The following is a 71388-nucleotide window of genomic DNA, read 5'->3' as shown; positions in this document are numbered from 1 at the left end:
TAAGATTCTTTATTTGTTTATGTACTGTTTTTACTTGTCATGTTTATGACAAGTGTGCTTAGGTTGCGATATTTGAGCTTTATGCATCACTTTGTTTCTAGCAAAAGAAAAAGGTTTCCCATTAGTAATGGGCCATTACTTTTATGTTTTCCTTATATGTAGGGAACAGAAACTGTAGAGGGATTGGTTTTGAAGTCGGAAAGAACTGGCAAAGTTTGCTTCAGTGCGGATTCTTTCAAGAAGATGAACCAACTCAGACTTCTACAACTTGATTGTGTTGACCTCAATGGAGATTATGAAAACCTTTCTAAAGAACTCAGATGGGTCCATTGGCAAGGATTTACCTTCAACTATATACCTGATGACTTTCATCAAGGAAATCTAGTTGTTTTTGAATTAAAACACAGCAACATTAAACAAGTATGGAATAAAACCAAGGTATAATATTAACATTTTCTTTTGAATCTAAAAGTTAATCACAATTATAATTATTTAGACCCTTTCATTTTCCATTTTTCTCTAATTTTCAGTTTGAATATCTTCTTGCAGTTGCTAGTGAATCTAAAAATTCTCAATCTAAGTCATTCGAGATACTTGACAAGCTCCCCGGATTTTTCAAAATTACCAAATCTTGAAAAGCTCATTATGAAGGATTGTCCAAGTTTGTCTGAGGTACACCCATCCATTGGAGATCTCAATAAACTTCTTATGTTAAATTTGAAGGACTGTATAGGTCTTAGCAATCTTCCAAAGAGTATCTATCAACTAAAATCTTTGAGCACACTCATCCTTTCTGGTTGTTCAAAGATTGACCAGTTGGAAGAAGACATGGTGCAGATGGAATCCTTGACAACACTAATTGCAAATAATACAGCTGTTAAAGAAGTGCCTTTTTCAATAGTAAGATCAAAAAGCATCAGATATATATCCCTATGTGGATATGAAGGATTATCACATGATGTTTTTCAATCTCTCATTAGGTCTTGGATGTCACCAACACTGAATTCTCTACCCTGTATTTCCCCGTTTAGGAACATTACATACTATTGTCTAGCTTCTCACGATGTACATCAAAATAACTCGGTCTTTCTATCACCAATTGATAGCATCCTTTTACAGCTTAGAATTATTGGGGTACAATTCCGCTCGGAGATTCAACTTACTCAAGAACTACGAGGAATTCTTGATGATCAATATGATATTAGTTTTAGCAAAGTGGAAACATCACATGCATCTCAAATCTCAAATCCTTCTTTGAGATCAATTTTGATTGGAATGGGAAATTTCCACACAGTCATTGATACTCTTAGCAAAAGCATATCACAGGTTCCTTCCCTATCCTCTTAGCTTTTGTAACCTTTATTATATGTTAAATCTTAAGCGCCACATAATGTAGCATAGACACACACCCACCAATGCTTTACTTTAGATTAGGTGTCACCTAATAAATTCTTTGTTAGTGTTATAAACTTATAGACATAATATAACTACCATCATAAAGAACTAGGTTGCTAGATTGTTCTTTATAACTAGTGAGTAATTAAACTGTTAATTCCTGTTGTTCTTTACTCTCAATGTTCGTAGGAACCCACACTGAATGTTAGTATATTATTATTATTATTATTTATATTTAGGAAATAGTGATTTACTTTCTAGAATCAACTATGTGAAGCAAACAAGGTAATTAGATTACTGACAACTGTACAGTTCCTATTGTTTTAAAGAGAATGCATAACAGGAAAAAATAAATAGTGGGATTCTCTAAGCTTCTGATTGATGTCTCGGTAGAGCAATACAATTTTAGAACTGTTGGAGGAATTGTATACAAAGATAAACTATTACATTTGTTATTGTGAAAGCTATGAGTTTTTAAGCAGGAAAGACATGAGAAATCTATGAATTATACCAAGATGTAACAAAATAGAATATACAGTCTTGTGAGAAAATATACTTCAACAGGGAAATGATTAATCTGTATATCAACATGTGATTTAAAGTGTCGTAAGCCAGGAAAATCTTGGAATTTATCACCTATCACATAAAATCAGGCAGACCAATAATAATCAATAAAGGATATAAAAAGTTTAATAAAGAAAAGCAAAAACAGAAACAATGATGGAGATCTAAAGATCACTATGAATCAATTCCAAAATTTGTCTTTAGTACAACAACTAGAAGAAATAGAACTCCAGTGCTTTCCGAAAATATTCTAGAACTACAATAAAATTTATAAAATGCTTCCCTTCGTGATACTAAATCCAAACCAGCTTTAGAATGCAATAGATGGAGGGTGAGTGAGTTGGGATGACTAAGGAAACAGGACAAATTGTCTGAAGATGCACTTGCAGCAAATAAAGCATATGGCTGTGTGGTAGAGCCAGTAGTAATTAAAGGGCACAATACAAAGAACGCTATGCAACTATAATAGAGGATGCCCCCATTTCCAAGTTTAGATAGCAAAACCCTTGTAGAAATTGAATGATGTAATTATTACAGTTCGGTCTTATGGATAGAGATGGTCTAACTTTTTTCTAAGTGGGGATCATAAAAGGATATGAAAGGCAAGTAGACCGACATGAGAATGTGTGCGTTAACCCATTGAAGTTATTGGTTTATGTTAAATAAAAGGAGGAAGGCTGAAGTTAGACGAAGTGTTGGGCTAGCATGAAGGATAACCAACAAAAGTCACCATCAAAATGACCATCAACAGGAAAAAAAAAGTCACCGCTAATATGATTCATTTATGGGAAAAGGGTCACAACCAAATGATCGTTGTGGGAATATAAGCAACTGATATAGTGATATGATTCAATGTTGAGAAAAGAATTACATAATGAGAACATATGAATATGGTGCAATGCAATTGTGATAATAGTAAGTCATGTCTCAGAGTCAAAGCATAACCAAACAACAACATATCCTAGAAGAGGAGGTAGAGGCGCTGGCAACACAGAAAAAAATGGCCCAGAAACATCGTGTCATGTGCCACCACACTAGGCTGAAGTGGCAGCTGGATTTGAAATATGCTGCAGCTGAGATCAGCATCTTACGGTGCGTTAGCTAGGCACTTTGGTGTGAGATTATGGGACAAGGCAGATCGGCTCACCACAACTCACATTGTGGTGGTTTCAACCAGCCATGGTGGTTGCAGATCGGCTCACCAGCTTGGATTTGATGGTTTACATCTGCTTCTATTTCTCCATCGTTTTGTGCTATAGACCCAAGATATTTAAACCGTGTAATTTGTGGTATGATCTCCAACTTTCACCTATACGCTAGAAACGTTTTGCTTCTTGCTAAATTTACATTCCATATACCATGTCTTGCTTCTACTCAAGCGAAAGCCATACATTTCTAAGAAAGATTTGCCTATATCACAAAGTTCGACGGGTAAGGAATTTGGTGAATTTGTGCCTACATTCTTTGAAAACAAACCTTTTTTATGATTTGTTTTCAAACTATTTAAGGACATACATTTTTATAATAATTTGCCTATATCACAAAGTTCTAAGGGTAAGGAATTTGGTGAATTTGTGCCTGCATTTTTTCATGAAGAAAACAATGAGAATCTTGAAGATGATAGTAATGATGAACTTGAAATGCCACAAAATGATGAATCGTCAAAAGAAAACAGGTATGAAGTAGGAAATGCGACTTGGAAAGGGAAGGTTTTTGTGAGGAAGAACCATAAAGAATGGGATGAGTCCACATCTCCACGATTCCATGAATCTAAACCGGTGGAGAATGAACCTCCTAAAAAAGTAAAGGTAAGTCTATTTCTGTTTTTGAGAGTTGTAATCGGTATCCTGATCTAGATGATCTCATAGCCATTAGAAAACCTGTTAGATCTTGCACTAAGAACCCTATGTCCAATTTTACATCATATTCAAACTTTTCTTCATTGTTTTCTGCTTTCACCTCCCATTTGCCTAATGTAGAGATTTCTAAAGAATGTACAATATGCTCTAGAAGCTTCAAAGTGGAGGGAAGTTGTGCTTGAGGAGATGAGAGCTCTTGAAAAGGACTAAACTTGGAGTGTTATGACACTACCAAATGGCTAGAAGATCGTGGGATATAAGTGGGTGTTTACTTTGAAGTATAATTCAGACAAGTTAGATGAAAGATATAAGGCTCGTTTGGTGACTAAGGATTTCACTCATACCTATGACATAGACTCCTCAGAGACATTTGCTCGTGTTGCAAAATTGAACACTAGAAGACTACTTTTATCTCATGCCACTAAATCAGTTGGATGTTAAAAATGCCTTCCACAATAGTGATCTAGAAGAAGAAATATGTGTCTTTAAAGACAAATTAGGATAGAATGTATGCAAATTGTAGAAGTCTTTTATTATGGCTTAAAGCATTTTCTGAGAGCTTAGTTTGAAAGGTTCACTTAGTCAATGAAGAACCAATGATACATTCGAGGACAAGCTGGCCCAACTTTATTCACCAAACTCCCCTTTGAAGGGAAATTTGTTGCCTTAATTGTTTATGTTTATGATATTGTCCTCACTGAAGATGATACAACTGAAATGAGAAGAGTAAAAGAGACTTGCTGCAGACCTTAAAATTAAGGACTTAGGATCCTTGATATATTTTCTTAGTATGGATTATGGAGGTTGCTCGACAGAAGAATGGGATTGTGGTTTCACAAAAAAATTACATTCTCGATTCATTGAGAGAAACATGAGTGAGTGGTTGTCGACCAGCTGACACACCCATAGATCCTAATTTAAAATTTTGGGGAGAAAGACGGTCAATTTCAATATGCTTGATTTTATTATTGTTTTTATATCATCTGCAAACTTGCATTGTTTAAGAAGTCAAAAATAGTAAATTTATATTGGAACTTGTGCACTTTATATTTAATCCTATAATATTGGAATCAGTAGACTGTTATTTTCTTAAACATATTAACCTTTTGGCATTTGGGTTGACATTCACAAAATGTCCATTTGAATATTACAACATATGCGCTCTTGATACAGGGATTAACAACCAATGATTCTGGTGAATTTTTCCTTCCGGGGGACAACTATCCTTCTTGGTTAGCCTACACAGGTGAAGGACCTTCTGTACGTTTTCAAGTGCCCGAGGATAGTGATCACTGCATAAAGGGAATAACTTTATGTGTTGTTTATTCATCAACAATATCTGAAAACATGGTAACTGAATGTCTCGCTAGTGTTTTGATAATTAATTATACAAAATTCACTGTTCACATATACAAGCGAGATACAATAATGTCGTTCAATGATGAAGATTGGAAGAACATAACATCAAATCTAGGACCTAGTGACAATGTGGAGATATTTGTAGCTTTTGGGCATGAGTTAATTGTTAAGGAGACAGCTGCCTATGTTATATATAACCACTCAGTTACTATGGAAATTGAGTCATCAACTAATGCTCATGAGAAATATGATTTGAAGTATGATGTTGATGCTAAGTTCAAAGGTGGTCCTAGGAGGTATCAATGGGACATGGACAAAGCAAGTAAAAGAGACGTGAAAAGTCTGAATCAATCAAAGATTGCTGATGAGAAAGGGGCTTTGGTGAATGGTGTCAGCAGAAGGTTAAAAATTGTTTTGCATTTGATAGTAGTATTTTAAAATTTATCTAGGAGAATTGGTTGTTTGAATGAAAATATTTCATTTTCAATAATTAAATTCATCTCATTTGGCCTTTATTTTTTGGTATGTTTCATTTAAAAAAAATTATTTTACTAGGATCCTTTCTGTAAATATGAAAAATTGTGTGTAAGAAGTAAAAACTCAAAGGGCCGTGCTAACAAGTGGCCTATGGCACTAGTTAAGAAGTCAAAATAGAAAATAAATGATAAATTTTATGTAGAAAAAGTCAATTTCTAAAATTTTAAGGTGTTGAATGCTATAAAATTTCATTTTTGGACTTCTTAACAAGTGGCCTTAGATAAAATTTAATAACTATAAGTCATTAGTCCTTGCTATACAAACACACACACACACACACACACACACACACACACAAATACACACTTCAATTATGAAAACAAGCCATTTTCACTACAAAAAAACGCGTGTTTTCCGGCGGCTAAAAATTGTATGTTCCGGCGGTTTTAGCCGCCACTATGTACAATTGTGGCGTTTTAAAAAATGCCGAAATTTTGCACTGCCACAATGTTTAAAGCGGCGATTTTACGTAGCCGCCATGTTGACCGCCGTTTTATACTTAGTTTAAAGTGGCGGTTATTTAATTGTATATAACGGCAGTTTCAAACGCCATTATTTACATTATTGTGTCAAAGCCAATAGGTGTTTCGGCATTTTTGACCGCCGTAATATGCGAAAGTACCGGCGGTTTTAACCGCCGTAAATTACTCCCGAGACCTATGCATGTAGTGGCATGTCCAACTCGCCAATTTACTTCGATATTTAATTATTTAGCTGCCACAATTGACATATAAAATGCCACAATGCTCGGAAAATTGAAATTATTTTATTTATAATATTATTATTTCATAGGAATATATAATTGTACATTTCTATTTTTTGAACAAAATTAAAGGACAAACAAATTTTGAACATTGTCATTGATATAGTTATAATTCAACTCAAGTGGAGTTTGATACAAATACCCATTCTCAAAATAAGCCAATTCTCAAAATAAACAAGTCTCAAAATAAACAAGTCTCCAAACATAAAGCTACACGAACCATTGCTACCATCTTTAGCTATTCTCAAAATAACAAGTTTCAAAACATGAAAATGACTACACAATGCTTTGTCACTAAAATTAGGACTCTCATGCTCCACGTGCATTGCTTTCATCTGATGATCTAGATATGTCATTAGGTGTTGGAGATTCACTTCCTACATTTGATGCACGCAAAAAATATTATAATTGTTAACTCATATTAAGCAAGATATTATTGTCAATTCAACAACCTAAGCAAAGTAAAAGTTATTATCAAAGTAAAAGTTTGAAAGACAGTATTATCCAAAATCAATTTTTCATAATTGATGAATATAAAGATTGATGATGAAAAACTTAGAGAAATGCATTTAATTGATAAAAAAAATTAGCGGATATTGATTTCATTAGCCTAATAGCATTCAGATCCATTTTGTAAAATATCATCAAATAATATCAATGCTTACAAAGCTTAATGTAGCGCCGGTACTACTCCGGAAAGACACATGCACAAAATCATAAATGCATTGAGTAGTTGTTATACCTGTTGTGTATCATTGGGAAATAAGGCAGCGGCTAACTGCGGAGGCGATGAACCACCTTCCTTCGCTTTAACGTAGCCAAGAAGTGCTGTGATTTGAGCCTCCATAGTTGCAAGTTTTTGGTTCACCAATGCGGAATTGCCGCTTGAAGTACTACCACGGGAAGAACCAAACTCCATACCGCTAAGTCGTGTGGTAGTATGCTTAAAAGCAATAGTCGGAACCACTCCCATGCCCATTCCTCGAACACGGCCAGAATGCTCTTTTCCAAATATCTTGCCAACAATATCATTTGGAGAAATTTCGAATAAGCATCGGGGTTTTCGGCTATATGATTGCAAATTTTCTCCTACAAACCAAATAATAAATAACCAATGAATAACATTCATTTCGTTCAATTCTAAAACAATGAACATAAATTTAAAATAAATTGGGAGGTAGATTATCAATTTACCCCTATCTTCGAGCTTCTTCATTCACATACTTCCCATCTCGCATTTTTGTGGGTCATATCCCACATTGGACCCGGCGACAGGCTTACCGGCCTCAAGAGTCTAGAACAAAAAGTATAATTATGAATCAAATAACTTAATAGTCCACTTAAACAATGAATTAGCTACATATAGTAGTAGACAAACATACCGGTATATGTCTTTTCCTCGCGAAAGTCATGGCGCCGCACGTATGATTAAAAATCTGTTTCTTTCTCGCTTCTTTGTTTCGCTTGCACATTTCCTATACAAGTGAGAGTATATTACTTTCTATGATTTAACAACTGATTATTTAAAAAAAATTCAATATATAATGAAAAATGAAGTATACCATAGTCTCGGGTTTCAAGCGATATTCAACAAATTTCACCCAATGGTCCAAGGGAACGATCTTAGGTTTATTGTTGACAATTTCATTCTTGCTCAAAGTTGGATCAAAGTTATCATCAAATAGTTTAAGTCTATACTCTCTCCAATTTTTACCAATTGAACCCTCAATATATCTTTTAGCTAGATCTTCAACTTCATTGAAACAGAATCGACGCTTCAAATAACAAGAATGTTAGTTAATTACAATTTTACAAAGACAAACTATAAAAAACATAAGTAGAGCTAAACTTATTTTACCTCAAAGAGTTCCTTCCATTGTGTCTCAAAATAATTAGCCGGCATATCGACCACTTATCCAAACTTATAGGGAAAAAGGGACTATGTGTTGCTACTAATCCACATACTCCGTAAAGAAAACTGCAGCCTCTCCAATAGGTGTATGTTTTTCATCAAAATCCACAATGACTCGCAATCCATCGGGCAAGTTATTGATGTCCTTAACCGACAAATGGAGTTTTCGAATTGCATCATTCTCTTCATCTGTTGAGATATGAATGTTATGTTATTAAAAAAATATGTAAACAAGAGACAACACAAGACTAAATCAATTTATATCGATATATAAGCATACCTAGTGCATCTACGGACCAATAATGGGTAGATTCTCGTCCAACTCTACGTCGAGGACGTGTGGCCATTGGTTGCGCAGATTGCGACGTTAGATTGGGTGGCTGAACTGGTACATTAGCTTCATGTTGTGAGGAAGTTAGATTGGTTGGCTGAACTGGTACATTAGCTTCATGTTGTGAGGAAGTTTGATTGGGAGGCTGAACGGGTGCATTAGCTTCACGTTGCAAGCGTGTTTGATTTGGTATTTGAGACGATATACTTGCAGCAACTAGTGTAGGGGATTCATTTTGTGATGCATGTGGAGCTTGAGTTTGATCATTGGATGCGGATACAACTGTGTAGTGCGTGCAACCCATGTAGAGCGTGCAACCCTTTGTTGTGTAGATTGCAAGGATGTTTGATTGTGTGGCTGAACTGATACCTTTGTTCCACGATGTGAACTTGCAACCTCTTCTTGTGGATGTCGTGAGGAAGTTAGATTGGGGAAAGATGCACCATGTGAAGAGCTCTCATTTGATACTTTAAGGAAATTCTTTAACCTCCTGGACTTTGGCATTGCTGTATATGTAAATTAAAGAAATCGGTAACAAATGATTTGAATAATTATAATGCTAAATTTAAAGAACTATATTCAAACATACCTTTATAGACATGTTAATCATAGAACTAGTTGCATATAACAATGGTATTAATGGTTAAAAATCATAGAAGGAAAGTATGTATTAACATTGACACGTCAAAATCATAGAACCTGGTACGGCATTACGTTTTACGAAATTTGACGAACTTCCTATACGCACGGCATATCTTCTCATTTATTTTACTAAAAAATGGGAGATTAACCTGAACAAATACCAACACTAGATTCAAAATAATAAGAAAAATACAGCATAGAGAAGGAGGAACACGCTTGATATAAAATTTGCTTTGGCCATAAGCCAATTTATATTTGAACACTTGCGAAACCATGGGTTTCTCAATATTCAAACATAATTAACTAGCAAATTTTCAATAAGCGATAGATCAAAACCGTGACAGCACAATTCTCCCGTGAATGAATTGCATGAAGTACTAAATAAAAATTTATTGGTTCTAAAGGTATGAGATACCTTCTTCGAATCTTCTGTCGGTTGTATCGGCATCTACGTGATACCCCGCTTGGTGGATCTGATCTCGTACCTAAAAAATTGCAGCACAAAATATGTTATAAAACTAATCAGCAACCTGCTTTTCACATCAAAATATCTACAAGAGTCCAACAAAAATAGAATGAGAACAATCGCAAAAGTTAGGCCATAGAAATAGAACTATCCAAGCAAGATTGCTCAAGCTTCACAAGGAAGTTACCACAGAAAAGTTTATATAAAAACGCATATAGCGAACTCAAAATACAAATTGGATCAACGATAGACAAAAAAATTAATGCTTAAAACAAACAAGAGTTAGTCAAAATTGTATCGGCTACATCGAGTAATAGATTCCAATTTGACATGCATTAAAAATGATATAGGTTGCACAAATTTTACCCTCCAAGGAGATTAAGAATATTATCCAATGATACGAGTACACACCCTTTTGTAGAAATAATAATAATAATAATAGTGATCATGTCCCTTAAATAAATTATAATATAGTGATCATGTCTCATACCGCAACGTTGTATAAATTATAATCACAATATTGCATTCTTAGGCCAACATCAACGTTGTACCACACTTAGACAACATATTGAGATACCTTATGAATTAAATTTATTATTATGCAAAAATTCAAAATTATATTCAAACGAGAGAAACAGCAAGAGAAAAGAAAACAGTAGGGCATACTTGGAACTATTGATGTCACTTGAAAACCTATATTAACGGCTATTCCAGAAGTTCGTTTTGCGGCATACGAGCTAGAGTTGCCTACATTTTTCAAAAATATAATAAGAAAATACAGAAATAACAACAAATAAAAGCAGGCATATTTTATTCCACTTTGCAATAAAGACATGCACAATCACATTCTTGGTTCGAGAAGTTGTAAACTTTTTATCAAGTTCACCTCTTCAGTACCGATTTGTAAATTGGAACATATCGAGTGACATAAGTTTATACTTTTTGTTTTGTCTTAACCCTCCGGTTCCAAGGAGAAGGGCCTGCTTTTTGTTTTGTCATAAATATTACCGCAACGTGAAAGACTACCGAATCTAGAATCTAGATGCTAGAATACATATTTATTTTAGAAAACGAGTGCAAGTGCAAGAGCATCTTCTAATGCAATTTTACAACCATAGTCACTAGTCGGTAAAAAGGTAACTTATCAAGTTTTTACTTTTTTATTTTTTTATTTTCTACCTTAAGACATATTACACAGTTCACGGCACAAACGGCGGGAACATTCAAGTCGAACAGGAAGCATAAATTGCATCTTTAAGTTGTTGTCTTGATGCTCGTCGATTCGATATCTGGAATCGAGGCAACAATTTGTAAAGCCGGGGAATCATATATGTAACAAGACTACCTATTATTAACCAAAATAAAGGACAATAAAGGCCACCGGATTTGCAATAAAAGGTCTTAAGAGATCAAACAACTCAAACAACTCATATCCATACCATTCAACATTATTAAAAAAAAATAACTCATTCAACATTATTAAAAAAAAATCATTATTCCCGATTTGGTTTTTAAGAAACAACTCAAACAAAACAAGAAATTTAAATAACTCATATCCTCACCAAATAACGGTGATGGGTCGCAACTCTAGATCTTCCCGATTTGACGGCAAACCTCCTCAAATAACGAGCGGTTTCACAAACCCCGAGCTTTTCTACCGGTTAAACAAAATCAAAACAAAAAATCAAAAACGAAAACAAATTAACAACAGCAGTAAATCTTCAATCATATAATCAAAACTGAACTCAAATCAAGAATAATACAAAGATGAGGGTTTGGGTATTTCGGATTAAGCGGACATCATACTCACCAAGTTGAGAGATGAGTTCGACAGTACCACGAGATGGAATCGCATTGCCGGAATTGATGGGTTTGGGTGTTTGAGGGTTTTGAAATCGGTTGAAGATTAGGAATCTAGAGGTTTGAGGGAATCGAATGGGTTTGGGTGTTTGAGGGTTTTGGAATCAATTGAAAAAGATGGTTTGAAGATTCACGAAGGAATCGAAGATTGATGGAAGGAATCAAAGGAATCGAAGATTTGGTACTTTGGAGGTTTGGAATCGGTGAGAAGGTAGTGATGGAAAAGGTTTGGAAATTTGGAGGTTTGGAATTGGTGAGAAGGTTTTGTTATAAAATATTTGATTTTATGTTAAGAAGAAATAAAATATTTTATTTTATGTTAAGAAGAAAAATATGGAGGGATTTTCTAAAAAATTTGGGAAAAAAAGAGGGAAGTTAGTGCGCCAATATTGATGTGGAGCTGAAAAATTAATAAAGCTAATAGCGGCGATCTAAAATGCCTCAATATACAATGTAAATTGTGCCATTATATTTTGTTAATACTGCGATTAAAAGCTGCCGTAATGTACAAGATAAAGCGGCGGCTATGAAAACCGCCGCAATAGACCGGATATAGTGGCGGTTTACGGGGACCGCCGGTACAAAACCGCCGGAATTAACGCGTTTTTTTGTAGTGTTTGATATTAGACGCACCTCATTTTGTCTTCTCTGCTCTATTTGAAGGATGGCCGAGCAAATTCCATACGCCGTTGCCGAAAGCCTCTTTAACAGTGAATACATTTTATTTTTTTATAATAAAGACCATACATATCATATACAAATATTTTTACAATTTATTTTAAATAAAAGAGAAGTGCCAAAATGAAAACAAGTAATTAGTGCACTAAACTTTTTGTTTTAATAGGTTGGCTTCTCGCAGCCTTTCGTGAACATGGACGAATTTTTGGTGTTATGGATGAGTTGGAAAGACTTAAGAAGTACTGTTGAATGCATAAGAGTTGTTCTCCTTGATGCCCAAGAGAAACAGAACAAAATTGGATAAGAAGGCTCAAAGATGTGCTTCATCTTGCAGATGACTTGCTAGATGAATTGATTATTGAAGGTATGAGATACAAAGCGGATGCGAGTGATAAGAAAAAGATTACATGGGTATTTCGTTCATTATCTTCAACGCATTTTTATGTTAGCCGAACAATGGTTCCAAAATTTGAAAAAATACAAAAAAGTTTGATGTTGTGGTGGAAGAAATGGCAAGATTGAATTTAAACCCAAAAGGCTGTGGTGGTTAAGCAAACGAGATAGTTTAAGGAACAAATCTATCTCTTTTTTGTTAGAATCAAATATCAAGGGGAGAGAAGATGATAAAAAGGAGATTATAAATCTCTTGAGGCAACCACGTGGAAATATCTCGTCAATTGCTATTGTAGGTATTGGAGGTATAGGCAAGACAACTCTTGCTCGGTTCGTCTATAATGATGAGGAAGTGCAAAATCATTTTGAAAAGAAAATGTGGGTATGTATATCTAATAACTTTGATATCAAGACCATTGTGAAGAAAATGTTGGAGTCATTAATCGATAGCAAAATTGACGATAAGTTATCGTTTGAATACATACAACATAGACTTCATGAGAATTTAACCGGTGAAAGGTACTTGTTGGTTTTGGATGACATTTGCAATGTTAGTCATAAAAGTTGGACTCGGTTGAGAACTTATTTGATGTGTGGTGCTGAAGATAGTAAGATTTTAATGACAACTCGTAGTAAAATTGTGTCGAGAGAGGCTGAAACAAGCAACCTCTATGTTTTATTTGGTTTAACTCTAGATGTATCTTGGAGTATGTTAAAGAAAATTACATTTGAGAATGAAACCGGTGTAGTGAATCAAAACCTTGAATCAATAGGTAAAAAAATAGCGAGAAAAGTGCATGGGAGTTCCACTAGCAATTAGAACATTGGGAGGCATATTACGAGTAAAAGCAAAGAAAGGGAATGGATCAATGTCTTACAAGGTGAATTTTGGGAATCATGTGAAGACGAAAAAAGCATCATGTTGATCCCGACATTGGGTTACCAAAGTTTGTCGCTTCGGTTGAGACAATGTTTTGCTTATTGCTCTCTATTTCCTAAGGATTGGGAAATCGAGAAGGATCTGTTGATTCAACTTTGGATGGCACAAGGTTATCTTGAATGCTCGGATGATAAACAACTCATGGAAGATGTCGGTAACGAATTTGTGAAGATTCTCTTGATAAAGTCATTTTTCCAAGATGCAAAAGAGGGTGAAGATGGTGAGTTAGTTAGTTTCAAAATGCACAATTTAATGCATGATCTTGCAACACAAGTAGCTGGTAATGATTGTTTTTACATTGACGGCGAGGCAAAACGACGTGTACAAAGGCCCGTGCATGTATCGTTGGAACCCAATGCAGTTCATTTGTTGAGCTCATTAGATGCAAACAGGTTGCGAACTTTGATTTTGTGGTCTTCAAATGAGGAGGAGGAGGAATTGAATGGGGATGAATTGTCGGTTATTTCAAAATTCAAATGCTTACGTGTTTTGATGCTGTCATATTGTTCTTTAAGCAAGTTGTCTAATTCAATTGGAAAATTGAAACATTTAAGATATCTTAACTTATCTCACTGTAGAGGACTTGGAAGTCTTTACAAATCCTTTAGCAGTCTTGTTTTGTTACAAACACTAATTTTGACACCCAATGAAAAAGTGAAGTTCTCAACAAAGGCTGTATCAAAATTAATCAATTTGAAGCACCTTCACATCTCTGATTGGGAAGCCTCCAGAGACAAGACATCATTTGGATTTGTAAAATTGAGCATTTGGCAGCATAAGGGGTTAGTTCTTTCAAACTGGATTTCTTCATTGACAAATATTGTTGAAATCTCCCTCTTTTTGTGTGGAAGTCTCCAGTATCTCCCACCATTGGAGCGTCTCCCATTCCTTAAGTCACTTCATATAAGTTTCCTTGAAGAACTTGAGTACATATATTATGAACAAGATTTTGCTTCAGCATTCTTTCCCTCTTTGGAGTGCCTCTCTTTGCAGTTTTGTTACATGTTGAAGGGATGGTGGAGGATGGGAGATGATTTCAATAATACTAGTTGTTCACAAAATCTCTCCTTGCCTCCCTTTCCCCGTCTTTCTCAATTATCAATCATAGGATGTCTGATGTTGACTTCCACGCCTACCTTTCCAAATCTTGAGACCGGATTGGAATTGTTCGATAGTAGTGTGGAAACATTGGTAGCAACACTGAACACAGTAGCATTGGAAATTTTGAATGACATCCCTCCTCTTTCCATGCTCAAATCCTTGCACATTGATGGAGTGAGCCTGAATGTGAAAAGAATCCCAGAGAATTGGATGCAAAATCTTACTTCTCTCCAGCTCCTTCAAATTAATTGGTTTTCTCGTCAAGCATTTCAGGAAATTGAAACTTGGTTTAAGGATGACCTGAAGTGTCTTCCTTCTCTACAAACAATTGCCTTTCATAATTGTGAAGACCTAGAGGCATTGCCAGATTGGATATGCAATCTCTCATCGCTCCAGCATCTTAGGGTGTATGATTGCATAAATTTGGCATCACTGCCTGAAGGAATGCCCTGTCTAACCAAGTTACAGACCATAGAAATCATTGGATGTCCCATTTTAGTTGAAGAATGTCAGACACAAACAGGTGAAACTTGGCCCAAAATAGGTCATGTACCAAAGATAATCTTGCCATCTCTTCATTAGAAAGGTACCCATAACCTCTACAAACAACTGATTTTCGATTGTTTTATTTTTCGAATTTTCAAAAGTAAATGACTTTCAATATTGCAGCCTTGAAACACTTTTTTACTTCTTGTTTCTGCTCTTCCCCTTATTGCCTTGACTCTTCAGTAATTATTGCATTTACTTGCTTAACTAAAGAAACCTTTATAGCCAGTTTCAATTCATTCACAATCCGTCTAGTTTATTCATCTAAAATATAAATAAAATAAAATAGGCTGTACTTGCTTTTTCTGTTCTTCACTTATTCAGGCTTCCGCATTTGCATTTTAAGTTGATTGTGAATTTTTAAATTGCTGTTTTAGCAGTTCATATTGACCATGAAAATGGCAATATAAAGAAAAAACAAAACATCTGATTTGGCAAATGAAAATGGGAAGAAACAAGATATAATCTGCTCTCTCTCTATTTCTCTCTCTCTCTCTCTCTCTCTCTCTCTCTCTCTCTCTCTCTCTCTCTCTCTCCCTCCCCCCAAGATATAAATGTAGTCATCTCTCCAATTTATACTCACTCGTCTATTCCTGCGTAGTAAGAGGTCGGTCTTATTGACCAAAATATTTGGTGCCGATCAAGAAGCATAGGATTTTCTAAAATGATATCAATTAAATCTCTTTCAGAAAATTATTGAGGACTAACTAATTTAGAGTGTTAATTTTATTTTTAGGCTGTTATAGTTTACTTGATAACTAAGCTTTCATCTATATCAAAGTTGGTAGAGCTGCAGTTCAATTTTTGTGTAATGACCGACATCATTTTTTTTTTTTTTTGTTGAAAGAACTTATCCATGACATGGATTCATGATTTACCTATTTATTTTTGAAAATTTATTGCTAACATTTAACCAATTTTCAGAAACACAAAAGTTCACTTCATTTTCTTTTCTATTCCAGGATTTGGTTTTTCTGATAAGCCTCAACCCATATATTGGCTTGACAACACCCTCGATGCCTGGTAATTGCTTGTGTGTAATTTGTTTTGAATGGATTTATTTTGACTAAAATTGAGTTTAATGTTAAGTAATTTGTTTTTGGATATATTCATGTAAAAGTGAGAACATTAAATTTGAGGTTAAAAGTTAATTGTTAAGGAAAAAGCTTCAAATTCTAGATTCAAATTAGAATCAATTTTGGTGACAAAATCAATTATACTTGAGAAAATATAAACATGCCAAAATCTTTCTCTTCTTCCCTGCAGAATATTTGTCGTCATTGGAGTCAATTTTTTATGTATTGGCTGTTCTAAAGTGTCACTTGTTGTCCAGGTAAATTTGACATACGTAACAAGAATCATGGATCTACTAGTTAAAATAATCTCTTCTTTGACATAATTAACCCTGTTTGTTTACAGGGATATTTTTCACCAGTTGTAGTTGTGACATTTGACACACACATTTCAATCAATTTAATGCATGTTTAAATAGGCAGTGTGATTGTTAGAATCAAGGTGAGTCATCGTGATTTTGGCAAAAACTACACTTTCTAGCTTAAAAAACATCATGGTGACACCTTGATTTTGCCAAACTAAGTGTTCAACCAAACACACACTTAGATGGTTAGCACGGCTTTAATACGTGATTATGTTGATTAATGAATATAACGAAGTGTCGTAGTAGTTAGTTCCGGAGAGCGGCGCATAGCGGCCGACTCAAAGTGGGATAGCGTATAGTAGTATGACCGCTATTTGATAATTTTTTGGACAAATTGCAATGGATAATGCCAAGGATTCTAACCACATCTAAATACTGGCCTACATTAAAACTGATTTTTTTTTGCTTAATTTAATTCTTTGCATTGTCTATTGCTGAATATATTTCACCCATTTTGGGTTTTTTTCTCATTATCAACCATTCTTATTCATGGCTGTGCTGTACACAAACAAAACTTCAGAAGACAAAAATAAGCAAAAGAGGAACCAGAGGGAGAAGCGAAAGAGAACAGAGATAGAAGCATACAATAGTTTCCAAAAATACTTGGCAATTCAGAAATTGATTGGAAACATAGTTTGCGAAATTCTGCGTAAGTATTTGAATGTGTGTAGGAAGAGAACAAATGGAATAGATGGAACTAGTTACCAGAGGATTAAAATAAAAATAAAAAATAGAGAACAAAATTTTGCAAAATTCAGATACAAAATTCTGCAATTTAGAATGTGAGAACAGAGGATGAAAAGAAAAATAACTTGTAACATACTTTACATAGGAAGAAACACGACGATGTAAAGGATTTGAAAGTGCTTAGGAAGAGAACAAAGACAAAACGAAAGACAAAGGATGAAACTGGAGGATCTGAAAGTGAAGAGATGAAGACAGGATCTGCAATGACAACAGAGGAAGAGATAAAGGGCTCGTGTGTTCGCATGAGAAGAGAAAGAGTTGGGGAAATTTAGGGTTTATACGAAATCTCCCGAATGCCCTCGAAATGGGTTTAAAATTAGAGTTAATTTGGAGTTTTCCTACTAAAACCAAATAGGTTGATCTGAAGCCCCTACAAGCTCCGCAACCTGCTACGCTTCCACTACCTGCTGTAGCAGCCAAAGTGGCAGCTATCTTCATATGCTACGCCTCTATAACATGGTATTGACTACTCTGTGAAGTGTCATAACTCTTTAATTATCAATTGAACACAATTAATATCATCAATCAGCAACACTTTCCTAAATACTTAACAATTATTAACTTGAATTTCTTTTTCTTGTACTATAAGTTAACATCCCAACATGCCAAGCTACCACTAATGTTGTCCGTATTCATTAGCAACTTTCTGTTAGGTGAAATATTTTCACGGGTATAAAATAAAATAGTCATAAATATTATTCAAATCAAAATTTAATGCATACCCTAAAGATTCCATATACTCTTGTGAGTGATTAGGATCCATTAAGGGCTAGTGATTAAGCCTTGACAAGCTGTGGACCCTATAAAGTTAACGAATAAGATGCAATGGAATGTTACAATTAACTTCTTGTTCCATAAATATTATTCAAATAAAATGTTTGTATTTTTAGACTGCATTCTTCATAAATCTTCCTATTCTTACAAGGGAATGATACAATTAACTTCTTGTTCTTTATAGGCTGGACATCATGCGCGGGAAGATTGCAGTGAAGAGACACCTTATTTATGGGATAGTAAGCAAAAAGAAGTAAACATGAAGACATCATTTGGATATTTTTCATTTATAGAATCATATGTACTTGCAGTCTCTTGAATATAAAGTAAAAGAGATACTACAATTTAAAACTTTTGAAGTTTACGGTAGAAATTTTAAGATGTATATGTTTGTCTTGATATGGTCAAATGTCAATAAAATGTTGAAGTTAAAATTAAGAAAATGTTAACCCTTTAACTGTAAATAATGTGCAATTTTGTTCTTCAATTTTAAAATGTGTGTAATGGTAATGAATATCAAAATTCGTATCATACATGAAAAGATTATATTCTTTTTTTCAAATGACAAATGTTAGTATGTTATACTTATTTGTGTTAGTATGGTATTTGTTATTATTTTCTTGTTGCCGGGACTTGAACAACTCTTCCGCTACTTTAATCCCATAGTTTAACCAAATCATCTGAAAATTACTATAGGGTGCAGACAAACATTTGGAGAGAAAACCCCTTCTAGAATAAATTAGTTGAGATTGTTACCGATTTGCATTGCAACTTATTAATAAGTAGATGCTAACTGGCATGTTGAGTGGGTAGAATTTTATAACAAATCTACTCTTACAGTCATTATTATAAGCAAAAAAATTACTTTTTAGGTTCATTGATTAAGTGACGTATCTGGTCTATATTATGACCAAATACACCAATTAATTAATGAACCTAAAAATTGTTTTTTTTCTTATAATAATGACCGATGGTAGTAATTCTCATGGCACAAATTTCAAAAGGAAGTGGATAATCTCAGGTGTTTTATATTCCAGGGTCACGTGGAGAGAAATAAGCACAACATGATATAAAAAATACAATTTCTTTTTCTACCCCACTCTCTTCTCACGTGCCCTATCGATTTTTTAAGGACCCCTATCCGGATTATATAATTCAAACGCCCTTTTGGAGGTTCCCTAAAAATTCAAGGAAATAATAGAACTTTGCTCTGACTTTATCCAAAACTTGTAAATATACGATTTGGAAAATACAATTTGAAAACCTTAACTATAGTTTGGAAAATATAACCTGAAATGTATAAAACATCCCATAAGACCATTTCAAAGACGAATTGCAATGTATAAATTGAGACATTTTTTATTAAAAAATAAAAAATAAAAAATTGCACATGTGGCGTCCACGTCGGCGTTGAATTGGTCAAAATTGGCGGGCGAAAATTGTAAAAGAGGCGGTACTTAGGAGGTTGGATTGTATTTTATTTTGTTAGAGGGCCAAAATCGCAACTTCATAATACTTAGGGGTCCATTTGTCTCAAATTATATGACGTTTGGGACGTTACACACATATTAAAAAAATGTAATTATATATAGAAAATTAATATTATGAGTTGTTTTACGAAATCCTTAATAAATGATACTATAAGTTGTTTTACAAAGTCCTTGAGTAATTTAAATTATGGGCAATTTTGAAAGGGAGGAGAGCAATTTTCATTTCACTAGGTTTATTGATAAGTGGACCAATAAAGGTATGATTCATTGCATCTCTGTACCACCCATTTAATATCAGCGAAACTTTCCAATTCTCCTTAATTTCTTACTGTCTTCTAAGAGTTGACGTTGTGCGAAGACAGTGAGTCAATGTCTTCTTCATCCTCCACCACTCCTCAATGGGTATACGATGTGTTCCTCAACTTCAGGGGGAAGACACTCGTTTCAGTTTCGTTTCTCATCTCCATGCAGCACTCTCAAATGCTGGAATCAACACTTTTCTTGACGACAAAAAGCTTGAAAAGGGAGAGGAGTTGGGACCAGAACTATTGCGAGCAATAGAAGTTTCTCGTATTTCTATCATTGTTTTCTCCAAAAGCTATATCACATCTAGTTGGTGTCTTAAAGAGCTTGAACAAATTATGAAATGCCGCAAAAATTATGGACAGGTGGTTATGCCCATATTTTACCACGTTGAACCATCAGCTTTGCGTCACCAGAAAGATGGTTATGGAAAGGCTTTGCAAGCAACTGCAAAAAGAAGACCCTCTGGAGGGGAAAGGAGGAAATATGCCTTGTCCAATTGGAAGATTGCACTAACTGAAGCTGCAAATATATCTGGTTGGGATATCAACAAATCCAGGTAAATTAACTATTATTACTATTTTGATTTATTTATTTGAGTTTATAGACCAACATAAACAATTATGACATATTTTGGGAGAATTTATAAAAACAACTTATGACATGTTGGTTAAAGCTCTTCATGGTAGCTTATGAAAACAACTTATAAATTATACAAAATCAATTCTACTTTTTTTTTGTTTTGTTGATAAAGGCTAATAAACAATAAAAGGCAGGAGAGGGCCTGAGCCCTATACAAAGAGAGAACATACAAGAGAAAGCAAGCCAAAACTACACCTAAGACTTTGTTTGCGAGTTTTGAGGGGAAGGAAAGGAGAGACTTAGGAGGGGAAGGAAAGGAAAGGGAGGGAAGGGAGAAAGGAGGGAAAACTAGGGATGGCAAAGCGGGCCGGCCCGCCCCATTTAGGCTCGCCCCGTCTAAGCCCGCTAAAAACGAGACGAGCCGAGTCAAATTTTGTGACCGAGTCCAAAATCTCACCCCGCCCCGTTTAGTGGCGGGCTTGCGAGTTGGCGGGCCGGCCCGCCAAACAAAAACTTTTTTTTACAACTTAATTGTTACAAAAAAAAACTATGTTGCTTTTATCGTAAAAAAATATAAAAGAATAGGTAGCAAGTAAATTTGTGAAAAACAAGATAAATATCAAATTGTCGAATTCAACATCATAAGTAATAGCAAAATAAGACAAATGTGCAACATAAAACAAATCATAAAATAAATCCAACAACCAAATTATAAAATAAGTCTCAAAATAAAAACTCAACAACCAAGATAAATGCAAAAGCATTAAATAAGTCTAAAAATATATCTAACAACCAAAATAAATCCAAAAACATAAAATAAGACTCAAAATAACAAATTGAAACACGAGTCAAGCGGGCCGCCCCGCCACGCCCCGTGTCCGCCCCGTATTTTAACGAGACGAGACGAGCCGAGCCAACTATAGAAAGCGAGTTCAAAACTTCGACTCAACCCGCCAAAAATAGCGGGCCAAACGGCCGGCCGGTGGGTCGGACCCGTTTTGCCACCCCTAGGGAAAACCTCCCCCTTGTTTGGGAGTTAAAAAAACCAACAAGGAAAGGAAATGGAAGGCTTATATTATAATTTTACTATTTTACCCTTTTTTTCTCTTAAAAACAATACATTGTGTTATACTTTGTAATTTATCTTGAAATTTATTCAAAGCAACTTATCTCATAAAAAGTAAATTATTATGATCTATTTTAAAAAAAAGCTTATTTATATAAAAAAGCTTATTACGATCTCTTTTTTAAAAAACGGCTTATTCAAAACAACTTATTTATACAAAACAACTTATTATGATATCTTTTTCAAAAAACAACTTATTCAAAACAACTTATTTGTCCAAAACAACTTATTACGATCTCTTTTCAAAAACCAACTTATTCAAAACAACTTATTTATGCAAATCAACTTATTACGACCTCTTTTTCAAAAACAAATTATTCAAAACAACTTATTTATCCAAAACAGATTATTACCACGTCTTTATCAAAAACGGCTTATTCAAAACGGCTTAATTATCCAAAACAGTTTATTACAACCTCTTTTCAAAAAACGGCTTATTCAAAACGGCTTATTTATGAAAAGCGCTTATTACGATCTCTTTTTCAAAAACAATTTATTCAAAACGGCTTATTTATACAAAACAAAATTTCATTACCACGTCTTTTTCAAAATCGGCTTATTCAAAACGGCTTATTCATCCAAAACGGCTTATTACGACCACTTTTTCAAAAACTTATTGAAAACAGATTATTCATCCAAAACACCTTATTACAATCTCTTTTTCAAAAAACACTTATTCAAAACGGCTTAATACGATCTCTTTTTCAAAAACAACTTATTCAAAACGGCTTAATACAACCTCTTTTTCAAAAACAAATTATTGAAAACGGCTTATTTATGCAAAACAAATTATTACGATCTCTTTTTCAAAAACAATTTATTCAAAACAAATTTATTTATACAAAACAACTTATTACAACCTCTTTTCAAAAAACAACTTATTCAAAACCTTATTTATGCAAAACGGCTTATTACCATGTCTTTATCAAAAACGGCTTATTCAAAACGGCTTATTTATCCAAAACAGTTTATTACAACCTCTTTTCAAAAAACGGCTTATTCAAAACAACTTATTTATGCAAAACGACTTATTACGATCTCTTTTTCAAAAACAATTTATTTAAAACGGCTTATTTATACAAAACGGCTTATTACCACATCTTTTTCAAAATCGGCTTATTCAAAACGGCTTATTCATCAAAAACGGCTTATGACGACCTCTTTTTCAAAAACGGCTTATTGAAAATGATTATTCATCCAAAACACCTTATTACAATCTCTTTTTCAAAAAGAACTTATTCAAAACGGCTTATTTATACAAAACGGCTTAATACAATCTCTTTTTCAAAAACAACTTATTCAAAACGGCTTATTTATACAAAACGGCTTATTACCATGTCTTTATCAAAAACGGCTTATTCAAAACGGCTTATTTATCCAAAACGAGTTTATTACAACCTCTTTTCAAAAAACAACTTATTCAAAACGGCTTATTTATGCAAAACGGCTTATTACGATCTCTTTTTCAAAAACAATTTATTTAAAACGGCTTATTTATACAAAACGACTTATTACCACGTCTTTTTCAAAATCGGCTTATTCAAAACGGCTTATTCATCAAAAACGGCTTATGACGACCTCTTTTTCAAAAACGGCTTATTGAAAACAGATTATTCATCCAAAACACCTTATTACAATCTCTTTTTCAAAAAAACTTATTCAAAACGGCTTATTTATACAAAACGGCTTAATACAATCTCTTTTTCAAAAACAACTTATTCAAAACGGCTTAATACGACCTCTTTTTCAAAAACAACTTATTGAAAACGGCTTATTCATCCAATAAGATGCTTTGCATAAATAAATTGTTTTGAATAAGTTGTTTTTGAAAAAGAGATTGTAATAAGCCGCATTCAGATGAATAAGCCGCTTTTATAAGCCGTTTTTGTAAAAGAGGTCGTCATAAGCTATTTTGGATGAATAAGCCGTTTTGAACAAGCCGATTTTGAAAAAGAGGTCGTTAAAATTTGATTTGCATAAATAAGCGGTTTGGAATAAGCTATTTTTTGAAAAGAGATCGTATTAAGCTAATTTGCATAAATAAGTTGTTTTGAATAAGTTGTTTTTGAAAAATAGATCGTATTAAGCCGTTTTGTATAAATAAGTTGTTTTGAATAAGTTGTTTTTGAAAAAGAGATTGTAATAAGCAGTTTTGGATGAATAAGTTTTTTTCAATAAGTTGTTTTTGAAAAAGAGGTCGTAATAAGTCGTTTTTGATGAATAAGTTGTTTTGAATAAGCTGATTTTGAAAAAGAGGTCATTAAAAGCTAATTTGCGTAAATAAGCTGTTTTTTGAAAAGAGGTTGTATTAAGCCGTTTTGGATAAATAAGTTGTTTTGAATAAGCCGTTTTTGAAAAAGACGTGGTAATAAGTTGTTTTGCATAAATAAGCCGTTTTGAATAAGCCGTTTTTTGAAAAGAGGTCGTAATAAGCTGTTTTGGATAAATAAGTTGTTTTGAATAAGTTGTTTTTGAAAAAGAGATTGTAATAAGCTGTTTTGGATGAATAAGTTGTTTTCAATAAGTTGTTTTTGAAAAAGAGGTCGTAATAAGCTGTTTTTGATGAATAAGCTGTTTTGAATAAGCTGATTTTGAAAGAGGTCGTTAAAAGCTAATTTGCATAAATAAGTTGTTTTTTGAAAAGAGATTGTAATAAGCCGTTTTTGATAAATAAGCCGTTTAGAAAAAGTTGTTTTGAAAAGAGATCGTAATAATTAGGTTATATCTAAAATTGTCAATTTGAATTATTATGAGGGCAAAATTGTCAATTTGTATGCTTAACCCCAATTTGGGGGAACTTTAAAATTGAATGAAGCACTTCTAAACCCCCAAAACCTTTCCCTTGTTTTTTAAAACTCGCAAACAAGGGTTTATCTCTCCATAAGTCTTTTCTTCCCCTCCCTTCCCTCCAAAACCCAACTCGCAAACAAAGCCTAAGATGCAAAGAAACTTCTGGCATCTAGTTTAAGCTTTGCTTTTAAACAAAAGAAACCTAAGCTGCTAAACAAGGAAAAGCAGCCATGTTCACCAACAAATCTGGCACTACAAAATAGATAAACCAAATATCAAAACAGTCAAAATTATCCCCCTAATATAGAATTGTCAACCATCCAAACAAATACAAATATTTGGGATTGCTTTTGATGACACCCTTTTTAGAACGAGTTTGTATGTGTAATACACAAATCTTGTGTTATAGAAATTGTGTAATACACAATGTGTATTCTGAAAAATAAAATGTTTATTTATACAAAGCATAAATTGTTTAGATCAAAATGAGTTACATAACATACATAGAGAGTAAGTTAGTAACTATCTATGCACAATCTATTAGATAACATAATTACTTACTAAATTTAAATATCTAGTATCAACGTTTTCTAGTTTCCTGGTTCCTTTTCTTTTATTGCAGAATGGAGTATATTTTTTCCCAGTTAATTATAATCTTTCAAATAATTCATTTATATTTGTTCTGTGTGTTTTATTGAAGCAATGAAGGTGAACTAATGCCTCTGATTATTGAGGACGTCAAGAGAAAATTAAACAGCAGATTAATGTCTATTACTGAATTTCCAGTTGGATTGCATACACGTGTGCAACAAGTGATTCAGTTTATTGAAAAACAATCAAGCAAAGTTTGCATGATAGGGATCTGGGGTATGGGTGGATCAGGTAAAACAACAACAGCCAGAGATATCTACAACAAAATTCATCGCAAATTTGTAGACCACAGTTTCATTGAAAATATTAGAGAAGTTTATGAAAAGGAAAATAGAGGTATTACTCATTTACAAGAACAACTTCTTTCTAATGTCTTGAAAACAATTGAGAAGAGATTTATGAGGAAAAAGACACTCATTGTACTCGATGACGTGAGCACATTAGAGCAAGTAGAAGCCCTATGTATAAATTGTAAATGTTTTGGTACAGGAAGTGTATTGATTGTTACATCTAGGGATGTACGCATACTTAAGTTACTTAAAGTTGACCGTATCTATAACATAAAGGAGATGGATGAAAACAAGTCTCTTGAGCTTTTCTGTTGGCATGCTTTTAGAGAACCAAGTCCAAAAGGAGACTTCAGTGAACTCTCAAGAAGAATAGTTGTTTACTGCAGAGGATTACCACTGGCTCTTGAAGTCATTGGGTCTTACTTGCGTGACAGGACAATACAAGAATGGATAAGTGTACTATCAAAGTTAGAGAGAATACCCGATGATAAAGTGCATGAGAAACTAAGAATAAGCTATGATGGTTTAAAGAATGATACAGAAAAGGATATATTTCTTGACATATGCTGTTTCTTTATTGGTAAGGACAGAGCATATGTTTCAGAGATTATAGATGGTTGTGACTTTTATGCTGGTATTGGAATAACTGTCCTCATAGAGAGAAGCCTCCTAAAAATCGAAAAGAATAACAAACTTGGAATGCATAGTTTGCTACGAGACATGGGAAGAGAGATTGTTCGTAAAAGATCAATAAAAGAGCCTGGGAAGCGTAGTCGATTGTGGTTTCACAAGGATGCACATAAAGTATTGACAGAAAAGACGGTAAGAACTTTGTATAAAATATGAAACTTCTGATCATTCTCCATCTTCTTGCCTAGATTTTTTGTTTATTTGTAATTAATGTTGTCAAATACTGGCCATGCTGCGCCATGGTGGATATTGGCTGCAAATTGTTGGATGCATGATCTGAGTGTGTTTGGATTGTCATGTTCAATTGCTCATTACAAATGATCAGAGTGGATATTGGCTCTATAGCTTTTTGTGGTACTTTCTAACAAGCAAACACAAAATAATTCCCCTTCCTATCTCTATTTTTTCTTCACATACAGGGAACAGAAACTGTGGAAGGATTGGTTTTGATGTCGCAAAACACCAACAATGTTTGCATCGAAACTAATACCTTTAAGGAGATGAAGAATTTGAGACTTTTAAAACTTCATCATGTTGATCTTACTGGAGCTTTTGGGTTTCTTTCTAAAGAATTGAGATGGCTCCATTGGCAGGGATTTACTCAGGAATATATGCCTGATGACTTTTTTTTGGAAAATCTAGTTGTTTTAGAGTTGAAACACAGCAATATTAAACAAGTTTGGAATGAAACCAAGGTGTGATATAAATATTTTATTTCGAAACTATAATTTGATATAGTTATTGTTGCCACCATTAATTTCTTTTTTATTTTAAACATATATCATTTTGCAGTTGATGAAGAACCTGAAAATTCTCAATCTCAGCCATTCCAAGTACTTGACAAGCACTCCTGACTTTTCAAAATTACCGAATCTAGAAAAGCTCATTATGAAGGACTGTCCAAGCTTGTCTGAGGTACACCAGTCAATTGGGGGTCTGAGGAATCTTCTTCTGATAAATTTGAAAGATTGTACAAGTCTTAGCAATCTCCCAAAGAAGATAAATCAATTGAAGTCTTTGACAACTCTCATCATTTCTGGTTGTTCAAAGATTGACAAATTAGAAGAAGGCATAGTGCAGATGGAGTCCTTAACAACACTGGTCATAAAAGATACAGGTGTGAAAGAGGTGCCGTATTCAGTGGTAAGATTGAAAAGCATCGGATATATATCTCTATGTGGATATGAAGGATTATCACATGATGTTTTTCATTCTATTATTCAGTCTTGGATGTCACCGACAATGAATAATTTACCCCATAATAACCTGGAATTTCTAACACCAATAGTTAGGAGCCTTGCACAACTCAGAACTGTTTGGATACAATGCCACTCAAAGAATCAACTAACTCAAGAATTAAAAATAATTTTTGATGATCAATATTATATTAATTGTACTGAATCCGAAGCATTGCAAATCCCAAATACTTCCTCGAGATCGCAGTTAATTGGAATGGGAAGTTGTCGCACAGTCATGTATACTCTTGGCAACAGCATGTCACAGGTTCCTTCTCTATCTTCTTGACTGTTTCGTTTCAATTAGCTTCCTGGTTTGAATAGCATAATTACATAAATAACTAAGCATACGCTTATGATACAGGGATTAACAATCAACGAATCGGGAAATTTTTTCCTTCCGGGTGGCAATCATCCTTCTTGCTTAGCCTATACAAGTGAAGGACCTTCAACACCATTTCAAGTTCCAAAGGATATTGATTGTTACATGGAGGGAATAGTTTTACGTGTTGTTTATTCATCAACATCTGAAAACATGGCAGGTGAATGTCTTACTAGTGTCTTACACAAAGTGCACCATCCAAATATACAAGCGAGCCACAATCATGTCCTTTAACGATGAAGATTGGAAGAATGTAACATCAAATCTAGGACCTGGTGATGATGTGAAGATTTATGTAGCTTTTGAGCATGGATTGGTTGTTAAGAAAACAACAGTTTATCTAATATCTGGCCAATCGATTATTATGGAAGTGGATGATGCTAACATGGAAATGGAGCCATCGGAGGAAGTGAATGTGCAGCCGTCCCATGAAGCGAATGTGCAGTCATCACCTATCATGAAAATGAAGCAATTATCAAAGCCCAATAAAAGTATATTTGCAAGCATTCCGAACAAAATGGGTGCATTTTTCTGCTTGAACAATTTTTGATTGGACATGCCTGAGCTCTATGTTTTATTGTACACGCACTATATAAAAGCAGGGACGGAGGGAATGTAGTTTAGGAGCGACCAAAGTTAATTAGTGTAATTTATTAAAGAAAAATAAATTTTCAAATGAACAAATTATGAATCCTTTCCCACCATAGGAAAGGTGATTTTTGACCTTTGATTTATTAATAAAAATATTCAATGGTTGAGATGGACCACTTGCTACCTATTGCTAACTTTTTGGATTTAAAATTTGTACAAAAATTATGACCCCACATTATATTGGTTTAATGTTATTTTATTTAATGGGCTATAGGTACAATATTAGACAATGGGCCTATGAGTAAAAAGTTTATTCTATTTATTTTTTGTAAAATGTTTTTTTCTCTTCCCACTAAAAAAATTATACTTTATTATATTATAGTGGTAAAAATATATTCTTAATAGAATGAAATTCCATCATCCAGCCATTAATTTGATCTGATATTTAAAAAAAATAATAAATGAGATTGCTTAAGAAGATATTCTTAAAAAAATTAATAATGTGAAATTGTTTTTTTATTGATGTATGAGATTGCGTTTATGTCTGATCCTATACATTAAATACTGGAAAAAATGTACCTAATTGGATTATTCTGTCAATTTTTTTCCTTAACTATTGATATTCGTTAATTTTTTTTGGTAAAAGATGTTCATTATTATATTGATTTTTTTAGGGAATTGAGGTATCACATTTTATTTATTTACATTGTTTTGTCAAAAAAAAAATTTATTTACATTGTCAGAATAGTGGTTAATGAAAAGTGTTAACCATATATTTGTGTATTTTAATTATCCTATAAAACAATATTGCTTCGGTATAAATATTTTGGAGTGACATAGATAAGTGGGGTGTAAAAAGTAGCGTTTTTAATAGGGGAGGGTGTAATCCAAATTTTGTATTATATTGCACTAAATTCTGTTTGCAACACAACAAAAAAAGCTTTACTCAACCTGTTTGATTGCTAGCTGTCCTTATAAAGCAACATTTCCCATGGTGGGAAAGGATTAGCCTTACCCATGGTAAATCCCACCAAATTATAATCCCTAAAAATAAAAGCTATAAGATATGTTTGAAGTTAATACTATCAAACAAATATATAAAAAAAAACTTCTAATAAATTAATTTTCATGCTTGTCTATATTAGGCTTAAATATTTCAAATGTCCCTGTAAATATGACCTATTTTGATTTTGGTCCTTGTAAAAAAAATGCTTAAATGTATCTTTACAAAATTTTCTATCTTTTAAAAAGGTCTATAGGCCCACTTTTGAGGTGATTTTGGCCGTTGCCGATTGTACAACTTTTGTCATGTGGTGCCGATGTGCCATTTCTATTAATTAAAAAAAACAATTGAAAAATTTAGAATATTGTTTTTTGAAATTAAAAATCAGAAATAAATAAAAAATCCGAAAATAAATTCCCAAAAATTTCAGATTATTTAAATTTCAAAAATTTAACTTTTTTGAAATTATATAATCTGAAAAAAAATTAAAAAAATCTGAATATAATTTTTTGAAAATTATATAATAAAAAAATTTGGATTATAAATTTTCAAAAATTATATAATCTAAAAATTTTCAAAATAATTGGAAAAAATATCCGAAAATGAAACTAAAATTATAATATTCGAAAATAAATCTGAGAATAAATTTTCAAAAATTAAAATAAATTGATTTTTATTTTTAGATTATATCATTTTCAAAAAAAAATCATATTTTTAATTTCCAAAAATTTATATTCAGATTTTAATTAATTACTTTTTAAGGAAGATTTTAAATAATTATATAACTTACGAAAATTTCATTTTCATATTTAATTTTTTTTGTTGAAAGTTATATAATCTAAAATTTTCAGAAATTTATTTTCTTATTTTTTAATTTTTAAAATTTATTTTCAGATTTTTAATTTCAAAAAACAATTTTTTAGAATTTTTAAATTATTTTTTAATTTTTTTAATTAAACTGAAGCGCCACGTGGCCAAAGTTGCACGATCAACAATGGCCACGTCAGCGCCAAACTGCCATCTAACGATTTAAATGGGTCTAGGGACTTTTTTAAAAAACAAAATATTCCATTGTCGGTGTCTATCTATGTAGTAACGAAACTTCGATTGAAGACGTGTACGGGTTTAGACATGTGTTATCTGTACGTGTGATTGCATTGGATTATGTCATTTTATTATTATTGTCGTGTATGTTTCCTGTGTCCATATTTCATAAGTGGTTTGTGAAGGAGTCCAAGTCTTATTTCCCATTGTTTAATAAACAGGGAAGACTTTAAACAATACTGAAAATGATATAATGAATAATTGAAGTCATCGTGTTCGACGTGTTGCATTTTTAATAACACTAGATAAACTAAATAATGTGGATTCAAGTGATTAAATAGAGTTCTAAGTTGTTGTATTGTAACACAAGCAAACAAACTTGTTAGTTACTCTTTGTTGCGTTTTTTTTTTTTTTTTTTGTTTTGCATTTTCTTCTTGGTTTTGACTTTAATTCTTGTTCTTTTCTTTAATCGAATCGAAACAATGGGTGGTACTATAGCACCTCGACGGATACACGAAGTTTTCATCAACTTCAGAGGGATAGACACTAGAAGGAAGTTTGTTTCTCATCTCTATGCTGCACTTAAAAATGCTGGAATCAATACATACGTCGACCACCAGCTTGACAAGGGAACCGGGTTGGAGTCAGAACTATTGGAAGCAATAGAAAAGTCACATATATCTATCCTTGTTTTCTCCAAAAACTACACTCAATCTAGATGGTGTCTTAGAGAACTTGAAAGAGTCATGGAATGCCACATATCTCGTGGCCAGTTGGTTGTTCCTGTATTTTATGATGTTGACCCTTCCGTTGTTCGTCATTAGAAGGGTGCTTTTGGAAAAGCTTTGCAATCGACTGCTAAACACAGATACTTAGAAAGGAGTTGGAGGAGTGCACTCACCCAAGCTGCTAATTTGTCTGGTTGGGATGTCACCAATTGCAGGTAAATCAACAACTTTCTACTTTTTTTTTGTTCCTTTATTTATCTTTCCCAAATATATGAATGTTTTTTACGTTGTGCTCTTTCATAATTTATCCTCACTTTTGTGTTTTATAAATGTTACCATCCAAGGAATGAAGGTGAACTAATGCAGCAAATTGTTGAGGACATTTTGAAAATACTAGATGTCACATTGTTGTCTATTACCGAATTTCCAGTTGGATTGGAATCCCGTGTGCAAGAAGTGACTGACTATATTGAAAATCAACTAAAGAGAGTTTGTGTGATAGGAATATGGGGGATGGGCGGATCTGGTAAAACAACCATGGCCAAAGCTATCTACAATCAAATCCATCGCAAATTTGTGGATAGAAGTTTCATTGAAAATGTTAGAGAAGTTTGTGAAAAAGATAACGGAGGAATTATTCATTTACAAGAACAACTACTCTCAGATGTCCTTAAAACGAAAGAGAAGATACGCAGCATTGGGTTAGGGACGTCTAAGATTGTGAAAAAGATTTCGGGGGAAAAGGCACTATTTGTACTTGATGATGTGACCACCTATGAACAGTTAAAGTCGCTGTGTGGAAATCCTAGATTGTTTAGTCAAGGGAGTGTATTAATTGTTACCACTAGACATGTACGCCTACTTTACTTATTCAAGGTTGATTATGTGTGTAATATGAAGGAAATGGATGAAAAGGAGTCCCTTGAGCTTTTCAGTTGGCACAGTTTTAGACAACCTAGTCCAATAGAAGACTTCCGTGAACTCTCAATGAACGTGGTTGCTTATTGTGGAGGACTACCAGTTGCTCTTGAAATCATTGGTTCCTACTTATATGAGAGGACAGAAGAAGAATGGATAAGTGTACTTTCAAAACTAAAGTCGATTCCCAATGACCAAGTGCAAGAGAAACTGAGAATAAGCTATGATGGTTTAAAGGATGATATGGAAAAGGATATATTTCTTGACATATGTTGTTTCTTTATCGGCAAGGACAGAGCCTATGTTACAGAAATACTAAATGGCTGTGGACTTCATGCTGATATTGGAATAGCCATCCTCATATAGCGGAGCGGAGCCTTGTAAAAATTGAAATGAATAACAAATTTGGAATGCATGATTTAATAAGAGATATGGGAAGAGAAATTGTTCGTGAAAGTTCAGCAAAAGCACCTGGGAATCGTAGTCGACTATGGTTGCACCAGGATGTACATGATGTTTTGACCAAAAATTCTGTAAGAACTTTAATCACCCTCCATAATCTTGTCAAGATCGTAAGACTCTTTGTTTCTGAATTGATTTCCTCTACATAATTATTAGCTGAAAATTGTAGATTCATGAATGGAGTGTATTTGTCATTCCTTACCAGTATGCTTAGGCTGCACTGCTGTTCCTTTATTTATCACTTTGCATCTAGAAAATGAAAAGGGTCTCCTCATACTTTTATCTGGTTTTTTCTTCACATGCAGGGAACAGAAACTGTAGAGGGATTGGTTTTGAAGTTGAAAAGAACCAGCAGAGTTTGCTTCAGTGCTAATTCTTTCAAGGAGATGAAGAATCTGAGGCTTCTACAACTTGATTGTGTTGACCTCACTGGAGATTATGGATGTCTGTCTAAAGAATTGAGATGGGTCCATTGGCAAGCATTTGCCTTCAACTATATTCCTGATGACTTTTATCTGGGAAATCTAATTGTTATTGACTTAAAACACAGCAAAATCAAACACCTTTGGAGTGAAAGCCAGGTAGAATGTTAACATTTTCTTCTGAAACTTAATGTTGATGAGAGTGGTAATATTTGCCACAATTCATTTTCCATTTTTCTCAAAACTTTATTTAAACATTTATCTTCATGTAGTTGTTGGGGAAGCTAAAAATTCTCAATCTTAGTCATTCCAAGTACTTGGAAAGCACTCCAGACTTTTCAAAATCACCAAATCTAGAAAAGCTCATCATGAAGGATTGTCCAAACTTGTCTGAGATACACCAGTCCATTGGAGATCTCAATAGTCTTCTTCTGATAAATTTCAAGGACTGTACAAGTCTTTGCCATCTCCCAGAGAAGATATATCAATTGAAATCTTTGAAAACTCTCATCCTTTCTGGTTGTTCAAAGATTGACAAGTTGGAAGAAGGGATAGTGCAGATGGAATCCTTGACAACACTGATCGCAAAAGATACAGCTATAAAAGAAGTGCCCTATTCAATAGTAAGATCGAAAAGCATCGGATATATATCCCTATGTGGATATGAAGGATTATCACATGATATTTTCCCTTCTCTCATTTGGTCTTGGATGTCATCAACAATTAATTTTCAACCCCGTAATTCTAGATTGGGAAACATGGCTTTATCTCTAGCTTACATCAATGCACATGATAATAACTTGGGCTTTCTATCACCAATAGTTACGAACCTTTCACAACTCAGAACTGTTTGGGTACAATGCCAATCAAGGAATGCACTAATTTCTCATTTACGAAGAATTCTTGATAATCGACATGATGTAAATTTTGCCACATCGAAAACATCACATGCATTACAAATGTCGAATTTTTCCTTGAGATCACTTTTGAATTTTGATTAGAATGGGAAATTGCCATATGGTCATTGATACTCTTAGCAAGAGCATATCACAGGTTCCTTCTGTATCCCCTTGGCTTTTCGACCCTTTGTTATATGATTATTATATAATATGTGAAAACTAAATTGCCACTTGTAGCATTTTACACATCAATGTTTTACTTCTCAATAAATTTATCTGGTCAATAATTTAGATCAGGTGTCACCTTGTAAAACACTTATTCTTTACAGCTAGTGGATTTGAGACTCTTAATTTATGTTGTTCCTACTTCCTATACTCTCAATATTAGTTGGAATCAAGAACCTTGCGCTGAATGTTACTATACCAGTACAAAACACCAGTGTGTTATATTTGTGTAGTAATTTGTTATGTAGTGTGTTTGTGCATCTATCTTCTTGATGTCTCTTCTCTTATATGATTTGAACTTAATTTCTCACTCATGCAACTATTTTAGTTTTACGTCAAATGATAACTAATGAAGTATATGTAACTCGAATAGCACAATTACATAATTAACGAAGCATATGCTTGTGATACAGGTATTAACAACTAATGATTCAAGAGATTTTTTCCTTCTGGGTGGCAATTATCCTTTTTGGCTAACCTATACTGGTGAAGGTCCTTCAGCACTATTTCACGTTCCTAAGAATATTGATTGTTACATGAAAGGAATAATCTTACGTGTTGTTTATTCATCAACATATGAAAACTTGGGAGTTGAAAGTCTTGCTAGTGTTTTGATCATTAATTATACAAAGTGCACCATTCAGATATACAAGCGAGACACAGTAACGTCCTTTAATGATGAAGATTGGAAGAATGTAACATCAAATCTAGGACCCGGTGACGAAGTGAAGATATTTGTAGCTTTTGGACAGGGATATGGATCAATTGTTTTGGAGACGGCTGTTTATCTAATATATGGCCAGTCAATTACTATGGAAGTTGAGTCATCAGCTAACATTGAAACGGAGGCATCAGCCGAAGGGAACTTGCATCTGCCACCTGAAGTGAAAATGGAACCATCAGCCGAAGCGAACATGCAGTTATCACCTGAAGTGAAAATGGATCCACCACCAAAGTCGAATAGAAGTATCTTTACAAGATTTGCAAAAAGAATGTGTGAACGTTTATGCTTGAACCAGCATAGAGATAGAAGTTTAAACAATTTTTGATTGAACATGCCTTTATCATAAATGAATTCCCTTGATTCATATTTCTCAATATTTTTATGGAGGGAGGATGGGTAGCCCTGTGTTTTATATGCATAAAAAGGGGAACTAGTGTGCTTGTTATTTGTTTCAATTAATGAGATTATAAAGCCATATTGAAATATCTACTTGAGCACGTTAATTTCGGATCCTTTTTGTTTCTTTTACATATCATTGTTGGCATTCATCCTTTGATCATAAGATTAAGTACATGCAATGTCAGCCAAAAAAATGGGGACCAACACATTAGCAACGAAAAGAATGAGAAGGTAAACAATGTACCATAAAAAGTTGCAAACAATGTGTAATAGATATTTCAAACATTATTTCAATATTTGCAGTCCCAACAAATGGGTTATTTAATATAAAGTTGTACAAGCTCATAATTTTTTAAGGATATTTAGTTAAAGTTATATACAGTGGGATCTACTGATTCTACTGGAGAAATGTTTAATAAAATAGAAACACAATCATCCCAAACTTTCTTACTTCTTTGCCAAAATGAAATTTTGTTGTGCTTGTAATCTTCCAGTGACAAAATATATCTTGTCAAGTCTTCATGGCAGCGTTCTCCCACCTCATTAATAAGGTTATAACAACATTCAGTACCAGTTGTTTGATTACCAGAAAAAACAGTATGGAAAATCTCATCACCACATAATGGATATAACTTTGACGCACAATTGTTCAAATACTTTTCATACGACGATGACAATGGTCTCGGTGCATAATTAATCGTAGAAGGAGAACCATTTGATTCTTCAACATTGGTTGAAATCCCAGTTTTTACTAACAAAACTAGACAAGTCATTACTATTGGTAATAGACTAGACCGGACAAATGTATCCATGGTTCAATTTTTGGAGATGTATGATTAAGGATAACTCAAATGAGTTGTTGATGACTTGTTAGTGATAAAATAAGCTATATATATTGTTTAATAATAATTAATATTTTCATTAATTGGTTTTTGATAACTCTAATAATAGCAAAAATAATCGTAAGGATGTTTGCAAGTTTTTTAAAAACCTCTCCACCATACAATTCTCATGTTAGTATGTAACACTTTTGGTTCATTAAAGATATTTCATTGTAGGAAAAAAGAAGTTATCAGTTTAATATAAGTTATAAGCTGAAACAATGTGATAAAGAAATTGAAATTTTAACTGCAGATGAACTTTTTCATAAAAGAAATTGCAGTTCTATGTTTTTGCATGCATATCAGAAGTTCTTTCCCTCTATCTCAGTCTCTTGTTGTTCATTAAGGCTTTGTTTGCGAATTGGGTTGTGGAACCGAGGAGATGACTTATTTTTCTTTTTTAAATTAAGAACACTATAAAATGAATTTAAAAATGAAATAAATGTGGTTTGAGTATTATATGATCAATCATTATGTTGTTCTTTAAAAAAAATATATCAAATATGTAATTATAAACTTAGCCTTCAAAAAATTTCCCCTTAAAACCCTCCAAAATCCAAATCTCTAACAAAGCCTTAAAAAACATGAAATAACTTTGGTTAAAGTATCTAAAAAAACTTCACTTATAGCCTTCTTTTAGAGCCTTTTCTATCTACAATCACATAGCTTCATCTAAAAAATACGATATTTCAATATTTTGAACTGGTCATAAGTTATTAATTTCACTGTTTTCCTGCAAGCTTGCTCCATGTTTGTTATACTCGTGAAATATAAGTTGAATGATATACCTAACATAAACTGAAAAGGGTCATATACCATAACATAACTAATGACTGAATTTGTTAGAATGAGTGATCATGTGCGTATTTTGAATAAGCAGTACACTGTTATGTTCTTAAATTGCACATATTGAATTCAGAATGACAGTATAATGGAAGAAGCTTATTGATATTGTATATTTGACAAAAATGGCCAAGTTTTTTGGTCATGGAATAGAGTTTGACAACTAATGAATCATATTTTTTTCCAACAATAAAATGATGAATCATGTAATATTAATTTGCTGGGCGACTATTTTATGTGACTCGGCACACTTAATATGAGACATAATACGAGACAGAGAGAATATATTTCAACATATGCCCAAATTTTTTAGTCAAAGCCTAAATATGTGATTCCCTCTCTGTTGATGATGTTCACACAGTTATCCAGATTATTTTTATCGACATGGTTGCATGAAATTTGTGATACAACAAAAGCTGTAGAAATATTCCACACTAAGCATTTCTGAAAATGATTTCGGGAATTTCAATACAATAAATACTCGATGTTGAATCATGCACTTCAAATTACAACATTGCGTATTCATTGCATTGGAATTCCTCAAATCATTTTCATCCATGCTAGGCATTGGAATGCATAAAGCTCTTTCGTGCTAGGCATTGGAATGCATAAAGCTCTTTCGTTTTTGAGAAATGCCTTTATTTTTATGGGTTAATTATGTTTCTAGTCCCTATAAAATAGCGACCTTGTAAGTTTAGTCCCTACTTAATTTTAATAGCATTTTTAGTCTCTATAAAAAAAAATTTACTTATAATTTTAGTCTCTATAAAAAAAAATTTACTTATAATTTTAGTCCCCCTGCTAAAACAAAGTTTGATTAATTATTCTTAAACTCTTAAATTTTTGAACGATTTTTTTGAGACAAGATTAGAACACTATGAAAGGTTCGTTTACTAAAATTTAGAATTTTTCGACATGAAATGAATTAAATATTAATTTTTTAAAACGACAAAAGTTAAAGATAAAAAGTAATAAAATATGGATGTAGAAATCAAATTTTGCAATAATTTTTTGCGGACGAACTTTTAGTAATGTTCTAAACATGTACGCAAAAAATTGTTCAAAAATTTAAGAGTTTAAGCATAAATTAAACAAATTTGAATTGAGTAGGGACTAATACTCGGTGCGAGAAAAACAAAATTAGGGACTAAAAATGCTATTAAAATTAAGTAGGGACTAAACTTACAAGGTCGCTATTTTATAGGGACTAGAAACATAATTAACCCTATTTTTATTATTTATTTCAACATAACCTCTACAAAAACGATTGAATAATACCATAGAGTTATATCTGAGCATCCTTGCTGCTTGCGAAATTGCTATAATGAAATACAGCATGAAATTGAAATGAAATGCCAGACGAAGTATAGTTTCTACGAAATGTTTGTAGTTTGAAGAAGGATCAAAAAACACAATCCATTTTCATTTTAGGAAAATTTTCACATGTAAATAATAATGTGTGCTCGTATGTGTCTGCATCTAATATCCTAGAAGATAGGGTTCGGTAATTTGCATGAAGTGTATCTCTTTAGTTTCTAGACAATTATCACACATTTGTGGGAAATAGGAACCGGCGAGTGTCTTGTCAAAAAAAATAAAAGGAACCGGCGTGTGTACTGTGTTCTCTAATCATGTCTCAAGCAAAAGTATAATAGCCCCCATTTGTTGCAGATAGGAGAATACAAGCAAGACAATAATCAGTGTTCTTTCATCACAAGTTCATAACCTACCACACACAGTCTCATGCACCACATACCACCTCTATCAAATCCTCCTCGATAAAAATCACAGTAAGGTAGCTATATTACCAACATGAGTTCTGCAATAACTACAAAACACATTGTTTGCTGTCAAGTGGTATGTTATACAGTACCACTTACAGTACATCACAGAACTAACCATGATTTACAAGAACTGGAAGAAACTCTTATTCAAATTTCTTAATCAGTGATAAGTCATTTAACATCTTCTCAATTGCTTCATCATCCTGAGCACGTCCTCTTGTCTGCATGTTAAAAAATGACACATAACAAAAAAGATGTATTAGTTGTTACACAAATTTAGTGTGTGAACTGCAACTTGCTCAGCAGCTTCACACAACTCAATAGAAGCCTATGTTATCTCATCAGTAAAAGCATAAAACTTAAAGTTAGACCACAACCAGCATGTGAGACAGGAAATCAATAAGCATAGCACTTGACCATGTTTAACAGTACTATAATTTTAAAACCACGATCCACAAGGGTGCAAGAATACTTCAAATGTCAATCACCCTATCAATTATTATAAGGTTACAACCATATAGAGGCAAGTTTAGTTTACAATTGGATAACACACATACACCCAGAAAATGAAGTTTTTTCATTAATTTTATCTGTCAGAAAAAACATTTTGAACCATGATGAATCTGGAATATATTCCGGTGAGGGCAAATGGTAAAAGAACAATGTAACAGAATGCTCACGGAGAGAATACATGAAAACATATTAATAAAAAAGTGAGATGCCATTAAGGAGAAGAAAAATAAATAGTAACCCAATAATATCCTCCAGCTTTTACTTATGAGTTCTCCAATTTTGGGAATTTTTGTAAATTTAATTGCCACAATAACTTGTAGATATTTCTGATTTTGCTCATTATCAAAACAGAATTTTACACCAAAAACAAGTTATTCCCTGCTAGATAGTATTGACCACATCAATCAAACAATACTACCGTCCTACCAACTCAATAAAATTTTAATAGAAATTTATTCAAAGAGATAAATTTATAGAACATCATATTTGATTCAATTCATGCCTTTATTTCCCTCCCCTTCATTTTAACAAGCATGAAAGGGAGAATGAAAATCATTTAAAATTGACTTTACATCACCACTCCTTCCCAAAAACAAATCCTTCTCCTCCCCGCCCAACAGGAAAAGTTTACAAAAAGAAGGAGAAGCAAATTATTTATACCTTGATAGATGGAACCATAGCAATAGCTTCCTCCACAGTTTCCGGGCAAAGATTGCCTAGGACACACAGCTGCAATAAATTCATTGGAACAGTTTTTTTTGGTAGTGAATTCATTGGAACAGTTAATTGTATTGTGTGAAATTATAACTCCTTTCTTTATCCTGAAAATAAAATGTGAAAACTTGCTTCCTAAACCGAATTTGTGAAGGGAATAGTCAGATTACCTCAAATTCAGCCAACTGATATCTAGCCAAAATTCTTAAGCCAGTTAAGATCACAATCTGATACAGGGCATTGCATATTCAAATTTCTTATTAAATGATAGAAAGAGATATTACGTAGGGGTCCGTTTGGTTCAACGAAGGGGAGAGTTTTTAATTAAAAGCATGTTTGGTTTAAGATGAGGGGAGGAATTTTTAAATGGTTTAGAAGTGTTTTTAGTCACCTCACATCCAAATCCCCCCAATTTGAGGGGAAGCAAAAAGTAGTCTAGGAGGGATTTTGATTCCCTCCCATCCCCCTCTCTTAAAAATTGAACCAAACATAAATGATTTAAAATATCCCCTCCCCTTCAGCCACTCTCAACCAAATGAACCCTAAAAGGAAACACAGGATCCAGAAAGACAAGAGAAAAATCAATCAAGAAATAAAAGAAAACGAGATTATTCATTATTATGAAAGAAATGAGATGGACCCCAACACAATTTTCATTTAAGTAAATATATGAATCATGAGAAATAGAAAATGGGTTCATCGGCTCAGTTTTGGAGGATACTCTCGAACTTGTCTAACAGCATCAGGATTTTTGTAGCGGCTGAAACGCTTCACATACTGCAATGACTTTTCAAATACCCTGAAAAAATAGAAGGAAAAACACATTACTCTAAGGTGCTAACTACAACATTACTCCGCTTCTATATCAACATCATTATCAAATTCATCATTGAAAATATGTCAATTGGGTTTGGCAAGTTCAAGGAAATGTTATTTAATTTAGGTATTATTACAGCAGCAGACATCAAAGCATAACTCTCTTCTTCCAGCAATAGTATCAAAATAAAAGATCTTTGAGTCATTAAGTATAACAAATGCATGTCATATTCCCGGAATAAAAAGTAATTTTGCTACGGGTGTAAAAATGGTATGCATGAACTTTGTGTCAGAACAACACATGAACTTTGATACAGGATTTGAACTCACTGAGAAACTTGATTCATGGCATCATCAGACGACTGCTGAAGCTGCTCATATTTGTGCTCCAGAATTAATGAAACTTCACAGTTCATCAAGCACTTTGCTTTCAAAAACTCTGGAAGAAAAAAGAAAAAACTACTTCTTTAGTGCAAAAACAAAAAGTCAAACAATTATATCAAACTAAAAACATGTTTAATCAATCCAACATGACAAAACACAGCATTGGGTGTCAATCAAATAACCAATCAGATTTTGAATGGTGTAATAAAAGAGCTATCTAAATGGAGTAGAATATAAGTCTAGGTAGTATTCAACTAGGACAAACATAAAGAATAAGGCCCTTGGATTGGCTTATTTGAGCTTATCTACTGACATAAGCACTTGTGAGAAGAAGTTATGAAAACAGCTTATGACATGTTCATAAGCTATTTTCAGCTTATTTTTATAAGCTCTCTAGGATAGCTGATGTATAAAACAGTTTTCTGCTTATACAAAAACAGGTTTACTTTATTTTATCTTTTGTTACGGAAATAGATTATAATAAGCGCTTATATATGACAAGTACTTAATATATAAGCTGGAAATTAATCGGTTTAAGTGGCAGTAAAATTTACAATTTAGTGGGAACAACGTAATAGAACATATTCACTTGGGGTCTGTTTGGTAAGGCATGATTTTAACCTTATAGCTGATCTAAAAGAAACCCTAAACGAAAAATTAGGATGTGTGAAGGTAAAAATTTCGAATTAGGGATTTCAAAATTTACTAATGATGCAACACTGCGAAATTCAAGCCAAACAGAACGCAAGGAAAGAAGCGAATCGATAATTAAGTGAAGAATTAATGGAGAAAAACGAGAATGAGAATTTACCATCTCCGATTTTGAGTTCAGCGGCGTTTTCTTCCTCTTCTCCAGACATGATTCACTCCTTCTTCTGCTGAATTCAGTAATTTTGAAGATTTGAAAAAAATTAGTAGAAATCAAATTACAAAGACAATGATCAATGATGTGATTGGGAAGAAGAAGAACAAAAGGTGTAACGTACTAACCGGAATCAAAACGGTGAGAGAAGTTGAGGGTTTTTGTGACGTTCACCTGGGAAGAAAGGAACACTTGTTTTGGATTTTTGACAACGTGAAACGCAGCGTTTATAAAGCTACCACTTTATTTCTGTAAAAAAAATGAATTTTTTTGTCTGCCCTATAATGAAAAAAAAATTCTAAATATGCCCTACATGAAAAAGAAAGTTCAAAACTACCCTACTTTTTCACTTTCTCTTTATTCCCCGCAAAACGAGGTTTGGGGGTGTCCTTCCCAAAGAATTTCATTTTGGGGGAAGACTGCTTTTTTGTCTTATTATGTTCTTCCCAAAAACGAGGTTTGGGGGTGTCCTTCCCAACAATTTCATTTGGGGGGGGGGGGGGGGGGGAAGACCATTTTTTTGTCTTATTATGTTCTTCCCCCATAATAAGACAAAAAATGGTCTTCCCCCCAAAATGAAATTGTTTGGAAGGACACCCCACAAACCTGTTTTGCGGTGGAATAAAGAGAAAGAGAAAAAGTATGGTAGTTTTGGACTTTCTTTTTCATGTAGGGCGATTTAGAATTTTTTTTTCATTATAGGGCAAACAAAAAAAATTCGTAAAAAAATATATATATATTTTTTTTTGACAAAAACAAACATTTGTTTATTGTAAATTCTTTCATGACCCTAAATAAGTTTTGGCAATATCCTATCTTGAGCTCAAAATTCATTCATAATTAAAATTCATTTAAAAAATACTAATTAAATTCAAAATCTTTGATTATAAATAATTAACAACCAATTAAGAAAAATAGAAACAAATTATTATCAAGATTATTTACAAAATGATATTAAACACGATGTTCGAATATAAGTGATAGAATTTTTGTGTATTTTCTCTTTTCATTTTTTCTCTCTTTTATATAGCTTTGAAGAGTTTTATAAGTGTATTAAATAATTGGATTTAACAAATATCATATTATTGCATTTATATTTTTAAAAAGTTGTAAAAGTATCATGTTATTATAGGAAAAAGGTTTTAATGTCCTTGTGAGCTTAACTCGGTTGATATGGACAATGCATAAAATATGCAAGGTACGGGGTTCGAACTCAAACCCACCACAAAAAAAAAGGAAAACGGTTTTAAATGCATTTTTTACCCCTTAATTTTTAAAAAATTGTAAAAATAAAATATATTATTATATCTTTGAAGAGTTTTAAATTAATTGAGATAGATCTTATATGATAAAATGTGTTGTGTTATATTTACGTATAGTATATTGTGTAATATAAACTCCATCTAATCTAAAAGAAGGCTCTACTATTTATACTCCCTCCGATCCTTTATACAAGAAACAAAAGACATAAAACATCAAGACCAAGGAAATACATTGAAAATAGTCATCTTTATTTAATACACTTCTACGTTTAAAAAAATTCCATGAATACCACTAAATTAATTACTCTTTATTCCACCAACTTACTTACTTTTAATTTTCTCCCTCATAATAAATAAGGGCACAAATGAAATTTAGTTTCAAACATACTTGAAACTTGGTCAATCTTCTTATAAAAAGGACCAAAAAATGTTCACTTTTGTTTCTAATAAAAAGGACCGAAGGGAGTACTATATTTTGATAATATTTTTGTTCTCCATTTTTATGATATTTTTTTCAAAGGTCCATTTTTATGATTATAAAACTTAAATTTTACCAAATAAAACTTAACTTAAATTTTACTAAAAATAGTAATAGTAATATTTGGGCTATTTTTTAAAAGTTCATATCAAACATCATATTAAAAAAAATTAGGATATTTGACAAAAAAAATTTTTTACAGAAATTCATTAGACAATTTATTTTAACTGGATATTGACCGAAATTGCGAGGCGTACAAGTCAATACTCATCATATTTTCCAAAACTCGTTGTTACCTTTCTTCATCGGTACTCTCCGTTTCTTCTTCTTCTCTATTTCCAATTTTCTACAATTCACATTCAATACATTCACATTATAAACATCAATTCATTCATTCACATAATAATCTATAGATATAAACATTAGATATAGTGAAATGAGGCCAAACGCTTCGGCGATGAGACAAGCCGAGCTTTTGCGAAACGACGGTAACAATTACTTCAAGAAAAACCGTTTTAATGCCGCCATCGATGCTTACACTGAGGTTTCATTCAAATTTTCCATTTTTACTTACCCTTTTCTTTTCAATTGCAAGAATTAAAACTTTGTTTCGTTTCTGACATGGGTTTTTTGTTTTGTAGGCAATTACGCTTTGCCCTAATGTTCCTGTTTATTTCACCAATCGTGCTTTGTGTCATCTCAAACGAAAGTATGTATTTTTATGAAATTTGTGAATTTTTTGGGTGTTTTTGATTGTTTAGGGTTTTTAATTTGATTTGAAATTTGGGTTGTGGGTTTTTTAGGGTTTTGATTTCTGCATGTATGCAATTGAAATTGTGGTTGGAATATTGAGATTTTGGAGGTTTTATTGATTACAATTGTGTCCACAATGTGTTTGGTTTATTTGTAGTGAATGGGAGAGGGTTGAGGAAGATTCTAGAAGAGCAATTCAGCTGGACAGTCATTCTGTTAAGGTTATAATGATTGATCTGTTTGTTATTTTGTAATTCCTCCTTTTGTCTCGCACCTGGTTGATTTAATGGCTATCGGTTACAGATATTGATTTTGCTTTTGAATGAATTTGTTTGCACATTTAGTTGTATAAGCAATGCTATATATCACAAACCCTTTATTCGTGAAAATGCACGCGCGATGCACATTTTGGGTTTAAAACAATCCACGTGACTTTACATTCGGATTAGGCGTAAAACAGATTGGGTATTGGTGCTAAATAGCCTATCATAAATATTGCTCTCGTAACTTTTCGTGATGTTTAGCATTTTCTTAAATTTATTTATGCGTGGGGATACAAATTCCTTGATGTTAATGATTCTTGAAACATTAAGTAGTTCTCTTGGAAAAGATCATTTGGCCACAATTTTAAGAATTCTGAGCATTGCAGATCTCTGAGGAGTTGGATTCGTGTTACACAAATCCTTGCAACTCAATTATCAAATAACTACTCAACCTATTTCCATGTTTTCTTTACTTAAAATTTAGTTGGTTCCTGGGCTGTGTTAAAGGGGGTTTTCTAAATTTTAGATTGTTTTATGATTTTGATGAGCTATGTAAGATGCATATGTTTGCTATAAACCTCTCAGATGATGTACAGGTGTCCAAACAATCTCGGTGGAAACCTCGACTTAATATTATTATCTTTTTTAACTTTGTTATTGTATTAATATTATTGACTCATTGATGCTAAGTTTTGTGTCTAAACCAAACACAACTTTGTGGGATCTAGTACATTAACTACCAAGATATGTATGTATGTCTTGTTTTGAGTTAGTTTTGGAAGGTGTTTCAATATCAAAATATGAACTTTAATACATTGATATATCAATTGTTTGTTGAAGTGACTTCCAGAGTTTGGTGAAACCACTGGCTGTGTGAATATTTTTCTCATTACATCTTATATTTGATTATTTTGTAAAATGTTTGCATCTTTGTGCTTTGTTTTGATTATCTTGTTTCCAACTGAATCTTCTTTTGCACATATTTCAGGCACACTATATGTTGGGTCTTGCATTGCTACAGAAACAAGAACATACGAAAGGAATCCGAGAATTGCAAAAGGTTTGTTGTCATCAAACACCCTTGTTGTGTGTTTCATGGACATCAATTAATTTTGTTATATCTGTTGCAATAAATTATTTAGTGCTTCTTAGTTTGATTACATCTTTACTTGTTTAAGTGTTAAATGGTTAAAAAAACTATTTCCCTTTTCTGTTTGTGACCTTCAGTATTTTACAACTTTGTGCAATTGATAAATGTTGCAGGACAACTAGAAAGACAATATTAAAATATAACATAATCATGTCTCCACATTTTATGCTTCCTTCCCCTGGGATTGGATGTGGTTTATTATTCTGCAATTTACACTGTTTCTGATCTAGGACAGTCATACATGATATATTAAAACTGTCATTGGGTTTGACGGAGATAAGTGACAAGTTAAAACACCATCATAAATTAAATTGTGAAGAATATATATGTACATTGTAAGGTTCATAATGTGCACCGTAAGTCATGACTCAAATAATGAAATACTATTTATAGGTAGAAACAGCAAAACAAATGACTAATTTACCTGTTGCATCATTTGCTACATGTAAATTAATTCTACAATATTAGCAAAATTATAGGATATTGGTAAGGAATGAAGAAAAGATAGAAAGGGACATCCCAGTAATATCGGATTGATATGGTGTGGTGAATGGAGATGTTATACATAATACCAACTGAGGAAGTCCTATTTTGTAATTCTAAATAGGTGAAGTACTAGTGTATTATTACCAGTACAAGCCCTAGCCCAATAATTCATACACGCCCCTAATCCCCTTTATTCTTCCACACGAAATGAAATTTCAAACCAATTTTAAGCCAAAAGCTTTGCCTTAGGGTGTGTGGACGCTTTTCCATCTCTTTATCTCTCTAATTCAGTCTTGTTATGTTGATATTTGATGAACAAAAGCTAAGGATGCATCCATGTATATTACGTGAGGGATGGTTTGGAACTCGTTTTTAGTTAATTCCCAATATTGCTTGCTTTTGGGTTCTGTTCACTCTGCATTTGCTTTCTTTTTCATTTTTATTTCTCAATTTTATATTTTTTCACTTCATTTAAAATTTTGCTGCGAAGTAAGAAACAGTTTGAGAATTTTGGCTTGCTATTGAGCTGTCAACAGGACATGGCTCTTCCATTATTTAAATTTTAATGTCACGTCTGATTGAATACAACATTCCTGCTGATTTTCAGTGTGGTGCATTTTTATGAGATAATAACAATGCCTTACCCTCATTTTTCAAATGAATAATGATTCTTTTGTTTTTGTCATGATTAAGGCTTTGGATCTTGGGAGAGGGGCCAATCCAAAGGGCTATATGGTTGAAGAAATATGGCAAGAGTTTGCAAAGGCAAAATACAAGGAGTGGGAACGTTCATCGTCCCAACGATCATGGGAATTGCAGAACTTGAAGTATGTTTTTTCTGATTGTCAGATCTATTATCTGAGCATCTCAACTATTTTTATGTTGGCTTAGTGAATATTTTGTGTTATAATGTAAAGTATTATTATCGCAATATGTATTTGTGTCTCAGAGAAGCTTGTAAGTCTGCTCTAAAGGAAAAACATTTTCTTGGCTCTGAAATGGAAGGATTTGTAGATGATGCTACTACTTCCCATTTGAAACAGTTGGAGGCTGTAGAAAGAGTCTTCAATAAAGCTGCAGATGAGGACATACCAACTGAGGTCTGTATGTGTCTTGTTTTTTTAGATTATAGATTCGAGAAATAAGTAAGGTTATTTATTAATCACCCAAATCGGCTTGTTGAATTTACAGGTCCCTGATCATCTATGCTGTAGAATAACTCTTGATATTTTTCATGATCCTGTCATTACTCCTAGTGGACATACATATGAGAGAGCAGTGATTCTTGACCATCTTCAGAAGGTAATGTGATTTTCATGTTTTATATTCTGGATCACATGTTTTTCGATATCCATCGAGGCAGAGTGCACTCATTTAACTACTCCTTTCTTAGGTTGGTGAATTTGATCCTATCACGAGGGAACCACTTGATCCATCACAACTAGTATCAAACTTGGCCATTAGGGAAGCAGTCCATGAATATTTGGACAAACATGGGTGGGCTTACAAGATAGATTAACAGAATATTAAGCTGGAAATTAGCAGTTTGTGAGAGGTTTGTTTGTTCACATAATGCAGCAGAATGCTGATGATGTGTTGTGCAAGATTGGTCAATTCATCTGCTAATTGTGTCTGTCCTTAATGTTGTGACTTTAAACATATGAAGTGTACATATGGTTTTGACTGATATTATGTAAATAGTCTACTCGAATTTGTGTACACATTTAAGTGCCTGGTGAAACTTAACATTTCATATGCTTAGAAATGACTATCAAACTAGTTTATTTGACCAATTTGCTGTGGTTCCTTCCTAAAAGAATTGTGGAAGAGAGGGATGAAGATCCTACCTCTATCTCTCATCTTATCTCCTTTATCTCACATTTTTATTGCAAGTTACGATTATATCTCTGCCATATAAGTAGATGATTCAAATTGAGGAAAGAGGTGGTAAATAGCTTAATCGGCAGGGTTAACTCAATGCCAAAGCCACCAAGGCAAGAGCTTTATGCTTAAGTGTCTATTTGGTTTTGCTGCGAAAAAAATTAGTTTTGAATGAATTGATTCTGTAAAATTGATTTATGTTCAAGTAAATTATGTAAGAGTGACTTGAACAATAATATCAAGTCTAAATATGACCAAAATTACAGTCAAGAACTGCACATTTGCTGTCTCATAAGTTGTCTACAAAACTCATTCGAATAACAAAACTCTTTTGAATTCATTAATAAACGGGAATCAAGACCTATTGTATGTGCCACATGTTTTTCAGTGCTATATAACAAATTGTCCATTGAAGCAAGAACAGAAACATCATAGGTGTAATGACATTATGTTTTTCGGGAGCAATTGCTATTGATTGTGTGTCAAGGACAATATTGAGTCTTCGTAGCATTATCAGACAGAGATATCTGGTATCACCTCAGGGCTATCCTCCTATGTGTCTGATGCTTCAACTATCTGACTTAGAATGTTCCCCTTGTAACTCTTCTCTCTGTTGATTCCATCCTGAATAAGAATAATGACATTATCACTTGATGTGGAGGGATTAACAACAGACTTTTGCAAGTTTTTGAAAACACTCATAACTCACTGCACATGTTACACTTTTGAGTCATTAAAATTCTCAGATTTTTTTTGTTACAATTAAAATTATCATTTTTATACAAATTACATGTTCAAAATTTTATGGAAATGCATTTTTTTTTTTAAATTGAAACTCCTAAGCACTACCTTCTAGACATGAGTAAAAAAATACTGTGTAGGCAAAACTTGTTACCATTAACTTTGTTTAAATCCTTTACTTATTTATTTTTGAGAGGAAAATCCTTTATTGTTGTTATCCATATTCCATATATGATGTTTACATGTATGTTTAAAAATTTAAATCCATAAACTATTTCGAAAAAGAGTTGAAGTTAAAAGATTCACGATCATGGATTGCATAAAATTGATCAACTTAAACTTTTGTAAAATTTTAATACAGTAACAGAAAAAAATTAAAATTTCAATATAGAAGTTTAGTTGAAATATATACATTATTAATTAGATAAATATTATTAATTTGAGAATAAATTTCATGTGCCTAAGGTCAATCACATATGGTTGATGTGTGTAGTGTGCGAGTGTTGTAAATTCCAAGGTACTGTGTTCAATTCACTGATAGAAAAATAGAGTAACAACGGAATTCAACGGATACCCGGATGAATATTTATTGTAACTCAAAGTAAATCATCCAGAAGTGCATGTTTCATAAACACATAGTAAGATAACAAAAAAAGTCATGTTCATGCAACAGATAATAACATAAGTCTAGGCTGCTCCATAGCCTAGTTTAGCATCCAAATCCCTCTCTACAAATTCTTTTTCTGCTTCAATCAATTCTTCTCTTACTTTAGCATGATCACTCTCTAGAGCCTCTACAGTCTTCTTCAGCCTTTTCACATTTGCATATCTCTGAGCATAACTTTTCTTACCAATTGCAGATTCAAAATATGGCTTCAACCAGGATAAATCAAAACCAACTGTCTCAAGTTCTTCCCATAAAATTTGGAGATGATTACAAGCTTCTTCATTCATATCTTTCACCCTTTTAGTGTTTAGAAAATGTAGAACTCGACCTAATGCTGTTAATGCCCATTCTCTAAACCTACGGGTATGCTTTCTCTTCCTCTGGTTGTCAACAATTGTGGCATGCCATGAACATGCTTCCTCTTGCAGTGGAACAAAGTTATTGTCTACTTTGCCTAAGAGTGAGGGATGCCATGAACATGCTTCCTCTAGCAGCGGAACAAATTTTTTGTCTACTTTGCCTAAGCCCCTGAAATCGACCAAATTGAGACACAAATTGACACACGAGGGCACTTGCGCTGGTGAATCCATCTTGCTAACTTCTTGATCAATTAGTCTTTCATACCCATGTTCACTGACAGAAATAATCCGAGCTTTAATAATACAAGTATCATTCACAATAAACGCCTTCCACGGGTTGTGGAGTTCATCCAAATGTATGAACTTGTCGACACTCCAGCAATAATTACTTGCATTGAACTCCTGTTCAGTTTCTGATAGATACATAAAGTGTCGTGTTCGGTTAAAAACAACTTAAAATGAATGTATCGCATATGAATTCATTCACACGCTCAACCACAAAATAAAGGAAAGTTCATCACAAGACTAACCAAGTAATAAAATTTCAAGACTAATCAGTTGCACCAAGTCTTCATATGATGTTGCAATGCATTTTTCAATCAACTATTGATATAATTAACAGGATGTCATGGTGCCTTATACCAAAAAATGTAAAAGCAATTGTTATTATGAAACATACCTTTGACAATTGTGAGCAAGGCATTGGCTTGATTAGTAAGAGCCAACTCAAGATTTACATATCTTTTCCAGTCTTTAGAAAAATCAATAATATCAGCAACAACCGAAAGAATTGATAATGACAAGTAACCAGAGTTGTTCTCGTTCCCTTTTGGATTCATAACAATCCGCCTGAAAACCAACATCGAAAACATTTAAAAAAAAGCATAAAAAACATGGCAATGATGTTGACGTATGTGTATGCAGTAAACTGGAATTCACTCGAGCACCAACCATGGATAGCCACTCATGAAAAAACTCTCCGAGTACATCTGAGAATCACATTTAGAGAAGTTCTTAATCGTCCATGTGAATTGCTCAATCGTCCACGGGGATATATTCTCAAATGCTTGACCCTCAATCGTCCATGGGGACCATGGGGATATATTCTCCATCTCAGCAGCCTAACAGCTTCAACTCCAACACCATTGAGAAAGAATTATATTAATTTATAAAGTACTAAGATCAATCCTTTAATGTATCAACATAGTATCTCAACAACAAAGAGTTGATGAACCAATTTATTTATACAAATCAAGCTAAGCCAAGATGACTTGGTAAATTGACTGATGTATGTTTGGATGACAATGTGATTTAGTTAATACTCTTAAGTACAGCCTTTGTCAAAATTACAGTGGCTCACCGTGATTACAACAATAATTGCTACAATTGATCCAAACTGCACATTCAAGAGACAAAATAACTCTTGAAAAATAAGAGAGAATTTTTCAAAAGAACCAACAATTTTTTATCTTATTTTAAAAATTTAAGAAAAATCCTAAAAAAATCAAACATAATCATACAATATGTTTTAAATAAAATTCATTAACTTTACTAAATTAACTATATATTGCCATTCTACACAAAGGCTGAATTAGTAAAAAAAAATAAAAAATGAAAATCACACCGATTTTCAATTGATTCATGTCGAATAATATACGCATGTATCAACCTCTTGCCAACTTAAAAAATTAGGCAAAACTACAGTAGTGGACTCTAAACTTAATTTCGATTTGATCATTTATCTCTTTTTAGGTCATTTTAGTCCTTTTGATCCGCTTGCATATGAATTTTCAAGCTTTAAAAAATTATCAACCCCACAACCATTAGCAAAACATATGTTTTCGTATCAGATATTATAAAATCAACATTGCCATAAAAAACAGTTGGATATATATACATCAACAATATAGAAGATAGTACCTAAGGATATGGCAATTCTTCGAGAAAGAATTGCTGCAAGAAAACAAAATGAAATTAGAAATTGAAGAGGAGATGGAAGGAAAAATATGCATAAACATGTGTTCAAGAGATACCCTTTAGAGTGGAAGGAATGGATGTTGTGACAATGTGAAATAAAACACATATATATTATATAAGATATATATAAGTAGTGCATGTGCAACTCCAAAAGTCTACCACCTTTTCAGTTACTTTTCATTTGTTGTTATTATCTATTTAACTACCAACAATTTAACGTTCAATAGTATTTTTTTTAAGAATATTAGAGGAACTTAAGAGTTGATTTATTAAAATGGGTCTCACTATCAATAGTATTTGGATGAAATAAGGGACTTTTTTTTATTTTTGTTTTGTTTGTTTCAGATTTAAAAAAATCCATTTTATTAAAAAATTATATTTTTAGGTCCCATTTGTTTCAGATTTTTTTTCAAAAAAAATCACTTTTGTCTTTTTTAAGTGTTTGTTTAGCATTTTTTTTAAAAATATTTTATCAAAAAATTTATTTATTTTGACTCTAAAATGAAAACTATTAAGATTACTTTTTTCTTCTTCTCAAAATCTATTATTTTCAATTACAAGGAGGTAACACATGAACTAATAAAAAAACATTTTATTTTAAAAAAATCACTTTTTTGTGTAGTAAGCATACACAAATAGCTTCAGATTATTTTTAAATATCTATAGATTTTTCTAGCGCAAAATCTATTTTTTTTTAAAGTTAAAACAAACGCACCATTAGCCTCAAAATGAAAAGTCATTCCTAGTAGCTTTTCCATTTTTAAAAATAAAAAAAAAAAAAACAAGGAACTCAAGTGTTAGAGTTTCAAATCCTAAAAAATGATTTTTATGAGTAAACAAACATAAATAGATTTAGATTTTTTAAAAAAATCCCTACATTCTCTTTAACCCAAAATCTATCAATCTATATATAAAAGTTGTCCCAAGCAAACAATTTCGCCCTAATTTTACCTAAACCCTAGCAAATAAAATTCCCGTTTTAACCCCGACCTAAAGCTTAATTACGAAACAACTATAGCCCTATTTTCCTTAACAACTATACGTAAAACAAACCACTATCCACTATTTTTTTCGCTTAATATTCCTATTTTTTATTACTTAAAAAAATTGTTTACATAACTAATTCCAATAAAAAATGAAAGATGCTACCCGATCCACAATTTTAGCCGTAATACAAACAAACGTATCATAACTCAAACCCTTCCCCTCCTCCTCTCTCTCATTCTGCGATTCACACTCTTCTCGCAGTTTCACATCCCTCTCCACTTTTTTGATCCAGTTTAGAAGGCATCTCTCTCGCACTCACTCGGCTTGCTCCGACACCATATTCATCGTCGATGCAACCGATCCTCTCCCTTCACTACCGATGAATCCACCGCCACCGACAATCAATTATTTATATTCCAACTCAAAGTTTGTTCCTCTCTCTCTCTCCATCTCTCATCTTCATTGTCGTTTGTTTTTCCAATCAAATTATTGCTTAGGTTTAACCTAATGTTTTTTCAAGTAAAATTCTTCATCTTATCCGGTTATTAAATTTCGGTAGTATTTATACGATGAATCAATATTTTGTAAATGCTGCACCGTTGCCGATTTCTTCAACCCACAAGGTGTATGTAAAAGTGTTTGAATGATTGTGTATGAACTATAATATTTGTTGTGTTTTTCCTCTTATTTACAGGTTGTGAAATGTGAAATCATCCATATGGAAGTCAAGTTTGAAGCTTCTATACTTTTTCGTGTGAGGTTCATTTGTAATTTGTTTTCTTATTTTGCAGCTTTTTTTAGATGATCATATCATAGGTTTTTTTTTTTTGGTGTTTTTCATTTTACAACTAATTGTTTTATGCTAGGTTGATATTACTCTACACTGATATCGATGATTTTATATGTGCCTCTATATCGAGTTTAATGGTGTTTTTTCATTTTACAAGTATTTAGTTTACACTTGGTTGATATGTAGTTAGTTTTATAGCCGCAGATGCCAATTTGAAAATAATTATTGCAATTTGTTTCCACCATCTCACCTTATTTTATTTTTTTCAGCACATCATGGAAGAAGAACAAGAGCACGGTAGTAAAAAAGAACTCTCTGGCGGCCGAACACCGATGGAGCCACGATGAACTAAGAGCAATTGTCCTTCGTAATTTTGACATTCATGGTGAGGCCCGGTGAAAATCGTACTTACTTTTTGTAGTTCTAAAGGCTTCTTATTGTCCTCATCTATTTTTATCGTATTTCTTATTTTACGGGTAGGTGTTTATTAAGGTTCTCTCTTTGTAAACTTCAAATATGACACATGGAGTGATTCCCAAAAGCTTAAAAGTTGTTGAAAAGGTAATATATTTGATATTACGCCACCGTGTATGTGAGTAGATTGAACTCGGTTTTGTTTGTGCTCTAATTTCCCTAATCACTTCATTTTTGCTTTCGCATTTGACTATTCATATTGGATTTGGAATGTGATTGGTTTATCCTTTGATAACTTGGAACTATTTTAAGGTTGATTTCAAACATATGATAGGTATTTTTCTAACCAAAGGTATTTTTCCTTTACGAACGTTATATATTTGAGCTACTTGCTTATTATTCGGGAATCTTTTTTTATACTCCTTAAAAGCTTGTACAAAAAAAAAAAAACAAGTTGTATGATTCCTCAACTTCACCTATTTTTTCTGTGAAAGATTCCTCAATTTTGATTCCTCAACCCCTTTCGAGTAATAATTCTTGATCCATTTCCCTTTCTTTTGATTATTGATTTTTACCATCAATGTTAGACTTTTGATTATTATATTAGGTAACTTGGTCTAAACTCTAAATGACAACTTATATAGCATTTATGTTTGTTACTCTGTGTTTTGATTTAATGTTTTTGTCTTATAAATCATGTAAATGATGAAATAGAGACATAAGCATAAACCAAAATTTAATGTTTATTATATAGCATCTATGTGTTGTTACTTCTTTTGAACATCGTATCTGCCGAATTTTGTGAGAAATTTGCTATGGGCAATGTTAGTAATGTTTTGACAGCCACAATTTTATGAGGGAATTATACTTTCTTTAGGAAAAACTTCATAATATAACTTATCAATGATTTTAGGCTTATATGTTCTTTACATGTTTTGCCATTGTGTCAAGATTTTCAAGAGCATATGTAATTTCCTACAATTTCTAATAATTGAAATTTCCTGCTATTGGTGACAATGATTTCATCATTTTAGTGACAATGGAAATTGAAAAGTCGTAACCGACTATATGTTCTGTTTTGGATATTCTTTAAGTCATGTTGACTTAGGTACATTCTTTAAGTCATGTTCTGCTTTGGATATTCTTTCACTCATGATTTGTTTTGGATATTCTTTAAGTCATGTTCGCTTTCATGCCACAAGAATCGAGAGCTTTCCCTCTCTTCACATTTTCATGGCATCGAATTTGTGAGATTTTTATGCAACTTTTCCGTTTACGTGCACTAAATGTCGTTTTTTATTAAACTAAATGCCTTTTATTATTCTTTTGTAAATTGTAAATCACATATATTGTGTCGGCTTTTAATTTAGTTCCCAAATGTTATTAGTTTTAATTTGGTATCTTATTTGCATTCATAATACTAATATAAGAAAAAAAAATACATTCGAGAACCGTGATTTTGCTTACCATGGAATTGGCATTCTACAACCGTCGGTAGGGACAGACTCATAAACTAGGCATCAAGTTTGTTTCCCTTTGCATAACATATTCTTTACTTAATTATGTTCATGTTTTACAAATCGGGGAACAAAACACTCATTTATAACTCTTAACAATTTCTAAACAAATTTTACAACCTTTTGGTCGAACTTCAATTATAATGTCCCTTTTCTCTAGACAATTAATGGTTAGTAAAAAAAAAATCGAAAAGCCCAAATGCTTGAAACTTTGAGGAACTCTTATTCATAGTAAAGTAGGAAATTCATCAGGTTATTTGCAGTCAAAACTTTGAGGAGCCTATTCTCGAATGACTCATATTGTAACAGATGGATGCTTATGATATTTCTGCTATGTAATTTACAGCTTTAGGCATCAATCTTGACACCGTACTATGTTACTAAAGTAGAAATTATTCAGGTTTTAGTTTTAGAAATCCTGCAATTTGTTGTGGGATTAAACTTGCTCCACATTGAGTGGGATTAAACTTGCTCCACATTGATTAAGTTTAGAAATTCTTGCAGGTTTTAATTTTACGCAATTTGATGTACCGTTTTAATTTTTGCATATGCAACCGTTTTAATTTTTTCGGGCTAAGACTTGAAATTAACTTGATAATTTTTGTGTTTCTTCCTTTGTTTGAATTGATTGAAATTGAAAAGTAATTATTGTTATTGATTTTCTTTGAATGGATCGGGGATTATGTGGACGGAGGAAGAGCACAAGATGTTTTTGGTTGGATTGCGAAAGTTGGAAAAGGTGATTGGAGAGGAATCTCAAGGAACAATGTGAAAACAAGAACGCCTACGCAATTTTCATCAAGACATGTAATCAGCTCAACTCATACGTTATATGTGTTGCTTTACTTCGTTTGTATTTAACTCTGTGAATGGTTAATTTAGTTAGCAATTGTGTGTCCAGGCGAATCCAATTTGTACCATAAGCTTTTGGCCGTTCATGCGTCTTTTTGAACCACCGATGTACAAATCATGCTAGCTACCCTATTTTAATATCCTTGATGTGAAGTCATTTCTCCCGTTAGGCTTATACACTATTTTTCATGAAGACGGGTAAATGTTAAACTAATACGTTCTATGATATCATTTTATCCATGTCTATCTAACTATAATTGGTTAATTTAGTTGGCGAGTTGTATGTCCAAGCGTTTTGAATTTGACCCGAAGTTGTTACCGTTAGGCGTATTTCAAACCCACTCGGTCTAAGAATCATTTGGAGGCATTTGTTGTTACATGACAAGATCTACATAGCATATGAACCAGCTTTCTATTTTATTGTGTTGAGGATGTATTTTGGTGGGCTTTAGTGTTAACTTTGTATGCATTATTTGTCACTATGAGGTTCATTTATTGTACTTTTAACAATATTTAGTTTATATTGCGTTGTTAAAGATATTACGTGTATTATGAATCTCTTAAAATACCGCCGTTAAAATACCGATGTTTAATAGCTCATACTTTAGCCTTTGTAATTCACCACTCATTGTTTTTAGTTTCTACTTTCTCCTAATATCCACCCATTAACTAGAAAAATATTTTTCACTTGATGTTCACTTTGTTAAACCGGGTGCAATGGGAATTGCTAATGCGTTTTTTGTGACTAAGCCGATACTTAATGGCGATTTACTCGATGTTGCCTTGCTTACATGATAGGGTAAGCATTTCCGTTTTTGTATGCTTTGGAATAAAGGCTTATAATAGTGAATACGGATAGAAAGAGATATGTGTAATAGTCAATGCCCGCTTATAGTCAATGCCTCGCTTATAGTTCGTTGTTTGTATAAACAATGCATGCTTATAGTCAACTTCCATTCAACTAAGAGAAAAAAATATATAATCTAACGGTAATATGTTTGGTTTAATTTAGTTGTGGTATAAAACTCGTAGTCAATGGATCAAATAGTATACTTTTAATACTTCCCGTTTTTGTAAATTTTTTAAATAAAGACGTTAACATTTTATTTGAATATTCTCTTTGATATGCTATAAAGATTTAGTTACATATTGACATGCTTTTAAGGAAAAAATCTTTATAATATTATCTGTCAAAAAAAAATCTTTATAATATTATCAATCCATCGTTGGACATATACTCTACGCCCGTATAGTTTTCATGACCAATTCGCTCATTATAATAAACCATACATCTTTTCTCTTGAAACTTATGTGTTAGTACTTTTTTTCTACAACTTAGTGACTTGTGAATTTTTTCTACAACTTAGCTACTTGAGTTTCACCGCGCTTTTAATGATATGGTATACTTTTATCGAATGAAAAATGCATCACTCCAGTTGACCCAAAGTGTTCGCCAAATTTCAACAAATAGCTCTGCATCTCTATCGGATGAGTTGCTCAACACCAAGAGAATGACAATTGAAAGTATGATTGAGTCAACTCGGTAGTTGTTTATTTTTGAAATTTTTAAATATCGTTTTGGATTCAAGTCAATATACATGTTCAAGATTTTTATGCAAAAGGCGATGATTTTTTTTTTACGGGTGTGTCAAGGTTCGGTACTTGCCACTCTATTTGATGTCGAAACTGGTGTTGATTGGTACTTTCGATCATGTGATGAGGACGGCCAAGATACCGATGTGACATCAAATGTGGTCTATAGAGAAGTTTTCCGTAATGTGTAGCACTTTGTTTTATAGTATTGTTGTTATTGCATATCGGTGCTATTTTTATGTCGACATACGTTGAATTTTCTTTTCTTCAAAAGACTAAGCCATTAAATTTATATGTTATGTTACTTTAACAGGGTCGATGTCATGGAAATTGTTTAATATAGTACATTAAAAACGTTTGTGGCAATTTATTTTATGAATTGAATTATACTATTTTTCCGATTCAAGTAAAGTATTTACTTTCATATTTGTGCTATATTTGTTCTTTTGTATGACCCGTGCGTTAGCACGGGTCGATGGTCTAGTTTTTTTTAAAGTTGAAACAAACGCACCTTAGTCATAGGAATCCGGTCGTGTTAAATCTTTTGAAGGTAGAGTTTTGTCGTTTATTGCATGATTGATCATAAACTCATTAATCCGATCGTTAATTTTTTTTTTTTTTGATCAAAAAATAAACTCATTAAGCATGTGGAAGGAAACATATAAAAAAAATGCATAAACAAATAAATATTTTATTTATTTTAGTTTATGGTTTTCGAATTTAATTCCATGCATCCCTTTGAAGTGCTGATTCACGTGTAGTGTACATGTGGGAAATAATTCATTAGTTTAAGTTTTGTTATTCAAGATACTTGGAATTCAACAAGTTAAGAATTAATCCCATTTAGAATGGAATTGGAATATGGGAGTAATTTTCATAACGGCCATTAGATGAAAATTCATTGCCATGAATTCATACAAGTAGACGTTACTTTTGGCTTATTGAAATATTAATCCCATTTGGATCAGTTTGAAAGCTCACGCATACTTGCTTATTTTCAAGTACTGCGTAGTTCAAATTCTTAAATATCAGGAACAATTGATCCTAATGGGGAATCAACATCAAAAGCATTTGAACATTCATTCCATACTCTCTTACTCCTTTGCAATATTGATATTTTGTTTGCTCTGAACTTTGGAGATTCCGAAACAAGTCTTGTAGTATCTTCATGGCAACGTTGTCCAAACTCATTGACAAGCAGAGAGCAACATTCATAACTAATAACCGTTTGATTACCAATATATACAGTATAGAAAATCTCATCATCACATGGTGGGATTAATTTCTCTAAACAAATGGTCAAATACTTTTGATAAGGTGTCAATGATTCATTTGATGATGGTGAAATGGGAGATGAAATCTCACTTTCAACTAACTTAGAAAAACAAATAATTGCTACAAGTAATATACTTAAGGTGTGGAATGTTGCCATGACTCAACTTTTTTATAGATTTCTATGATTAAGGATATGTTTTGGTTGCATGTTAGTGATAAAGTATGCCATATTTATAGTTCAAAAAGAAAATAAGCATAAATCAGTTTTTAGAAACTCTTATAGAACCAAAATTAATTGCATTGATTTTTGCAAGTTTTTTTCTTAAAAAACCCACAATTCAATTCACATGCTACGTCTTTTTTCTCTACCACATGTTACACTTTTGAGTCGTTACACATGCTAAGTTTTTTACTATATCATAAGTTACTTTTGAGTCGTTAAAATGATCTTTTCTATTTTGTTACAATAAACTTTATCAATTTTATACAAATTACACGTTCAAATTTTAAATGTAAACGCATTTTTTTTCCAGTTGTTGTATATTAGTGAGTTTTTAGTAGGCCGTTTATTATGGCTTATTCATGCTAGGGCATAATTGTCGTATCCTTCATCTCTATTTCAGGTGCATCTTGTACTTGGAGTGAGCGATCCTAATAAAATTGATCAACTTTAAACTTTTGTCCAACTAAAATTTCGAAGCGCGGGTTTTAATTTAAACATATACATTATTACTTTTATAAATGGGAGCTAGAATTTGAGGATAAATATTATGTATTAGATAAGTAACAATGACCACCGAGGTCTAACACATATGGTTGATGCGCAATGTGTATGAGTGTTGTAAATCATGAAGTACCAAGTTCAATTTCTACCGATAAAAAACATAACAATATAATTCAACGCATACATGCCTAAATATTTTAATATAGTTCAAAATAACTAATAAAGAAGTGAATGTTTCATAAACACATGGTAAATACATAGTAAGATAACAAAAAAGTGCATGTTTATGCAATAGATAATAACACAAGTCTAGGGTGCTCCATATCCTAGTTTAGCATCCAAATGCTGTTGCAAGATCCCTCTCTATAAGTTCTACATTCTTCTTCAGCTTTTTCACATTTGCTTCTCTCTGGACATAATTTTTCGTCCTCATTGCAGATAAATAAGAAGGCTTCAACCAAGATAAATCAAAACCAACTGTCTCAAGTTCTTCCCATAAGATTTGGAGACGGTCACAAGCATCTTCATTCATATCTTTCACCTTTTTAGTGTTTAGAAAATATAGAACTCGGCCCAATGCTGTGAATGCCCATTCTGTAAATCTATGAGTACGCTTTCTCTTCGTCTGGTTGTCAACAAGTGATGGATGCCATGAACATACTTCCTCAAGCAACGGAACAAATTTTTTGTCTACTTTGCCTATACCCTTGAAATCGACTAAATTGTCACATGAGGATGCTGAAGAGATTTCTTTGACAGGAATTGGTTGTGCTGGTGAACTATCCACCGCACTAACTTCTTGATCGTTTACGCTTCCATACCCTTGTTCCCTTACAGAAATAATCCGGGCTTTAATAATACATGTATCATTCAAAACATACCCACTCCAAGAGTTGCGAAGTGCATCCAAATGTACGAACTTGTCGACACTCCAATAATAACTACTTTCTTTGAACTCTTGTTCAGTTTCTGATAGAGAGAGGAAGTGTTAATTGTGCTTAGTAAAGAATAGTTTATATAAGGGATAAAAATATGGACATATCGCGTATGAATTTATTAACACATCCAATAAAAAATTAGAGGAAAGTTCATCACAAAAGACTAACCATATTGTAGATGATAGAAAAGCCATATGGTGTTGCAATACATTTTTCAATCAAATATTAAAATCAATAACAGATGTTATGGTGTTTTATACCAAAAATGTAAAACTAATTGTTATTATGAAACATACCTTTTGCAATTGTTAGCAATGCATTGACTTGATTAGCAAGAGCCAACTCAAGATTTACATATCTGCTCCACCCTTTAGGAAGATTAAAATTGTCGCCAACATTCAAATAAATTGATAATGACAAGTAACCTGGGTTGTTCTTGCTCCCTTTTGGATTCATAACAATCCGCCTGAAAAAAATATCGAAAACAAACAAAAATTGAGCACATGACAATGACGATATGCGTATGTAGTAAATTGGAATTTACTCAAGCACCAACCATGGATAGCCTTTCAGGAAGAAACTTTCTGAGTACGTCTTAGAATCACATTGGGAGAAGTTCTTAATCGTCCATGTGAATTGATCGGTCGTCCCTGGGGATTTCTTCTCAATTGCTTTACTGTTTGAGGGATGATTCTCCATCTCATAAATCTAACAGCTTCAACTCCAACACTATTGAGAAAGAATCATATTAACTTACAAAGTATGAAGATCATTACATTATCAGTTAAGCTTTCAATTTCCTGCTGTAACAACTTGATCATCTACTGATCTTTAAGAAGAAACTGTGCTATATATGTATACCGTAATTCTCAATCAATTACAGGTTTATCGAGCTGTGACACTCGCCATTTCTCAAAATGGAGTGTTACAGTATACCTATACAGCACAGTTTCGATCGAGCTGTGACCTGTGACACTCGCCAACCTGTGCATTACCTAAAGTACAAGTTGATCGAGCATTTGTGTCTATAATTCTTTTTATAATTTTGAAGATTGGCTGCTAGAGATAATCACTTTAGGTGGAAGAATTTAGAAAGACTCATGAAAAGTCCAAGTCTGTCAATCTCATAACACATAAATGAACTCAAATTGAATAAAATTGTTATAAAATTTATGACAAACACTAAAAAATTAAACAAGTAATTATACAATTGTAATAAAATTCAATCAATTAACTTAATTAAATTACTATATTGCCATTCTATACAAATCCTGAATTACTAAGAAAAAATGGAAGTACCGTAATCACACTGGTTTTATAATGGATTCACCTTCAATAATACGTGCATGCAACATGCATTTGGCAACTTAAAATTTCTCAACAATATTAGGGCTGTTTACTTTGTGAAAATGTTTTTTTGTTTGTGTTAATTTGACTTGATAACAAGAAGATAGGAGACTCTTGAAATAAACAATTGTCTGCGTTCTTTCGAAAACATGATGAAAATGCCAAAATAATTTCAAAAATGCACCACATCTAGTTAGTATTTTATTTTTTCTTCGTCACAATGGTTCCATTCAAGAGTCTCAACTCTCACACCTTCTTATTAGTAAGTTAATTAAAAACTTCAAATGAACACATATTTTTTCAATCGGGAAAAAAAGTTTTTACAAAGTAAATGGGCCATAACAAATTCGCTAAACATAGATTTTCGTATGAATTAATAGTCAATTTTGTCCATAAACCATCACTCTCTCATCAATGTACTCCCTATACTATTAAAATAAAATAAAAGGTCTATAAATTATGAAAGAGATAGTATCATGAAAAACAACAAATTTTGTTGACCGAGGGACTAAATAGTTGGATGGGAGAATAGTTTAGGGATGTTCTAGTTGAGTTTAATAGTTTAGAGATCAAATTGATTAGAGAATGATATTTTAAAGACTAAATCAATTGTTTATTCATTTTCAAATCATAGTTATTTTAACAAGAAATTTAAAATCCACATTGTCATATAAAATGATCAGATATATATAGAAGCCATTAGAAAAAGTTGCTTTGAAGAAATAGATAGATATACAAGTTAATTAGTACCTAAGGCTATGACGATTCTTCAACCATGAATTGCTGCAAGAAAATAATGAGAAGTTAGCAATCAAAGTGGTTGATGGAAACCTAAAGCATAAACCTAAGAAGTGTCTCAAAAGATACCTTTCGAGCGGAAATGAAGGTCGTTCGTGGCTTGTTAGAGAAGAGAAGTTGTATTTGAGAGTTGGAAAACCTAGCTAGGTTACTTTTCCATCGGTTTGACTTTGGTCTTTTTAAATTTTAAGTTTAATGGCTTTCTTTAAGCCTTTTTCAGTTTTTTTTTTTAAATATTTACTTGTAGTAGCACTATAAATTGACAAAAATTTCCTTACTATAAAATTAAATTTTCAAAACCAAATCATTTGACCCATTTTCCATTTTTATCTTCTTCTCCCATTCTTTATGAAATTAAATAGAATTTTCACACACAACCATTCCAAGGACCCACAAAAAGCGACATATAGGGAAAAGTTTGGTACTTTGTTCCGAATTCCAATTTCCGTTTTCAACATGTTTCTATATGAACAAGCGGAGTGTATCTCTTGAGCAGGAAATGTAGTCTTTACGTTGATGAAATGATCCGTTGTGACTGGTTTGTTAATATTTTTGCTCGTGCAATTTGGTTGAATTCATTACGTATATGACTCGGTCTGTTTATAGTAACTAACCCCAAGATAAGTGTGCTGCCTATCTGATTTTAATTGTTTGTTGATGTTTAAGGTGATGGACTATGTTGGCACTCTATTCATTCATTATGTGAGGAATGAGGTGGTTCTTGAGATGACAAATGAGGTATTATCTTATGTCAAGTATCACCCTGAAGTGTGATATGTCTCTTAAGGCGGTGAAGGAGGTAAGATCTTGTTCTACACCACATTATTTATTGAGGTGGTTCCCTCGAATGAGCTTGAATTCGGTCACCTCACTTGGCCTGTTTTCCATGTTTATCATGGGATTTCTAGTTGGATGACCTGTGAAGATAATACAGCCACGGCTTTTAGGCTCGTACCATTACAAGTCAATTTTGGCTTGTGGAATTTTAAATTAAAGGATGTGTTAAGGTGTTGATTAGTACACAAATATTGATTGATATTGATGAAATATGTGATATAAGACTATGCAGATGGTTGAAGAGCTTCTTGTAAACATGAGAGTTGCACCATAAGTTTTCAACCAGGTTTTCGACACGTGAACATTTTTGGAGTTATTTAGCTTCAAGTGTAGTATATATACTCTTACAATGTAATATGATAGTTCTTTGGAACTATCATTGAAGGGATAATAAAATTGAGGAGCTTCAATGCCTTGCTCTAAAAACAAATATTTGAGGAGCTTGAATTTGACACCTTAATATAAGTATGCCTTGCTCGAAAAACATGTATTTTATGTTACCTCTTTTGTACGCTCTATGTGTGCCTTTGCTTTTCTTTCATTTTCCTTTTTACTTTACCATTTTTAAGTCCTTACACTTATTTGATCCATAATTGTAAGCTTTTAACCTTAAACCTTCAATTAACAATCCTTTAAACATTTTCCCAACAATAACCCCTTGCTAAATAAAGAATCAACTTACCCATAGGTTCGGTAACCAAGTTCTCGCAAGGAGAAAAAACTAACATAACAATTAACATATTAACATTTGTCATTAAAAAAACACATTTTAATTCCATGAGATGTTTAAAACCTTTATTATTTATGAATTATATATATACACACACATTACACATATACATCATATTGGCTGATTATGCTTTGGTATAATTGATATTTCAAACATTATTCCAACACTTGCAACCTCAAAAAACAATTTATTAGATATCAAGTTGTACAATCTTTTAAGTTTGCACGAGATACCTAATAAAAGTTAAATACATTAGGATTGTGTGAGTTAAAGTTAAACACATTAGGATCTATTGAGTTAAAGTTAAATACATTTGGATCTGCTGCCTGAGGGTTATTATTTAGTAAAGAAGAAACACAAGAATCCCAAACTTTTGCACTCCTCTTCAATATTGAAGTTTTGCTCTTCCTAAAATCTTCTGATGTCAAAAGAGCTTTTGTCATGTCATCATGACATTGTTTTCCCACTTCATTCACAAGGTTAAAACAACATTCCTTACCAACTGTTTGATTACCAAAAAGTATACTAAAGAAAATTTCATCACCACATGGTTGGTATACCTTTGATGCACAATTTTTTAAATGCTTTTGAAACAATGATGGCTGGGTTGGTGCATCAGGAGGAGGGTCATTTGATACTTGAACACGAGATGAAATTCCAGTTTCAATTAACAAAGCAAAACAAGTTAATACTAATGGTAATAAACTAAAGGTGTTGAATGTAGCCATGGTTAATTTTAATGGTGGCTTGTTAGTAGTCAAGTGAGCTATATTTATAGTTTAATAGTAATTAATATTTGCTTGAGTTAGTTTTTGAAAACTCTAGTAATTAAAACCAAAATTAATTTAGGGTTAGGCCCTCTTTGTAATAAAAACGTAAAATAAAATTAATTGAACTGATGTTTGCAAGGTTTAAAAACGTCCATAATTAAATTCACATGTAATACTTTTATTTCGTTAAAATTTTGAGTTCCATTGTTGCAAAATGATTATCAGTTTCATAAAAAATGTATGTTACAAGTTTTAAATGTAGATGTCTTCAAAAAAAGTTTTAAATGTAGATGCATATTTTCAATAAAGAAGTTCTAATAATTTTGTAAAAAAGCAAAAAAAAAAAAAAAAGGGAAGGAAAAATGTATTTTCTTTTCTTTTTTCAAAGGTTAATTGTTTGGAATTTGCTTATTGGTTACTCTTTTCATATGAAACTTTGGACTGAACCTAGGTCCATATCGTAGGCCCAATATACATCGATCTAATAACCCTAATCCTTGCTTTCTTGAGGACTATAGAGGACCTCCTATGCGTGTGGCCACCATAGAGGAACACATCTCTGTCCATCCTTCGATAAGATGTGAATTTCATAAACGATAATTGCTTTTGTGTAAGTGATGCATGTTCATCTGTGATTTATTAAAGAGTTAAATAAGTAAACGGTCATTCTAAATATACCACCATTTGATTTTAGTCCCCCTAAAATATTCATTAGGCTTTTGGTCCCTTCAAAAATTTTCATCCATGAAATTAGTCCCTCGCTTTTTAGTTAACTCATATCTAAACTACAAATTTTTTAATAAAATTTTCCAGAAATGGATAGAATATTATGACAATCTCTCTTAAAAAAAATTAGAATTTTTTTAACAAAACATGAATTTAATATGAATTTTTTAACACCAAAAACATAAAAATTCATATTTATTTCATGTTTTGTTAAAAAAATTCTTATTTTTTTGGGAAATATTTTCGTAATTTTCTACTCATTTCTAGAAAATTTCATTAAAAAAAATATGAAGGTTAGACATGAGTTGACTAAAAACTAGGGACTAATTTCATGATGAAAAAGTTTGGGGGACCAAAAGCCTAAGAAATATTTTAGGGGGACTAAAATCAAATGGTGATATATTTAGAGGGACCGTTTACTTATTTAACCTTTTATTAAATGATGTGAAATGATGATTATTTAATGATGTGAATGATATATATATATATATATATATATATATATATATATATATATATATATATGATTGAAGATGTTTTATGTATTTAATTTTTGAGTCTATTCATTATGTTTATGCAATCTTCTTATTTTGGATAGATATTCACCCCGATTGCGGATTGGAAGTCTCCGGTGGCGGAGCCGTACAAAAAATTTTGGGGTGGCCGCGATTTCGCCATCAAAATAAACTAAAATATATAAATCATATTAAACACTACACATTTAAGTCGTAATAAACCAAAAATCGATCATTAAAAATTTAAACTACATAATTTAAACTACATAATATAAGCCAACACGAAACAACTTGAGTGAAAATTTGTGCCGGGAGCAACTTAATGTAATAATTAGTAATTTAGTAGTAGAAGGCGGTCAAGAAACTAAGAGATGGTCCGGAAAGGGCAAAAGTGGAAACAGAACAACACAAACTTGCAATTGCAACCATAGAAAGAAACGGTAAATATAGTAATTCTTACCCGCTTCCTCTCTCAAAAGATTCATCCTCCAAAAAGCGTATCTCGGAGTTAACCGCAGCCTTCATACGCCTCCCCAACTCACTGCGAACATATTTGGCTTTTGATTTCAACCCGGCCATGGCCACTTCCTTCCCTCTTCATCTCCAAAAACAGATACATACACCCTAACCACCTACACTAAAAGTGCCGAGTTAGAAGATCACATACCACCGCCGGCTACGACATTACATCACGGTCATGAAACAAAATTAATAAGGTTTACATTCCAATTAGAAGATTAGATGAGAAAAATGAAAAGGCAATGTGGCAAGATAGTCAATGAATTAAATGCAGTAACCAATAAGACTTGGTTTGCTTTCACTAACAATTTACCTCTCGAAAAAACATTCATGCATCAAAACCCTCTTTTGTTAAAACTTGAACCATCGATCTTTGGCTCATACCAATATACACCTAACCCCACGCTCTCAACAGCCCTGCAAAACCATTACTCTATATTCAATAACTACAATGGAAAACATACATAAAAACCTTGATTTACCTAAGTATTATTAACAAAAATCAAAAATCCCCTTTTGTTTTGATTAGGGTTATGGGAAAATTGAAATTGAAAACCAAATCAAAAATCAAATTCAATAACAAAGAAAAAAACATTGAATCACTATCATTACTTACTAATAAATGAAGAATCGATTAAGATACACTTACAATTTTATTTTAGGGTTTGTAGAGAGATTGAGACCAATGAAAAATCAAAGTCGAGAGATTGATGTAGAGAGTTCGCCGGTCGCGGGATTGCGGTGGGAGAAGGTGGTGACCGATGTCGTGGGATTGCCTGTGGGTGGGGAGAAGAGAAAATATGGCTTGTTCTTTTCTTTCCCGTTACGGGAGAAAATTGGCAATGAGAGTGGGATGTGGGTGAGTGAGTGGCATGGCAAGAATATTAAAAATAGCTCAGTGGGTATTATGGTATTTTCACGTAAATAATGGGTAGGCCATGGCCTACCCCGGTCCTCACGTGGCTCCGCCACTTTGGAAGTCTCTATCCTTATTTGGTACAAATATTTTGGACGAAGAACTTTAGACGCTGCGAGCTTGGAGTACGACGATGGGTCTTTTTTGTCAATCTTTCTTTTCATTATTAGGAGTTTATTTTGGGTTAATGCTATGATTCTGTAACACTAGGGAATTGGAGTTTTCCTTTTATTTTTGGACTATGTTTTGGAATTCATATTTGAATTCAGCTTATTTGTTAAGATAATGTGTCAATGTTTTGGAATTGATATTTGAATTCAGCTTATTTATACGTGAGATTAAAGGAGTCAAAGAGTTACATTTCTAAAGTTCGAATTATGGGAAGAAAATATTAACACAACAATTAACATAATAACATTCATCATAGGAAAATATTAAGTGTTAAACACAATGATCATAGGTGAAAACCAAAACAACTATTTATACCTGAAATGGTTATCGTTGAGCTCTAATATTAATTAGGATAAACAAAGTTTTAGTATAGGTGAATCGTTGATATTCCAAACATAATTCCAACACTTGCAGCATCAAAAAACAATTTATTAGATATCAAGTTGTACAATCTTTTAAGTTTGCACGAGATACCTAATTAAAGTTCAATACATTATGATCCAATGGGTTAAAGTTAAATACATTAGGATCTATTGAGTTAAATACATAAGGATCTGCTACCGGAGGGATATTTAGTAAAGAAGAGACACAAGAATCCCAAACTTTCCAACTCCTTTCCAAAATTGAAGATTTTTTCTTCTTGAAATTTTCTGATGCCAAAATATATTTTGTCATGTCATCATGACATTGTTTTCCAACCTCATTCACAAGGTTAAAACAACATTCATTACCAGCTGTTTGATTACCAAAAAATATACTAAAGAAAATCTCATCACCACATGGTTGGTATAACTTTGTTGCACAATTTTTTAAATGCTTTTCAAACAATGATGGCTGGGTTTGTGTATGAGGAGGGAGGGCATTTGATAGTTGAACATGAGATGAAATTCCGGTTTGAACGAACAAAGCAAAACATGCTAATACTATTGGTAATAAACTAAAGGTGTTGAATGTAGCCATGGGTTGATTTTTTTAGAGATGCTTAGAGATGCAATGCAAGATTAAAATAACTCAAATAATTTATTGGTAGCTTGTTAGTTATGATCGAGTGATCTATATTTATAGTTTGGAAGTAACTAATATTTGAATGAAACGGTTTTTTTTTTAAAAACTCTAATAATTAAAACCAAAGATTAATTGAACTGATGTTTGCAAGTTTTAAAAAACGTCCATAATTCAATTCATATGTTAAAACCAAGATTAATTGAACTTTTAGTTTGTTAAAATTTTGAGTTCCATCATAGCAAAACAATTATCTTTTTTATAATAATAGCAAAACGATTATCAGTTTCAATGTTTCATATAAAATGTATGTTTCAAGCTTTAAATGTAGATTTCCTTAAAAAAAGTTTTTAAATTAATCGTAGATGCATATTTTCAATAAAGAAGTTCTAGTTGTAATTCCCTCAAACAAAAAAATCTAGTTGTAATTTTGTAAGAAACACAACAAAATAAAATTGGGAAGGAAAAACTCCAAAAATAAAATATACTACTCAAAATATGAATTAAATGAAAAAAGATATTTATTTATATCATACATATGTGTGTGTATTTCATTTTTATCCAAAATATCATAAGTTAGTCTTTTAATTATATTTTTACTTCTACATGTACCATTTTTTTTAACAAAAAGGAAAATATGCATATAAAAAAAGGAAAAGATGTTTGGCATTTTCTTTCTTGTTTAAATGAAACAATAACAATATCTAAAAAAAATATTGGTAAGGTACACGTGGCTGCTTTCAATTGGCTGTGGATAACATACCACAGTTTTCCAAAGGAAATTTATAATTTTATCAAAAAATAGTTTATATCGAAGATTTTCTATTCCAATGGTTTATTTACGTCAAATTCTTGTTAAAGATTCGCAATAGTGATGAACTATATTTCGTGTATAAAATATAAGAGCAATGTTATATCTCTAGAAAAATAACATCAAGAATTCTTCAAGAATAAAGAGTAGCCAATCACAATGCATTATTTGCCACAATTCAAGGAGGTGTGGCTGAAAAATAGGAAGTGGACAAATAAATCATCCAATTAAAATTTGTCAATATGTGTCTTGAAAAATTCTTGATGCTATTTTTCTAGAGAAGTAGCATTTTCCAAAATATAAATGCATAACCATAAAAATACTTATTATTAATTTCGTGTTCTATCTAAACATCATGAACTTCTTTGTATTATTATCACAGACTGCATATTACAATCATGGTAAAGCATTTACAACAAATAGTGTCACACAATACATTATGCAATTGACAACATTTTGTCTATTTTCTGAAAATTAGCTGGAACTACACCCAGCTGTGTGCCGAAATATATGATTTCACACAGCAGATCATATACATTACAAGCTAGTGCAACTTTATAAAAAGTTACCTAAGATGAGCATTCACCCAAAAAGTCACCTAAGATGAATAATTCATCATGTTACCACAGCTGTCTACTGCAAAATATTAATATAGGAAATCATTTATTGTAAAGTTGGGAAGGAAGAAATTTTTATTAGTTAAAGTGATATAAATTTTCAAAAGAGGGGGCTAATTTAATACTATTAACTTAGTAGGTTGTCATTTACAGTGTCAAATGTTAACCTAAAGTTTAATACTATTAACAAAAGAAGGCAAATGTTAACCTAATATAATGTTCACCCAACCCAACAGTGATAGTTAGGCTTTGTTCACGTTAATGGACAAGTGCTATTCATCCACTTCCTGTGAAAGCAAATTTTGTGAGATACTCTTTTATTTAGGTGGCATTTATATAATAAATCCGTCTGCAAGTAAATGTATTAGAAGGACAACATATGTTTTCCATTTAACTGATGTGTTTTTGAATATAAAGATTTTTTATATCGTAAATCAGTATGAAAGTTGTTAGATCACACCTACA

At 32.6% G+C, this 71388-nt stretch overlaps 4 protein-coding genes, 2 long non-coding RNA genes and 5 pseudogenes across 17 annotated transcripts in view; 7 read left to right on the top strand and 4 right to left on the bottom strand.

Moving 5' to 3' along the window:
* Nucleotides 1-5692, top strand: part of LOC146896635 (disease resistance protein RUN1-like) — a 7771-nt pseudogene extending 2079 nt beyond the window's left edge. Inside the window, exons 3-7 of the transcript XR_015023298.1 lie at nt 163-438; nt 550-1326; nt 3033-3245; nt 3773-3794; nt 4992-5692. The product of XR_015023298.1 is annotated as a disease resistance protein RUN1-like (transcript). The remainder of the gene's footprint in view (nt 1-162; nt 439-549; nt 1327-3032; nt 3246-3772; nt 3795-4991) is intronic.
* Nucleotides 5693-7213: 1521 nt separating this feature from the next.
* LOC146896634 (uncharacterized) lies at nt 7214-9419 on the bottom strand (annotated as a pseudogene). The gene is made up of 7 exons (XR_015021824.1): nt 9310-9419; nt 8670-9226; nt 8336-8578; nt 8040-8130; nt 7860-7952; nt 7702-7771; nt 7214-7566 (listed from the first exon to the last, which is right to left on the bottom strand). The product of XR_015021824.1 is annotated as an uncharacterized LOC146896634 (transcript).
* Nucleotides 9420-11839: 2420 nt separating this feature from the next.
* LOC146896633 (putative disease resistance protein RGA1) lies at nt 11840-16679 on the top strand (annotated as a pseudogene). Its single transcript, XR_015021821.1, has 4 exons — nt 11840-11930; nt 12533-15386; nt 16309-16369; nt 16613-16679. The product of XR_015021821.1 is annotated as a putative disease resistance protein RGA1 (transcript).
* A 330-nt stretch (nt 16680-17009) lies between these two features.
* On the top strand, nt 17010-18754 carry LOC146896632 (uncharacterized). Its single transcript, XR_015023301.1, has 2 exons — nt 17010-17433; nt 18490-18754. It is a non-coding gene; the product is annotated as an uncharacterized LOC146896632 (long non-coding RNA).
* Nucleotides 18755-20129: 1375 nt separating this feature from the next.
* On the top strand, nt 20130-28532 carry LOC146896631 (disease resistance protein RUN1-like; annotated as a pseudogene). Its single transcript, XR_015023297.1, has 5 exons — nt 20130-20657; nt 25297-26359; nt 26647-26922; nt 27020-27730; nt 27827-28532. The product of XR_015023297.1 is annotated as a disease resistance protein RUN1-like (transcript).
* A 2349-nt stretch (nt 28533-30881) lies between these two features.
* LOC146896630 (disease resistance protein RUN1-like) lies at nt 30882-35284 on the top strand (annotated as a pseudogene). The gene is made up of 5 exons (XR_015023300.1): nt 30882-31426; nt 31556-32662; nt 32897-33172; nt 33286-34066; nt 34551-35284. The product of XR_015023300.1 is annotated as a disease resistance protein RUN1-like (transcript).
* A 3380-nt stretch (nt 35285-38664) lies between these two features.
* On the bottom strand, nt 38665-42256 carry NRPB4 (RNA polymerase II, Rpb4, core protein). 2 transcript variants are annotated; one of them, XM_085731596.1, is made up of 7 exons: nt 42186-42256; nt 42007-42073; nt 41142-41250; nt 40717-40794; nt 40166-40199; nt 39942-40010; nt 38665-38989 (listed from the first exon to the last, which is right to left on the bottom strand). In XM_085731596.1, exons 2-7 carry the CDS (start codon nt 42053-42055, stop codon nt 38912-38914), a joined length of 417 nt encoding a protein of 138 aa, XP_085587722.1. In that variant the 5' UTR covers nt 42056-42073; nt 42186-42256; the 3' UTR covers nt 38665-38911. The 2 variants fall into 2 exon arrangements, with proteins under 2 accessions (XP_085587722.1, XP_085587723.1); XM_085731597.1 differs by having other exon boundaries at nt 42007-42070.
* Nucleotides 42257-44085: 1829 nt separating this feature from the next.
* Nucleotides 44086-48242, top strand: CHIP (carboxyl terminus of HSC70-interacting protein). The gene is made up of 8 exons (XM_085732691.1): nt 44086-44341; nt 44439-44506; nt 44708-44771; nt 45802-45873; nt 47143-47276; nt 47399-47549; nt 47641-47751; nt 47843-48242. The coding sequence occupies exons 1-8, from the start codon at nt 44234-44236 to the stop codon at nt 47966-47968; spliced, it is 834 nt and encodes a 277-aa protein (XP_085588817.1). The 5' UTR covers nt 44086-44233; the 3' UTR covers nt 47969-48242.
* Nucleotides 48243-49633: 1391 nt separating this feature from the next.
* On the bottom strand, nt 49634-52182 carry LOC146896627 (MATH domain and coiled-coil domain-containing protein At3g58280-like). 6 transcript variants are annotated; one of them, XM_085732690.1, is made up of 6 exons: nt 52131-52176; nt 52018-52050; nt 51178-51225; nt 51049-51141; nt 50777-50946; nt 49634-50510 (listed from the first exon to the last, which is right to left on the bottom strand). In XM_085732690.1, the coding sequence occupies exons 3-6, from the start codon at nt 51207-51209 to the stop codon at nt 49759-49761; spliced, it is 1047 nt and encodes a 348-aa protein (XP_085588816.1). In that variant the 5' UTR covers nt 51210-51225; nt 52018-52050; nt 52131-52176; the 3' UTR covers nt 49634-49758. The 6 variants fall into 6 exon arrangements, with proteins under 6 accessions (XP_085588816.1, XP_085588814.1, XP_085588811.1 ...); XM_085732688.1 differs by having other exon boundaries at nt 51178-51231; nt 52131-52171; XM_085732685.1 differs by having other exon boundaries at nt 51049-51225; nt 52131-52182.
* Nucleotides 52183-56507: 4325 nt separating this feature from the next.
* Nucleotides 56508-56787, top strand: LOC146896626 (uncharacterized). Its single transcript, XR_015021783.1, has 2 exons — nt 56508-56589; nt 56684-56787. It is a non-coding gene; the product is annotated as an uncharacterized LOC146896626 (long non-coding RNA).
* Nucleotides 56788-60341: 3554 nt separating this feature from the next.
* LOC146896625 (MATH domain and coiled-coil domain-containing protein At3g58250-like) lies at nt 60342-61888 on the bottom strand. The gene is made up of 3 exons (XM_085735420.1): nt 61721-61888; nt 61461-61630; nt 60342-61195 (listed from the first exon to the last, which is right to left on the bottom strand). Exons 1-3 carry the CDS (start codon nt 61861-61863, stop codon nt 60558-60560), a joined length of 951 nt encoding a protein of 316 aa, XP_085591546.1. The 5' UTR covers nt 61864-61888; the 3' UTR covers nt 60342-60557.
* Nucleotides 61889-71388: the final 9500 nt, after the last annotated feature.

The sequence above is a fragment of the Medicago sativa genome, chromosome 8, assembly GCF_051527215.1.
Source record: "Medicago sativa cultivar Bolivia chromosome 8, Bolivia_mono, whole genome shotgun sequence".
Lineage (NCBI taxonomy): Eukaryota > Viridiplantae > Streptophyta > Magnoliopsida > Fabales > Fabaceae > Medicago > Medicago sativa.
Note: the sequence above shows the minus strand (reverse complement) of the source record. Positions and strands in the feature narration are given on the sequence as shown.

Bases quoted from the DNA above. Each gene is read 5' to 3' on its own strand.
- NRPB4 (XM_085731596.1), bottom strand. From the start codon at position 42,055: ATGTCTGGAGAAGAGGAAGAAAACGCCGCTGAACTCAAAATCGGAGAT. The intron at 41,251-42,006 runs GTAAATTCTCAT...TTTTTCTTCCAG, and splicing joins TGAACTCAAAATCGGAGATG to AGTTTTTGAAAGCAAAGTGC. The intron at 38,990-39,941 runs GTATAAATAATT...TTTAACATGCAG, and splicing joins CTATGGTTCCATCTATCAAG to ACAAGAGGACGTGCTCAGGA.
- CHIP (XM_085732691.1), top strand. From the start codon at position 44,234: ATGAGGCCAAACGCTTCGGCGATGAGACAAGCCGAGCTTTTGCGAAAC. The intron at 44,342-44,438 runs GTTTCATTCAAA...TTTGTTTTGTAG, and splicing joins CCATCGATGCTTACACTGAG to GCAATTACGCTTTGCCCTAA. The intron at 44,772-45,801 runs GTTATAATGATT...CACATATTTCAG, and splicing joins TGGACAGTCATTCTGTTAAG to GCACACTATATGTTGGGTCT.
- LOC146896627 (XM_085732685.1), bottom strand. From the start codon at position 51,209: ATGGAGAATATATCCCCATGGTCCCCATGGACGATTGAGGGTCAAGCA. The intron at 50,947-51,048 runs GTTGGTGCTCGA...GTTGGTTTTCAG, and splicing joins TTCATGAGTGGCTATCCATG to GCGGATTGTTATGAATCCAA. The intron at 50,511-50,776 runs GTATGTTTCATA...TGTATCTATCAG, and splicing joins CTTGCTCACAATTGTCAAAG to AAACTGAACAGGAGTTCAAT.
- LOC146896625 (XM_085735420.1), bottom strand. From the start codon at position 61,863: ATGGAGAATCATCCCTCAAACAGTAAAGCAATTGAGAAGAAATCCCCA. The intron at 61,631-61,720 runs GTTGGTGCTTGA...TATTTTTTTCAG, and splicing joins TTCCTGAAAGGCTATCCATG to GCGGATTGTTATGAATCCAA. The intron at 61,196-61,460 runs GTATGTTTCATA...TCTCTCTATCAG, and splicing joins ATTGCTAACAATTGCAAAAG to AAACTGAACAAGAGTTCAAA.